The sequence below is a fragment of the Phoca vitulina genome, unplaced genomic scaffold (genome assembly GCF_004348235.1).
Source record: "Phoca vitulina isolate PV1807 unplaced genomic scaffold, GSC_HSeal_1.0 scaffold24, whole genome shotgun sequence".
In the NCBI taxonomy this organism is placed as follows: domain Eukaryota; kingdom Metazoa; phylum Chordata; class Mammalia; order Carnivora; family Phocidae; genus Phoca; species Phoca vitulina.
The window spans coordinates 21,271,104-21,332,051 of NW_022589727.1; the positions used below are offsets into that span (position 1 = coordinate 21,271,104).

Sequence of the window (60,948 nt, forward strand, 5' to 3'; positions counted from 1 at the left end):
ATCTTATTATGTTAAGCATTCTAATGATGATAATAATAATAAATAAGAGGGCAAGAGAACATTTTTGGAAGTGATGGATAGGTTTATGGCATAGATTATGGTGATGGTTTCATGGGTTTATACTTCTCTCCAAACTCTCCAAGTTGTATATATTAATTACACACAGCTTTTTGTATGTAGAAAGAAATGGGCTCCTTCTAGCTATTTCCCCATTATACCAGCTGTACCTGGCAACATCTGAACTAAATTCTCAAAATTACCATTACATCGCATCACTGGTCTCTATATAGAAGGGACCTACCTCACAGTACCAGAAACTGAAGCCAAAAAACACCGCATGACATCCTTCCCGTCCCTTGTTCCATGAGCAGAGAACAGCCATCATTACTGGAATTGTTGCTGGGTTCTATTTCAGGGTCTGGAAGACTTTCTTGTAAGTCAGGTGTTTTCTCTGGTATTCTATTCTAAGATTTCCAATATTCAGGAAAAGCATCAAGGCAGTAGACTAGATATATCAATGCTGGGGTGATATTAAATAATTTTTGCCTGAATTTTTAAATAGATATCAATTGTTTGGGGATAATATTCCAAATGTGTTCATTAGAATAAAATAATGCCCCCTCCATCTTTCACTTTGCATACAACCTTATATGTGGGTTGCTACATTCAAACGTGCACAAGAGTATATAGTGATCCATCCACTTTGAAATCGAAATAACTTCCTAATCACTGCAACTCCCTCCCACCCCACCGACTAAGAATGTAGGTTTCCACCCGTTCTGCCTCAGCTTCCTCCCCATTCTCGCAGCCCAGACCCAGCCCCTGCTCAGCTGGCCCTCTGCACAACCTCCACCTTGATGATAACCTGCAATATCCAGAGCCCCCTGTAATGCAAAGGTAATGTAAATACAAATATGAAAAACAAAAACAAAAAAGCCTTTCCTCTGCTATCCCTCCCCTAACCAGACAGCACCCAGCTAGCCCCACAGAGGAGACATTCTCTTCTCCGAAGAGCACCTGTGGACTATTTATCAAGCATAGTCAGGCAGGGGCAGTAGGGTATTTGCAAGTAGTTTCCGTTACTCTTCTGGACAGGTGGTAGGTGAACGACAAACCTAATGCTCCTGGAAAATCTGCCTAATGAGAGGACATTTTGAGCTTTGCCCCTGTGTAGACAGAATAATAGCTTCCCAAAGATATCTACACCCTAATCCTCAAGACCTGTGAATATGTTGTGTTACACGGCAAGGGGAAAGTACGGTTGTAGATGGAATTGAGGTTGCTTGTCAGCTGACCTTAAAATGAGGAGATTATTCTGAATTATACATGTGGCTACAAGGGTTCTTAGAAGTGGAAGAGGGAGGCAGAGTAAAATCTATAGAGATGGTAGCATGAGAAGGACTTGGCCCTACTTCGCTGGCTTTGCAGGTGGAGGAAGGGGCCCAGGAGCCAAAGACTATAGTTGGCCTCTAGAAATTGGAAAGGCAAGGAAATGGATTCTCCCCTAGAGCCTCCAGAAAAAAAAAAACACTGCCAACACCTTGATTTTAGGCCAGTGAGACCCATTTCAAACTTCTGAGCTACAGAACCAGAAGGCCATTGGTGTTATTTTGAGCCAATAAATTTACGGTAATCTGTTACAACGGCAACAGTGAACTAATACAAGGCTCTTGTCAGTTACAACGGCCAACACTGACTGAGTGAGCGCTGTGTATCTGACAACCTTCATGGATGGGCTTTGTCATGACTGTCCTAAGAGCTAAAATTAGAAAAATAGCTAAAATTGAATAATGAGCACCATTAGAAGAAAAGAGGCGATAATAAAAAAAATCTGAAACGTTGGGGCACCTGGATGGCTTAGTTGGTTAATCATCCAACTCTTGATCTCAGCTCAGGTCTTAATCTCAGGGTTGTGAGTTTAAGCCCCCTGTTGGGCTCCCACAATGGGCATGGAGCCTACTTAGTAAAAAAAATCTGAAATATTTCGGTTTTTAATATTTTTATTTGATTGAGTGTGGGTTTCATTTTAGTCTTCATATGGGAGAATTTCTTTCCTACTTTGGTCTTTCTAAACTTCAGTTCCAGAATCTGTTGAAAGAGAATAAAATAGCTCTTGTAGTTGTCCTCTCTTGCTTTATAAATCTCTGGAAAGGTTAGAGAAGATCGTGTGCAGTAGATCTGCATGGTGTGGTAGCTTGGTGCAGTGCTGGATGCTGGGAGATATGAGTTCTAATCCTACCTTAGAGAGCATTTTGACTTTAATTTTCCCTTTGAGTGGGGTGGGGAGACAGAGGCAGGTGGGGAGAGTAGATGGTTGATAAGAGTGACGGCACCAGAGGTAGCTGCCTAGAGGGGTCTGGAGGTTCTGTATGGGTTACTGCCATGCACAGGATGAGGAATTGGTATCGGATGGTCCTGGAATTTGCCATCCCTGATCTATATACCAGATATTAATCTAGATGCTGGGAATAAGACAATGATTATGACACAGTCCCTTTTAGGAGCTCAGTCCAGAGAAAGGAAAACAGATCACTGGACAATTACATTACCTTCATTACCATATTGTAAGCAATGACAGAAGAAGGTACGGGAGAATGGCATGATTTCAAATGACAAGGCCAAATCCCTTCCCTCAGTGGGGGGAGGGGGGGCGTCTAACAGACAAGATAAGAAAGCAAACAGTACAAAAAGCAGAGACAAGCTCTACAGCAGAACTCCTCACAGGGGTTCTGGGGGGTGACAGGGGACAGTTCAGGGAGGCAGCTGGGAGGCCACGACTTTCTATTCAACAAAAGGAGAGGGTTACCTTACACACCACGTGATCTAACCAGTGCCTCCAGTTTTTAAGCAACAGACTTCACAATTCATCTCAAAATAAAATGTTTCATTTTAAAATGTTGTAAATTAATAATAAACGTTTCCTAATGTCAAACACTCAGTTAAGAACTGTCAATTTTCTGTTGGACAGACTTCTTTTTTACATCATCATTTTCATATGAATTTTTAATTCTTCCAGAAAAAGAAAAGAGTTTCTCAAAAGTTGATCAGCTTTAGATGTTTTCCTAAATCTTTGACCCATTGTTCATAACATTATATATATATGAAATGCAAAAGGAATAGTAAGAAAGTAAATGCCTACCACCCAGCTTTAGAAACAGACATTCCCAGTACCTTTGAAACTCCAATGTACTTCCCAATTATAGCTGTAAAAAATTAAAATTATTAGAAAAAATTAAAATTATTAGAAAATTTTTAAATAGGAAGAAATCCAAAGAGAAAAGTGGCCTACAATCCCTTATTTAATCCATTGACATCAGAAATAATAATAAAAATAAGACACACTGAATTTAAAATAATTCAAATATATAAAAGAACAAACAAATGAAAGTTGCCCTCTCTCACCCCATTAAGTATCTCTTCCAAAAGATTCCTTATGATTTCTTCCAGAAAATAAAATTATATGCATTAACTTTTCGGGGGGGGGGGCAGTATACAAATAATCATAGTAATGTGATTGTTGGATCAAAGAATATATGCAATTTTTAATAGATGTCAAATTGTCCTAGCAAATGGTTACCACAATATGCCCTCCTATGATTGAAGACAGAAAGATTTTAAAAGAACTGGTAAGAAAAAGAAATGACATCATGTCCATGCCTTTAAAATGCAGACTCTAATAACATTAATGTGCAAACACTATGTTACCTGCAGATTCTAACCATGGAAGCCTGAGTTCAAAGGTGTTTCCTGTGCAAGACAGAGGACCGTGTGGAGAACTTGGCCAGAATTTGTCAGAATGTTTCCAGTTTCATGCCAGATGCCAAAAATGTCAGGACTACCTGTGGGAAGGTAAATAATTATTATTTTCCAGGCTTTCAATAGTATTCTGGTTAGAGGTCAAAATCTCTCTTTTACAAGCATCATAGGTTCATTCAAGCACTTTTTTCGCATGCTTATTCCCATCTGGGGGTGTTCAGTGTAGGTTTATAAACTTTTATTATTCGAAAGTAGGCCACTTGCTTTTTCTCTTATTTAAAATTCCATCATTGCTCCTATGGCATTTTTTATGGTTATAGACCAAAACCACTAATGTATGCAAAAGAGAAGGTAGGAGCAAATTAGGGCACTCCTTCCTTCTTACTGCAAGGAAAAAGAAAGCCCACAATGGAAGCAATCTTCCCATTGTATGAGCAAATTATTAGCCAAGTGAGTGTTTTTTTTTTTTTTTAAGTGGCATTAACTCTTTCCAATTGGTGGGTTAATTACTAATTAGTATTTAAATATGTAAGGTGGCTCCTCCTCAGAAACCACGTAGCCTTTTGCCTCCCAGACCTGGCCAAGATGGTGAAAAATCCTTCCCTCCCCGGCCCCTCCCTCTCCTCCCTCCGTCCCTCCCCTTATCTCCTTTCCCTTCCCCTAACTAAAGTTACCCCTCCCATCCGCCAAAGCAACCCCCGCCCACCAACACATTTTCTTACAAAAGCCAAGAGATTTCAATTCCTATGCTTCTGCTTTTCACCTCGCTAAAGCCCTGAAGGAAGGAGTTGCTAAAAGGCAAGAAGGTTGTACCTTTTTGTTATTTCTCCTGAATGGCTAATTCAGTGACTCTGCACCTCTGTTTCATCACATGGAGAATGGAAATAATAGATCTATTTTACATAGGTGTTTTGCAGATTAAATATAATGTCTACCATACTAATGATTTTCGCTATTTAGTTTTTGCTTTTTAAGTCACAGTTACAAGGTTGCATGCAGAAACAGAAGTTTTTATAACAGAAAAATATGCACAAACACCCTGATCACTTACAGAAATAGTCCCACTCAAACATCCCATCTATGTATCATTAACTTCCTTTCATCCAGTTAAAAGCTTTGACGAATAATCTCTGCCTGTCATAAAATCATACAGAAGATGGGGAGAGGGTATTGGAGGAAGGTGGTCGAGAGGTCCAAGCTTCCAGTTATAAGACAAAGAGGTGCGAGGCAGGTAAGCTACGGCAGGATGACTTTCGCTATAACCGAAGTGTGACATCCAGGAAAGTTGGTAGGAGAGTAGAACCTAGGAGTTCTCATCACAAGGAGAAATTTTGTTTTCTTTCTGTTGTATCTATATGACATGATGGATATTAACTAAACCTATTGCAATAATTATTTCAAAATATATGTAAATCAGACCATCATACTGTACATCTTAAACTTAGTGATATATGTCAATTATTGCTCAATAAAACTGGAAAATTATGCAAGGAATCAGATAATATAGTACAAATGCCTTGGATAATCAATATACATCGGACAACGTGTTAGCTACAGTACACATCAGATAACACAGAATACATGCAATGTGAATTGCTGCATAGATAAAACATCAAAGAAAGGAGGCTCTATTGTGCTCCCATACAACTTAAAACTTTTATTATAAACGTCCATTTTGTTATAACGGTATAAAGGATAAAAGAACAAAACCCATGTGCCTACAACTGGATTCAGAAATAAAACATTACCAAAATAGATGAATTCCCTTCTGTGTCCCTTCCAGATCATATCCTCTTCAGCCCCTCAAAAGGAAACTGCTATTTTGAATTTAGTGTTTATTATTCCTTTGCTCTTCTTTATACTGTTATCACGTGTATGTATATATAACACACACAACATACATAACAGTGTTTTGCATGTTTTTCATTTTATATTGTCAAAGTATGATTTTTAAGTTTAAAACTATGACTCATACAAATATAAAATGAGCACGGGTCAAGATGAATTTATCCTATATAATGAGGGAATCCGCAAAGTGTTAAAGCTGTTGCAAAGGAATACAGGAGAGACTGAAGAATTTATAGTCCAAGATAGACAGAACGTGGAAGTTAGATTGCAAAATTAAATATAAAACTAGTTACTGTTCTAACAGGCAATAAAACCGTAAGTTTTGCAGTGATGTTTTCTATCCGACCAAAATAATTTATATGTCTACCGGACAAAAGAACATTTGCAACTTTTCAATTTTGAATGTTCATCTAAGCACATAGAATCTTGCCCTGAGCACCAGTAAGTGGTAAACCCAACAAAAGATCATTTCCCTAGAGAATCAAAGAGGCTTTAGGTGGGTCTCTTAAACAATGCAGCTGTTCTTTTGCCTTATTTCCAAATTTTGGATGATTTTTCTTAACAATGTAAAATATTATTGCTTATGTATTCATTGGCAACTTGGCTTGTCACAGTGTAGTTTGTGAGATTTAGCCACATGAATATGTGTTCTAATTCATTAATTCACTGCTCCGTTAGTCTGTGTAGGCACATCACAATTTATCCATTCTCCTTGAGTCTATTTAAGTTGCTTCCATGTTTTGCTATTACAAACAACTCTTCTACATTTTGCCAAACAATAATTTTGCCTCTTCAATCAACATTTGATTCTTTCCTTGTTCAAAGACGAAGCACATAGCTATAATTATAGATGTAAGATCTTATAATAAATAAACCTTATATTTGATAAATATTTTCCAAGACATCATAAACCTTTTTGTTTTCCCACTAGTTACCATACATTTTTGGTCCTGATTTTAAACAGATTTACTGTGAATCTTTTCCTCTTCTCCCATATCAATTACTAGTACTGGGTATATACACCCAAATTCAAAATAGTAGTTTCCCTTTGAGAGGACAGAGAGGGGTTTTGATGTGGAAGGGGCACGGTGGGGCTTCCTCTGTTTAGGTAGTATTTCATTTCTTAATATAAGTGATAGGCACATGGGATTTATACCAAGGAACTTCTGTCTCCTGCCCATTTTGTTATATAAGACCATATAATTATCAATTAAACTAAATCCCTTCTGAAAGTGATGTGAGTATATAAATACTTAAGAACAATAGGCATAAACTGGCAGAAGGGAACGTATGAATAGTAGATAAAAAAATTATCACAATAATTTGTGGTTTCTTCCATCAAGAGATGTTTTATATTTTGTATTTATTTTATATTTTTTATGTTTTTTTAAATTTTTCCACGTACATAAATCTGGGGTTGGCCAAGGGTCTGTCCTTAGTGAATGAGGCATTGATAAATGTGACCAAAGTACAGGCTTGACATGTGCTTGTAAATTAAATCTTGTTCTGGGGCATCTGGGTGGCTCAGTCCATGAAGCGTCTGCCTTAGGCTCAGGTGGTGATCCCAGGGTCCTGGATCCAGCCCCACAGCAGCAGCGGACTCCCTGCTCAGCAGAGAGTCAGCTTCTGTCCCTCCCCACCCCATTCATTCTCTCTCATTCACTCTCTCTCTGTCAAATAAATAAATAAATAAAATCTTAAAACAAAACAGAACTTCTCTCTTGCTGTTGGACAACTATCTACTACCATGTGAACATTTGTGTATCTCCTTTGCAGAAATGTCTACTCAAATCCTTTGCCCATATTTTAATTTTGTTATTTGTCTTTATCATTGAGTTGTAAGAGTTCTTTATATATTCTAGATACTAAACCCTTATCAGATATATTATCTACAAATATTTTCTCCCATTCCCATGTGCTGTCTTTTCACTTTTGGAATAATGCCCATTGAAGTACGAAAATTTTTCATTTCAATCAAGTCTAACTTATCTATTTCTTCTTTTCTTTTTTGTATTTTGATGCCATGTCTAAGAAGCCATCGCTGAGGCTCAGTCAATTAAGCATCTAATGCTTGAGTTCAGCTCAGATTATGATCTCAGGGTCATGAGATCAAGCCCCACATGGGGCTCTGTGCTCAGTGGGGAGTCTGCTTGAGATTCTCTCCCTCTCCTCCCTCTGCCCCTCCCTCCACTCACCCTCGTTCTTTCTCTCTCTAAAATAAATAAATCTTTTTTTTTTTTTTTTTTTAAAGATTTTATTTATTTATTTGACAGAGAGAGACACAGCGAGAGAGGGAACACAAGCAGGGGGAGTGGGAGAAGGAGAAGCAGGCTTCCCGCGGAGCAGAGAGCCCGATGTGGGGCTCGATCCCAGGACGCTGGGATCATGACCTGAGCCGAAGGCAGACGCTTAACGACTGAGCCACCCAGGCGCCCCTAAAATAAATAAATCTTAAAAAAAGAAACCATTGCCTCATCCAAGGTCACATAGACTTACACTTATGTTTCACCTACAAGACTTATATATTTAGTCCACGTGTTTAGGTCTCTGATACATTTGAGTTCATTTTTGTATGGTGTGAAGTAGGAGTCCAGTTTCTTTCTTTTGCAGTAGATATCCAGTTGTCTCAGTTCCACTTCTTGAAAAGACTGTCCTTTCCCTCATAGAATTATCTTGGCACCTTTGTTGAAAATCTATTAACAGCAAATATAGGGTTTATTTCTAGACTCTCAATTCTATTCCATTGATCCATATGTCTATCCTATGTCAATATCACACTGTCTTGACTATTGTACTTCGTAGGGAGTTTTGGGAAGTGTGAGTGGTCCAATTTTGGTTTTTGTCTTCTTTTTTAAGATTTCATTTATTTATTTGAGAGAGAGAGTGAGAGAGAGAGCAGAAGTGGTATGAGGGGCAGAGGGAGAAGCAGACTCCCTGCCCAGCAGGGAGCCTGATTCAGGGCTTGATCCCAGTACTCTGGGATCCATGACCTGAGCCTAAGGCAGATGCTTAACCAGCTGAGCCACCTAGGCACCCCTGTTGTTTTCAAGATTGTTTTGGCTATTCTGGGTCCCTTGCATGCATTTCCACATAAATTTTGGGATCAGCTTGTCAATTTCTGCAGAGAGGAAATTCAGCAGGGATTTTGATAGGAATTGCATTAAATTTATAGATCAGTTTGTGTACTATGGCCATCTTAACAATATTAAGTCTTCCAATCCATCAACATATCTTTCCATTTATTTAAATCTTCTTTAATTTCTTTCAAAGATGTTTTTTAGCTTAGTGTATAAATCTTCCACTTAAATTTCTTTTTCATAAGCAATTCATTCTTTTTAATACTATTGTGAATGTAATTGTTTTCATAATTTCATTTTTGGTTTGTTCATATTTTATAGAAATACAATATTGATCTTGTATTCTGAATTATTTATTAGTTTTTATATTTTTCTGTGTGTATGTATTCTTTAGGACTTTCTATATACAAGATCACGTCATCTGTGAATATAGTTTTACTTTTTCCTTTCCCATGTGATTCTATTTTCCATGAAGTTTCACCTTTGTTCCATGAAAATCTTTTTTCCTGGGTGGTACTCTTTAAAAGAAGAAATGAATATCCCTTGTAGAATTCTGCTTGCCTAAATCATGAGGCAATCACCACCTTCTTCCCCCCATAATTAAAATATATATATTTATATTACTATTCTAAAAGTTAACTCTGAAGTTGCAAATGAAGACGTTTTAAAAGAATATCTGAATCTCCTCTCAAATATATACCATATCTTTTTGTTTGTTTGTTTTTAGAGGGAGAGAGAGACTGGTGGGGAGGGGCAAAGGAAGAGGAAGAGAGAGATCTTAAGCAGGCTCCACATGGGGCTCAATCTCACAACCCTGAGATCATGACCTGAGCTGAAATCAAGAGTTGGATGCTTAACTGACTGAGCCACCCAGGCGCCCCTCAAGTGTATACTATATCTTGTTGACTGTGACTCCCTTCATTTTCAAAATGTTATCTTGAATCACTTTTCCAATGTATGCTACTGCAAGTTTGTTTATTTTTTTAAAAGATTTATTTATTTTTAGAGAGAGAGAGAGAGAGAGCATGAGCAGGGGGAGGGGCAGAAAGAATCTTTCAAGCAGACTCCCCACCGAGGAGCCCGATGTGGGGTTCGAGCCCACAACCCATGAGATCATGACCTAATCTGAAACTGAGTCAAATGCTCAACTGACTAAGCCACCAGGTGCCCCAAATTTGTTTACTTATAAGTACAAGGGGCTCCCTCTCCTCAAGATCCCAAAACAATTTCTGAAAATGTATGAGATGCCAGGGAATCTTGTGTTATATCTTCAGTATCAAAAAGAAACCAATAAACTGATGTGTAAGACCTCAGATGAGGTAGTCACCAGCTCTGGTTGGTGGATTCTCTCCTGCCCCGATCTTCCTGAAGGCATGGCTTTTTGGTAAACAGTAAAAGACACAGTTAAAAGAGTCTGTGGTCTTTCTCCACAACAACAACCTCTTATGATCTTCCATGCCCTAACACATAGACACTTCCATAGTCTTCAGATAATCTTTCCACAGTATCAAGCTGCTCATTAGCATAGCTATGTAAATTCCTAGAATCCTGATTCAGTTCAGATGGGCTGCTGTAGAATCATAGTGTCTTGTCAGCACAAAGGTTGATTTCTCACTCTGTGCTGTGTTAATTACTGTTTGAGTGGAGGTCCTGCTACACCTCTCACTCAGGACAATGCAGCCTTAGTACATGGAGCAAACCTAGTTCCGCCATCTGGGGAAAGGGAACATGATAAATCCTTAATTGTTCCTTATGCTTCCTCCAGAAGCAAGACCCATCACCTTGAAGAGGGCCACATCTAACTTCAAGGTGGCAGGAAGCACAATCTCCCATGTGTCCTGATCAGAAAATCAGTGAGTGGCCCTAATGACCCTTCAGAGACACTACAGAAAGAAGGAAAAGAAAAAGGAACATTTGCTAAATCTCCAGTGTGTGCCTGCCCTGTGAGCAGACAGTTCACAGTGTTATTACATTCACGCCTATTTTACCTAATTGAAAACTCACTGAAGGTCCAAAGGCTGGAAATAGAAATAGAAAGCTTAAGGGTTGGGATTTAAACCCACATCACCCAACTCCAAATTCCATGGGCATTTTCCTTTACCATGTGACTTTCTTCTTTGCTAGACTGTCCTGATGTACCCGAACTACACACAAAAGTAGATGAGGCCCTCGCATTGGTCAACATCTCCCATCAGCAGTATGCCCAGGTTCTCCAGATGACCCAGCATCACCTAGAGGACACCACATATCTGATGGAGAAGATGAGAGAGGAATTTGGCTGGGTGGCTGAACTGGCAAACCAGACTCCAGGAACTGAGAACGTCTCCAATTCCATAAAGGTAATGGAGAGACCCAAGAACAGATACGGAGATGATATGTGCATACATTGATTTTTTTTTCTATTAATTCACTTCTTTTTTTTTTTTTTAAAGATTTTATTATTTATTCACTTGAGACACAGAGATACAGAGAGGGAGAGAGAGAGAGCATGAGCAGGGAGAGAGGCAGAGGGAGAGGGAGAAGCAGGCTCCCCGCTGAACCAGGAGCCCGATGTGGGGCTCGATCCCAGGACCCTGGGATCATGACCTGAGCCGAAGGCAGACACTTAACCATCTGAGCCACCCAGGCGCCCCTATTAATTCACTTCTTAAGTACGTCTGCATTTGAAAACAAGCTGTGGGAGGATATTCATATTTCCATTACGACTGTATTCAGGCTGACTTGATATAATGTGTGCATGGTCCTTAGAAACAAGAAACTCTATAAAGAAAACCAATTTAAAATGCAAAATACTTTCTAATCCAGACATGGCCATATAACTTTTTCAGATTCCTTTTAGGAAGTTTGAGAGCAAAAAATTAGGAAATACAACAGTGGGGGTTGGAATCCAGGTGATCCTGGGCGCGGAGGCTATACTAATGGCTTTACAGACATCCATTTTAAGGTATCCTATTATTTCCATTTCCAGGGGGGAAAAACTGAGACCTAGAAAGGTTACGGAACGTTCCCAAACTTACTCAGCGGCTAAGTATCACAGTCAGCATTTGAATTCATTGCTTCACCTGGAAGTCTTCTCTCCTAAAAATTACATTGGTCAGGTTTCTTCAAGTTTACTTGTATCAGTTAAGTACATCCCTGTAGCTCTAAGCAGAATTGGCCATATTTTGATTTTTACTGCTTTTTTTTTAAAGGTAAGAAGACCGGATGCATCCTATACCTGGCAAGTAGAATGACCTGTTCAGGTTTCTCTGAGACCTGAAAAACCCAAATGTATAAGATAATGTAATAAATGCAAGAGCAGGAAAGTATGTCAGTTACATATTATGAAGTACTGTTATTTACTGGCAGTTTAATAGCTATTCAGATTGAGTTAAAGTAAAATACCTTTTTAAAAAATTCACATGTACATATTACTGAATTCTATGGTACATTAGTAGTTCTTTGTATATTAAATAAATATAAAATCACTAAAGTGTCTGTTTTCCATCATTTCTACTACAAACATGCCACTTTCTAATTAACAAAGGATACTTCTTTCAATTTGCTTTTGAATTTACAATATAATAATTGACTTTTTGAAAAAATCTATAATTCATTCCTTTGTTTCGTAAACACCTATAACTTCTGCATAGATTTTTTTATTGTGGTAAAATATATATAATAAACTATTATCATAACCATTTTAAAGTGTACAGTTCAGTAGCATTAAATACATTCCCATTATTGTGTAGCCATCACCCCCATCCATCATGAGAACTTTTTTCATCTTCCCCAAACTAAACTCTATACCCATTAAACACTGACTCCCCATTTCTCTCTTCTCCCGGGTCCCTCATGAGCACTGTCCTACTTTCTGCCTCCTCTAAGCACCTCACCTAAGTGGAATTGTATAGCACGTGTCCTTTTGTGACTGGTTTATTTTACTTAGCACAATGTCCTTAAGTTTCATCCATTTTGTAGCTTGTGTTGGAATTTCTTTTTAAGGTTAAAGACTATTCCATTGTGCATGTGTGTGTATTAAATTTTGTTTATTCACTCATCCATCCATGGACACCTGGGAGATGGGTTGTGTCCACCTCTGGGCCATTGTAAATAATGCAGTTATAAACATGAGTGCACTTCATTGTTTCTTTTTAAAATTGACACAACAGGGCTCTCTGAACAAGGCCACACATATTTTATGGAAAATACACGATGTCTTTGGCTGACCCTTACTTAACCTCATAATTTGAACCTTGATGCAATATAATAATCAGAGGGTCATTTGCCAGTATATGTCACTAAAGGTTACATTGGAAATATACTTATAATCAATCTTTCCAGTTATGAACAAGAATATAATGAGAGAGGACTCAAAATCATTAAAGCATTTTCTACCCAGTCTTGATACTCTATTTGACAGAAACGCTTGTCAGAAAAAGAGGGGTCAGAGGCAGCCAGTTGAACATAACTGACTCCAAATGAAGATAAAGCCTCTCCTATCAAAACTGAGGGCCATAAAAAAAAAAAAAAAAAAAAAAAAGACACTATTGATAGAATCTTCCTTAATGTGCAGAAGTCTCAGATAAATACAGCCTATTCAACCATATATTTGATGTATTTGTCAGAGAAGATGCCAAAAAATAAGTTAGAAAGGGAACCTGACTATTTTATGGCCAATGAGCTACGGAAAACTTGCAGAGTGAGGAGCCGGGGGGGGGGGGGGGCAGGGTGGCAAGTGGAAAGGCCTAGAAAAGCCTCTGCGCCCAGGATCACCTGGATTCCAACCCCCACTGCTGTATTTCCTAGGTGTGGGACTTCAGGCGAGACCCTTAACCTCTCTAAACCTCAGTATCTTCACCTTCAACTAATAAAAGGAATAGTTTTTGCCTTATTATAGGGTAGTTGTGAGAACTACAGTAAATAATCCATAATGATAAGCATCAATAAATGGTAGTGTTGATTATAAAATAATATTATTATCAAGTATCTCAGAGTTGGCTCTCAAAAATGTTTCCTGCTTTCCTTTACCTAATTGGACCATCATTCTTGAGAGTTTGTTGTGTAAAGAAAAGATTTCTTTTTTTTTTTTTTAAAGATCTTATTTACTGAGGCGCCTGAGTGGCTAGTCAGTTAAGTGTCTGCCTTCGGCTCAGGTCGTGATCCCAATGTCCTGGGATCGAGTCCCGCATGGGGCTCCCTGCTCAGCGGGGAGTCTGCTTCTCCCTCTCCCTCTGCCTGCCACTCCCCCTGCTTGTGCTCTCTCTCTCTGTGTCAAATAAATAAATAAAATCTTAAAATAAAAAAAAAAGATCTTATTTACTTATTTGAGAGAGAGAGAGCAAGAGCAGGGGGAGGGGCAAAAGCAGACTCCCCACTGATCAGGGAGCCTGATGTGAGGCTCGATGCAGGACTCGATTCCAGGACCCTGGGATCATGACCTGAGCCAAAGGCAGACGCTTAACTGACTGAGCCACCCAGGTGCCCCAAGGAGAAGGTTTCTTTAGACCAATAATATCCTAATTTTTTGCTCTCAAACTTCCTAAAAGGAATCTGAAAAACTTATATATGCTCTTGCATGTGATTTTTCAACATAAACTTTCAAATAGCAAAATTTTATTTTCCCATGTATTGTAAATATTAGCATTTAAAAATATAGTTTTCATCCCTCTTTAAAATGTACCCAATGGAATCTAAATATCGTGGAAATTTGATACCCAGCATCGTCCACTTAAACAAAGATACAAACAAGTTTTTCTTTAACAGTGAGAAATCTTATTTCTTTCCATTTTCTCCTTAAATTCTGATTTTCATTCTCCTTTTATCAGAGAATTTTATCTTAATGTAATATATTTTTATGCTTAAGCATCTTTTTAAAAAAGATTTTATTTATTTATTAGAGAGAGAGCTAGAGAGAGAGAACGAGTGTGGGGAGGGGCAGAGAGAGAAGCAGCCTCCCTGATGTGGGGCTTGATTCAAGGCCCTTGGCTTGGGATCCTGACCTGAGCCAAAGACAGACGCTTAACCAACTGAGCCACCCAGGTGCCCTATGTTTAAGCATCTTTTATTGATTGATAAAATGTTAGCATTTTTAGATTTTAAAAATTAACAATCTCCCCAGACACAAAAATCTAGGTATCAAATATTCATTCTCAATTGAGTTATTGCCTGTAATTATTTGTACATATTGCTCAAAATAACATAAATATATTATAAATTTCTATGACCATTAAACATATAAAATTTTTAGGGCGCCTGGGTGGCTCAGTTGGTTAAGCGACTGCCTTCGGCTCAGGTTGTGTTGCTGGAGTCCCGGGATCGAGTCCCACATCGGGCTCCCTGCTCAGCGGGGAGTCTGCTTCTCCTCTGACCCTCCCCCCTCTCATGTGCTCTCTCTCTCTCTCTCATTCTCTCTCTTTCAAATAAATAAAATCTTTAAAAAAAAAAACATATACAATTTTTAACAGAAATAGATCTCTTAATGAGAAGGAAGAGGTTTTCCCCCTAATAAGTTAATGTATTCATTGATAAAATTCTTTCCTAGAATAAGATAGGATTCAGCATCCATACTACCCCTATTTTTTATTTTTTATTTTTATAGATGCAAGTGCTAGGAAACATGCTGGCATGGATGCACTGGGGGTTGGAATGCTTTTTCCCTCAGGGAGGTCTTGCCTGGTGATGGGACCTAAAGTAGTTCATCTGTATTACACTGTACTACACTGAGTCATGTATAGAACTGTTGCATCACTATATTGTAAACCTGAAACTAATATGATACGGTATGTTAATTATACTGGAATTAAAATTAAAGCTAAAAAAAATTTATTAAATAAATAAAGTAGTTCCTCTGTACCTTCAGTAGCCCTTTACTGGGTTACGTAATCATCATGACATTATGACACTTGTCACTATCTGCAGATGTCTTGTTTGGGAACATACGCATTGTTTGTCTCTGCTAGAACATCAATTTCTGTGAGAGGGACATTGTCTATCTTGCTCTGTTGACATGCGGTAGGCACTGGGATATAAATTCTTCTTGGAGGAATGAATAAACGAAACGCTCCTCTGAGAGGATCATTCATTTATGGAGCAGCCCTGGAAGGCCATTCTTTCTCTATTATCATCAAACCAAGATCCTCCCAGCACCACAGAGGAAGAGGAATCGCCACACGGGTGGGGGGGCCTACTCTTATACCTTGAGCTTCTCCTTGTGGGATAACTGACATTCGGCTGCAACAATTAAACTCAGCTCAAAATAACAATTAAGGGGCGCCTGGGTGGCTCAGTTGGTTAAGCGTCTGCCTTCAGCTCAGGTCATGATCCCAAGGTCCTGGGATCGAGCCCCGCATCGGGCTCCCTGCTCAGCGGGGAGCCTGCTTCTTCTCCCTCTCCCTCTGCCTGCCTCTCTGCCTACTTGTGCTCTCTCTCTCTCTGTCAAATAAGTAAATAAAATCTTTTAAAAAAAAATAACAATTAAACTCAGCTCAAAATAACAACTGGAATGGAAGACTGGAAAATCTGAGATATTTTCAGGTTGGGATCCTCCATGGTTGGAGATTATGGGGACACTTTTCAGTAGGGGTGGTGTTGGAGGAATACCTGCATTTAGCTGGCTTTCCACACGCATGCTAAAGCCCTGCAGTATGCAGGACAATCCTGCCCAGCAAAGAACTCTGCATTTTCTGGCCCACCCAGGACTGTGCTTCCACATGGCACGTTAGGTTCTTATACCCAGGAGCACTCTCAAGCTAGAGCAGACGTGAGTCCCCATTCCTGTCTAAAGTCTGTTTTCTGGGTTCAAGTTTTCTGACCAAGCACGTCTCTTCCCAAATGCCCATCAAAAAGAATGCCCACTGCATCTGGTGCTACCCACCCTGTCCAAACAGTACAACACAACACAACACGACACTGGAGGGCCATCATTCCTAACAGAGACAGGTGACTCTTTAAAACTGTTACTACACTGGAATGGGGTAAGGTGGGGAATGTGCTGCAGGAGGGGGAAATCAATCTATGCTGACCTAGGAAAGGCCAGCTAGTAGTGTGCTGGATGAAGTAGATTTAAAATATCTGCTGTTCCGTAACCCAGTGCATTTCAGTTTACTTTGGCCTTGTAAGCACTCATACAACCAAACAGCAAGAACATGGACTTTCCAGCTATGAGGCTTGTGACATGTTTCCTGAAACACTCCCTCAGTCTGTTCATAGTATTTTTCTCCCTCCAATTAATCCAAATGGCCAGGTATTTTGTAAATTGTCTTTGAGAATTGATTTAATTTTTATAGGCTTTGTACCACATAAAGGCATGCAAGATTGTTTTCGCTGAGATTAGGCAGAGCTGCAGATGAAAGATACCTCCTCCTAGAATTTGTGTTACAAAAATTTTAACCTTGAGGTTGAGAGGTGCGTATTAGCAGAAAGATTCCAGAATCTTGCACAAATTCACTTCAAGTAACCAGAAACAAACAAACGTTGACTTTATTGAACAGCAAGAAATAGTGTTTGATATATTTCATCAAAAGAAGTTTTCATCAAAAGTATTCATCAAAAGAAGTTCCCCTTTCATTTCAAGAGCTGACATCTTATTCTTTACAATCCCAGACCTATCAACAAGAAATACATTGAACATCTACTATGTGCTCAATAAACAGTTGTTGATTCAAAAGGCTGCTTGTTGCGTGTACATGTATTAGTGCATTTTTTTTATTTTTTAAAGATTTTATTTATTTATATATATGTTTTTTGAAAGGGGGAGTAAAAGGCGAAAGATTTATGCGATCTGAACCAGAGTAGAGGGGCAGAGAGGGAGAGGAAAGAGAATCTCAAGCAGGCTCCATGCTCAGTTCAGAGCCTATACAGGGCTTGATCTCACAACGGGAGATCGTGACCTGAGCTGAAACCAAGAGCTGGAGGCTTAACCAACTGAGCCACCCAGGCGCCCCTTAAAGATTTTATTTTTAAGTAATCCCTACACCTAACACGGGGCTCTAACCTACAACTCCTAGATCAAGAGTTGCATGGTCTACTGACTGAGCCAGCCAGGCGCCGTAGTGCATTTTAAACTAATTATCAAATAGCTCTTACTCACCAGTGTTTACATTATAAACATTTCACAGTAAGTGAAAATTTTAGTATTAAAAGCTTGAAAATGGCTGGCTGTCATTAATCAAGTAAAAAAGCTGCCTATTTGACTCGCTCCCGCTACCGGCCTTCACTGGAGATGGGGGAAAACGGAAATGCACATCTCCTGACAGCATGACCCCCTTAGTTGTAGGAAACATACCTCAAATAACAGGGTTTTGTTTGTTTTTAGATTTCACGAACATGTGGGGACTGTTCCAGGCTCCCCTTAGTATTGAATGGCGCGGTGGACTCGGAAACTTTCTAACCGGAGCGGCCTCTTTCAGCCAACGCACCAAAAGCCAGGACTTAGTTTGTTAGCTTTTAAAACGGGCTTGCAACCGCCGCAGCTCTGGAAATCTGGCGCCTTCCCCGGAGCACGCGCCCTGCCCAACCCATAGCTCCGCGCGCTCCTGGGACGCCAGGGGGCCGCGCGCGGGCCGACGTCAGCGGGCAGGAAGGGGCGGAGCCACCGCAGCGGTGGCGGGAAAAGAGGCGCGCAGAAAGGCACGCATCCCCTAGCCCGCCGCCAGCCGCCCTCCGCGTCCCAGAGCCCGCAGCGGCGCCCGCGCCATGCCCGCCCCCGGCTCCGAGCTGCAGCGCCCGCCGTCGCCGTCGCCGTCGCCGTCGCCGCCCGCCGCGCAGAAACCGGGCGCCGAGCCGCAGCCGCCACCTCACGGGGAGCTGCAGTATCTGGGGCAGATCGAACATATCCTGCGCTGCGGGGTCCGGAAGGATGACCGCACCGGCACGGGCACGCTCTCAGTGTTCGGCATGCAGGCGCGCTACAGCCTGAGAGGTGACCCCCGCGCGCCCCCGGCGAGGGCGCGTGCGCCCGGGTGGGCTCCGAGCGGCCGCTGGGCGGGGAAGGCGCCTGGGAATGGCTGGGCTTTGCCATCAACCCTTGGTCCTAACCTCGATCCTGGGAGCTCCTTAGCCCCGCTTTACAGACGCCGAAACAGAGGCTCGGGTTAGAGAAATGATTTGCGTAACGGCACGCGGACAGGAGTGACAGAAGTGGGAGGTGAAACCAGGTCCTTTGGGTCCGAGTCCTGTGCTCACCTGGTCGTGCTGTCTGCCGCAGAGCGGCCACGGTCTGGTAGTGTTTGGCTCATACCAGAGTGTGTGAGAGGATCTGTCTGGGCTTGACCACGGACTTGGCTAGAAGTTCCCCTTTTTGGCTCCTCCTCTTCTCTCCCCCTCTGGTCCTTCGGTTTGGCAAAGTTTAAAAATTGGAGCGAAGGAATAAGGGCGGGTCAACGGCGGCGGGAGGAGAGAGCGCGAACGGAGAGGCTGGGCAAGAACTTGTGGTTCCTGACCATTTTTCCGTCGGGTCCGCACGAACCAGCTTTCCTCTTAAACCTTGAAACAGGAACGCGAGAGTCCGAGGAGTAGTTCTTATTCGTCTTTTCCATTAAAACAGGATGGCTCCGGAGAAGTTTCTCTTGGCGGTTGTTAGAGTCAGGCTTTCGGGGCACAAAGAGACGGGTGTGGGGGCGGTGCACGAGACAGATATCCTGGACACAGGTATGGGGGTGGTTTTGAGTAGGGAGACGCACTATTAGTAAAGCTGATTCACTGTGGTGAGCAGGGGGAGGACCCTCAACCCCACACCCATTTTAGAGACTGGAAGATACCCAGGCTGCAGGGTAGACAGGGATCCACCTTCGTGCAGCTCCACACAGATCTCGTTTTTACTCCAGCCCATCTGCTTAGACCGTGGGCAATTTACCTCTCTGGTCTTCAGCTTCCTCGTGTGCTTAAAATAGAGGAAATCATGCTCAGTGACAGTACGGATAAAAGGTGCTTGGAAAATCTCTCCTTGTTACATGAATATCAACTATATAACTGATAAGGTGAACTGAATAGGTACTGAATTTAGAGATAAGCTTTTACATTTTGATCTTCTCTGTTGCTTGATGCAAACATATATTCCCTCCTGGTGCCTGTAAAATGGAGATCTTAAGGATGCCTAAAGGAAGGTTGTTTTGAGGATTCAATAAGGTCATGCATATCAGGTATTTAAACGGGTACTATTTTTGGTACATTTAAATAATAGAGGTTAATTTGCTTTGCAAATAATTCAAAACTATCCCTTAGCTTTGGTTAGTGTGATATCTACTATCCCCCAGACCTGAGTAAGTTTTCCCTGGCAGGACAATCAGGGAATAGCTCTGGGAGCCTTCACCGTTTGTCCTAGGGCACACTTTGTGTGTTGTCTTCACACCTCTGTGAAGGAATCACACTAACTGGGAAGTGGATGGTAGCTCTTTTCCTGTCCACATGGGCATCCCTGCCTGGCCAGTGCCCCATCTCACCACGTGGGTGGAATTCCTGTGGTGGTCAAGGGATTGAGGAGGGCAGTCTCTGTCTGAATTGTGTCACTGACTTGGACTGTAGCCTGGGAGCTCCACCCTGTTCTGGGGCACCCATGTGATCAGAGTCACAGTTTTCTAGTTGGTCCTGTGGTTACTCAAGGGCCTTGTCCTGGAGGCAGTCCTCCTCCACAGAGAAAGCTGGATGATGTGTTCTATTTTCCCATCTTGAAATTATTGGGCAAACTGTTTTTCAGATGAATTTCCTCTGCTGACAACCAAACGTGTATTCTGGAAGGGTGTTTTGGAGGAGTTGCTGTGGTTTATCAAGGTAAGGAAGCTGCTGCTGTTGGAAATCAGCAGTCTGTTCTCAGCCCAGCACCATGAGATCCTTTTAAAAAGTCCGATCATGTCACTTCTCCGATCATGTCACTTCTCACCTACAGCCCTAGTGGGTCGAATTTCACTCAGTAAGAGCCCACTCACCTGGGGCCCTGTCCCAGCTCTGGCTTCAGTGAAGTTCCGCTCACTCTATTCCACCCACCTGGCTTCCTTGCTGATCTTTGAGTACATGAGGACATTCCCACCCAGGGTTCTGGTGCTTGCTAGTCCTGTTCCCTGGAACCTTCTTCCCCAACATATAGCATGACTCACTCCCTCACCTCCTTCAAGTCCCTGCTGAATGAGCCTTCCCTAACCTCCCGATTTAAGACTGTGATTACCCCCCCACCCACCCACCCACACACACATCCCTCCCACCCTCCTTTGTTTTCTCCATAGAGAAACATCAGCTGATACATAATGTCTGCCCTCTCCCTTTCCCCATACAAGGGGGGAAAGGTAGACAACAAATAAACAAGTAAAATGTATTAGAAGCTCCATGAGGGCAGAGAATTTGTTTTTTCCTATTCACGTTTGTATCCCCTGGGCCTAGAACACAGCCTGCCATATTGTAGGTGCTCAACATATATTGATCATTGACTATAAATCCCAGCCATGTTCTCATATTGGTATAAGCTAGAAGGATCTCTTGAGTAACAAGCTATACCTCTTCCAAAGAGCCAAGTAGGCACCTCTGGCAAAGGCTAAAGTGCTGTGATGATGGACAGCTTCCTCTCGCTCAGTCTCCTGGTCCAGACCAATGATATTCTCTCCAGTGCTGTTCAGAGGGTACCTGAGGAGATGGGCTCAGTTCTGGGCCATGCAGAAGCTGGGATCCCTTCTGCAAAGCACTCAGTGTGGCGTGTCTGGTCTTGGGCCAAACCAGACCTAAGACTTCTTACTGCATTTTAGAAAGAGTTTATTTCGATTTGGATCCAGTCCGGTCTTCCTTACTTCCGTATTCTCGAGGTGTTTTCTTCTGTGTCGTCCCACGTCAGCTGGCAGTGAGCGCCTAGTTCCAGGTGCATCATCAGAAACCTCAGAAGAGGCCGTTTGTAAACCAGCCAGAGCCCAATCGAATGGATGAATGGGAGGCATTAGAAGCAGTTTGGGAGGGCGCCTGGGTGGCTCAGTAGTTAAGCGTATGCCTTCGGCTCAGGTCATGATCCCAGGGTCCTGGGATCGAGCCCCGCATTGGGCTCCCTGCTCGGCGGGAAGCCTGCTTCTCCCTCTCCCACTCCCCCTGCTTGTGTTCCTGCTCTCGCTATCTCTCTCTGTCAAATAAATAAATAAAATCTTAAAAAAAAAAAAAAAAAAGCAGTTTGGGAGGGAGCATCTGGGTGGCTCAGTGGGTTAAGCGTCCGACTCATGATCTCAGCTCAGGTCTTGATCTCAGGGTTGTGAGTTCAAGCCCAGCGCTGAGCTCCACCTGGGCATGGAGCCTACTTTTTACTTATTTATTTTTTTAAGATTTTATTTATTTGAGAGAAAGAGCATGAGCAGGGGCCAGGGGCAGAAGGAGAGGGACAAGCAGACTCCCCGATGAGCGGGGAGCCCGATGTGGGACTAGATCCCAGGACCCTGGGATCATGACCTGAGCCGAAGGCAGATACTTAACCGACTGAGCTGCCCAGGTGCCCCCATGGAGCCTACTTTAAAAAAAAAGCAGCAACAGCAATATGGGAAAGATTGAAAAATGACTTATGGAGGTGAAAAAGATAGTACAAACTCAAAAACAGAAGGGAGGAAACGAGATGCTCAGAAATAAAGTGCATTCACTGGTTTTATCTTAATTTAGCTTGAGTTCAGGATTCTAAGTACTCTTTACCAGGAACATGCCAGACTCACCTCTGATAGATTTGCTCCCTGGGTGACTGGATGAAACACAGGAGTCAGGGTGAACCCACACTGCAGCCGGCATCTGTAGGCAAGATGGAGACGTGGGGTCTGTGCCGAGATTAGGATCTGTCGAGCACTGAGCACTTTGCTTGTTTTCTGCCCCTCACAGTAGATGTGTGGGGACGCGGCTGTGCTCTGCCGTGGTTGGGGGCAGGGAGCCGTCAGAGGAGAAGGGGGATGGAGGGCAGGCATGGTGTGTGTGGCACAGCTTGTCGCCATTACAGCGCATCGTACACAGAGGCCGCCGAGGTCTGTCTTTGCCCTAAATGCACGATCAGGACACACGTTAGGATGATATGGGCCAAATCTAATGAGATGACATATAAGTAATAAACATTAGCTTGTACTTGGAAAAAAACAAAGCCCCACCTTAACGGCAAATACAGGTTGGGGTGAACAACTTGACAGTGGCACATATGAGATAATGTGACTGATTGATTTGTAAGAAAAGCTGATACTGATTAGGCCAGTTAGTGAAATACCCTATGTACCAGGTATCCTATGTATACGTTGTATACATATACATGATACAGGTACCTACGTGTCCATTGAACAGATTGCAGGTGAGACATTAAATGCATTTTGGGGGATCACACACACAAAACACCTTTGGTTAAAAAACACAAAACTGTTAGGTGGGAATAATGAAAGGACTTGGAGGTGTTTAATCTAGAACATTTAGTTGAGGGGAAGAATCACCTGTCCTGGAAGTGATTCCAGGAGACTGTCTTGGGGGCCCTCAAGAAGTCTGGGCTGGGACTGGCCCTTAAAGACAGGACACGCCGTGCAGGACATGCTGAATGCAGGACAGGTATGTTAGCACAGGCCCGAGGCACAGTTGGTGGGAGGCTCTTGGGGTGTCAGCTTCTTCACCTGGATGCCTGCTCTGCTCTCCTGTCTCTTGCAGGGATCTACAAATGCTAAGGAACTGTCTTCAAAGGGAGTGAAAATCTGGGATGCCAATGGGTCTCGAGACTTCTTGGACAGCCTGGGATTCTCCAACAGAGAAGAAGGGGATTTAGGCCCAGTTTATGGCTTTCAGTGGAGGCATTTTGGGGCAGAATACAAAGATAAAGATTCAGGTGAGAAAACAGCGATGGCTCAGATTTCCTGAGCACTCATTGTAGCATAAGTTGGCCCCATTGTTTCAAGTGAAGTTGGGGGCATAAGAAGCCAGCGTCTGGGGAGTTGATGTATAACTTTGACCTTGTGAGAGGCTGTTTCAGATTCAGGTAGAGGTCAGATCACACTCTTGGTTGTTAGCATTTATTGGGTGCTTGGTACTTTCCATACCGTATTTCACTAGCAGGTAGTGACATGGTGGGTCGGTTGGTTGCTGTGTTGGCCATAGGAAGAGGCCCGGGGATTGCCTTGCAGTGGCTTGATCTCCCTTTTTAAGGCTGAGCCACCCTGCACACTTTAGGTGGTGCTCATGTGATAGCAGTTCTTGGGTTACCCTCTTCTCCCTGCCCTCCTGGGGTGGAAGAAGATGAACCCTCTTATTCCTGGACATCCACCTTCCTCAGTCACTTGGTGGCATCATTTGCCCCCATCCTTTGAACCTTCCTGTCCTGCCTGTCCACAGGTCAAGGGTTGCAAAAGCAAATGCCTACTTCCTCAGTGTGCATGTGTGTGCGTGTGTGTGTGTGTATGCATGTGTACACACATACATAGGAAGTACTAGCTTGCTGGCTAGACTGAAACCGTTGATAATTTTAGCACCTGTAGATTTATATAAGCACCACAACTAAAATATAGAACCATACTATCACAGTGCGTCTTTTTTAATCTTTGCTATTACTTTTTCTGAAGCTATGATCATGACAGGACTTTCTTCCCCCCAAAATTAAGAACTACTGGACTAGAACATAGTCTGACCCCAATAAGTGGAGGTTTAACTGGAGGGGATATGAAGCTCCTCACTTCTCAGACTTCGCAGCTTCCAGTTCCATTTCAGAAGGAAGGCAAGGAATTAAAAGTCCAGAGACCAGAAATGGGAGAAAAGTACAAGGTGGTGTGAGAGTTATAGTGGTTTCTTGATAGTTACAAATCAGTAGGTGTTCGCCTGCTAAATTGTAATTTTGGGTGGAAGCGTTGGGAGAATAGCATCTAGACCATAGAAAGGAATCCACCGTCCTCTGTTAGTTGGAGTGTGGTGTTTTCTATTTAAGATCTGGTACTTTCCATGGCAGCAGAGTGTGATGAGAATGGTTGATGGGTATAGAGACAGTCCCGTGGGGAATAGTGGAAGAAATTGCTGGGATTGGAGAAAGTTCGCAACAGGAAGGGGAGGGGTGGCACCATGACAGATCAGATGTTTAAAGGACTCTTGTAGAAAGGAAAGTAACTTTGTTACGGCTCCAGAGGATAGAACTCATCATCACCCACGAGAGCAGAGGAGTTTGTAGAACGCCTTGGGTATCCTGGAGCATGACCACAGGGGCTGTGGTAGGACAGCGATGGATGGTCTCTAAGGCCATCTCACGAGATGCTGTGATTGACATGTGGGCGTGTCTTCTCTTGACAATTCCACAGATTATTCAGGTCAAGGAGTAGACCAACTGCAAAAGGTGATTGACACAATCAAAACCAACCCCAACGACAGAAGAATCATCCTGTGTGGCTGGAATCCAAAAGGTGAGAAGCATCCCAGTTACTCTCGTGTCCGAACTGTACCATTAGCACAAAGGGAAGCCCAGTGGCTTTGCGTGGAGGCCACCGATAGGAGGCTGGACCCTGGGAACCACCCCCAGCCACATGGCTGGTGTGACTCTGGGCAAGTCACTCTTGGCCCCATTTTCACCTTCAGATGATGGGGTTGGACGAAGATGATCTTAATGTGTGTATTTATACTTCTCTTACTCCACAGAGAGCTTTAAATTACCTATAAAAATATACCTAAGGTTTTAACAGTTTAAATTGGGGCAGATGAAGTTTCATATCTTCTCCACCTGGCTGTTAACATTTTAACAGTTATATCGTAAAATTAAACTCTACCAAGGGGTACTAAACGTTACCCAGAGTGGCATGTTTGCTTTTCGAGTAGAGACTTTGAATACAGGAGGGTGTGCCTGGGCTGCCGGTTGGCTGTGGCCCCTGGGAATGGATGAATTCCTCCTGCTGCTAGTTTGGTGCCACGAAGGCAGTGCAGGTAATTTCGGCTGGATGAGTGTGGCTTCAGCTGTGAAAATGCATCCTCAGACGTCTCATGTTAATGGATGGGTCACCGTAGGCCTGGTGCCGTCCCCAGGATTGGAATGGTCTGCTTTTGACCTGGGGGGCGGTGTGGCTCATGGGAGTCACTGGCCCGGTGGCCTGTTCTCATGCTCTCCCCCGCAGGAGTTGGCTTCTGTTTCTCTCCTGTCTTGTGTGCGGCTGCGTTAAGATCACCCGCGCCTCATTTTCCTGTGTGCTCGCTCCTCAGATCTTCCTCTGATGGCCCTCCCTCCGTGCCATGCCCTCTGCCAGTTCTACGTGGTGAACGGCGAGCTGTCCTGTCAGCTGTACCAGAGGTCGGGGGACATGGGCCTGGGTGTGCCCTTCAACATCGCCAGCTACGCCCTGCTCACCTACATGATCGCACACATCACAGGCCTGAAGGTGGGCTGCGCCTGGGAGGGAACGGTGGCTACCGGCCTAAAGCACTGAGCTCTTAGGTTATTTAACGTGGAAAAACTAATTGCAGAGAAGTCAGTGGCTGGTTAGTTCACAAATGTGATCTGTGTAAGAAACGAAGCTGCTCACCTGGCAGCCTCCCAGGGAGCTTTCTTGTCTTTGCGGTCTGGATAAGCAAACAGGTTTCTTATAAGACAAGACAACGTTTGTGAACATCAGCTTTTCTCAAAAGCTACGCTGGTGAAATTGTTTTTTGAAAAGCCTTGGAATGTCTGCATAGTCTACATAATGTGCTTTCAAATGATGTGTCTGAAAGGAATTGAAACTAAAACATTTGCCATTTTGTTTGCTCCCGTGGGATTTAGCCAGGTGACTTCATACATACTTTGGGAGATGCACATATTTACCTGAATCACGTTGAGCCGCTGAAAATGCAGGTAAGAATGGTATCTGTCACACTTTGGTACTTTCTCTTTTTTTTTTTTTTTAAGATTTTATTTATTTGAGAGAGAGAATGAGAGAGAGAGAGCGGGCATGAGAGGGGGGGAGGGTCAGAGGGAGAAGCAGAGTCCCCGCCGAGGAGGGAGCCTGATGTGGGACTCGATCCCGGGACTCCAGGATCATGACCTGAGCCGAAGGCAGTCGCTTAACCAACTGAGCCACCCAGGTGTCCTGGTACCTTCTCTTGATAAGAGGTTGCCTTCTAGAACGTCCCTCACATAACAGACCTTCTGCTCTTGCTGGGGCAGAGCTGAGATGCCCTGCTCCGACTGCAGGGACTGGCGGTGGGCAGGTGGGCGGGGACAAGGCAGACACAGCCACCACGGGCACTTCGTGTGACCGCTACTGTGACATGCTAGGCCAGTACAACAGAGGGAGAGCCCATATTCAGACCTGTGGGCTTGGGAACCTTCCCAAAGGTAGCATTTCAACTCATTTTTAGTTCGAGAATTTAAATGGTGATGTTTTCCCTTCATATCATGTTAAATACCACACATAGGTATTAACTTTCAAAAGTCTGTCCAAATCCCAAGTTACACCAGCCAACAAGTGATTTGAAACGGCAATTAAAATACGAGTGTCTAATGCTCAGTGAGCTGAAGGGGGGGAAAAAAATTGAACCAAACCCTTTTAGCCCCTTCCAGATGAGATCCAGGTTTTGAAAGTTCCTCCTTTGTGGGAGCTTGGCTGCTTTTGTATAGAGGGCGACTTCGGGGTTTGTGCAGTTGCTTCTCTGGTCGTCTGCTCCGCTCATGCTGGACAGAGTAATGTGAGGTTGGAGCCTGTGTCCACGTCCCCATTGCCACCATCTGTTCCTGCCAGGAACCCCGGCTTGCACCCCTGTCTGTTGTCAGCAGATGTCATCTTGCCTCACCCTCTGCCAGGGACAGTTGAGATAGGGATTATGGGACTCAGATAACCATACTTGAGTGCCTACCTGGAGTTACAGATACAAAAGTAAAAGACTGTGTCCTGTCCTTCATAAATTTACCAAGAGGCCACATGGCTCCTGACGCGGTGGGATGCCACAAAAGATCATTCGGTCTCCACGTGTGGGAGAGAATCCGTCAGTTACATTCCAGGAGTGTTGTTGCCTAAGCAGGGGCAGGTGTGTCTGCACTATTACATTCCTGTGAAATGTTTTGTCGATAAAATACTGTGTACTTGTTTCACAGGGAGCAGAATTAAAGCTGGTTGTACAGATAATGGCAAGATAATCTTCTCCTCTTGTTTTTAGCTTCAGCGAGAACCAAGGCCTTTCCCAAAGCTCAAAATCCTTCGAAAAGTTGAGACAATCGATGACTTCAAGGCTGAAGACTTTCAGATGGAGGGGTACAGTCCTCACCCGACTATTAAAATGGAAATGGCTCTTTAAAGTGCTTTTAAAGGAGGTATTTGAAGGATATTCCGCCAGTAGGGGTTGGACTGAGTGCCCAGGTGAAAGCTCATTTGCCCTAGAGGAAGAGGGAACTAGGTCAAAAATTCTTGGCCACCAGCAGTTTTTATTAACTTGTAAAGATGTTGCCACTGGCAGACGTAACCTTGCCTGTTCTCTTAGTAACAAAAGACCTTGAGTTTGGTAACTCACTGAGGACGTGTGAAAATGCCGAGATTGGGAATAAAGTCAGGAGAATAAAAACTGGAATACTCTTAAAACATGTACATGCATTTCAACCCCACATTTTTATGAAGGTCCGTGAATTTCAAGAATTACACATCAGCTCTTCCCCAAATTTGAGCAAGCTGAGTAACACCAGCATTCATAATAATGCACAGTTGTGCTTATGAACATTTAAAGTTATTTGCTTTATATATTGCTATAATAAAGGTGTGTTCTGCATTTGTGTTCTGCATTCATCTGGTTGTTTTTTTTTTTAATTTTTTATTCTATATTGCTATTCTGCTCACTTCCTGCCTAAAATAGATTTAACTGAACCCTCCTAAATAAACATGCTCTATTCTTGTTTGGATACTGCTTAGAGGTTTGGTGTATTTTGGAAATGGTGACTAAACTGTATTTTGCCCTATTTTTCTGTGGTTCGTCTAATTCTGGCTGCATTTTATCATTAGCACATAAGGATTACTGAGGATAAAGGTTTAAGGGTTATGGAAAAATAATGTATGAAATTCCATTTTCCTGCCCATTACTGCTGCCATGGTTTCAGTATGGTGTGAATCCTCTACTAATACACTTAGACTGAGCAAGAATAGAAAGGCTAAACCACTCCAGGGCTAATCCGTGAAATCCTTTTACCTTTGTTGTGCACCAGATACCCCACAGTACTGCAGAACTATTTTTACTCTGCTAATTTTTAACAAGCGTTAGATAGAATAAGGCATTGTTCCAACAATTATGCAACCTGCTGCTTATTTTCAAAGTATAATTTAATGTCCAGGTACCAGCACTTGGTAGAAATTTTGTAAGAACATCTTTCTGGACTTGGAGTTAAATCTAAATTTGTTTAAGGATTAATTAGGAGAATGTGTGTTTATTTGCTAAAAGAATCAAGTAATGACTGAGCTGATTCCTGAGGTTAACAGGACTTTCAGCTGAACTTGTTTTGATTGCTACGATGATTTCTTTGCCGTTTTTGTAAAACCACACGGAAAAGATGGTTAAGCCTTTTCACTTAGGAAAGGGCGTCAGGGCTGAACATTAATTCTCTTGAGCAGCAAGGAGTTTTTTCCAGACTTCCCCATGTGGATACTGGTGTTTCTTTATAGATTCCTCCTTCATTTCTGTTGAATAACCAGCATCCTATCAAAGACAAAAAATTTTAGAGTAGTGTTAATAACCACCTGGAACAAAACTCATACATGTATTTCTGCTGTTCATAGAAATGCTGTTTTTGGATTATTTGAAATGGGGAAGGATATACTTTATTGGCTGTGTCTCAGGATTAAATAATCACACTTCCTTTGACAACTCAACCTCTGTTGGTGAAAATGAGCCCCAGTGTCTTGAACATGATGAAGATAAATGGTCCAGATTAACACAACCGCAGTCTAAACGTTTCAGTTCACTAACTTGCTAGGTGGTGCCAGGTTTGGCTTTTGTTTGGTTTTGGGGTTTTTTGGGGAGGAGGGGGTTTGCACAGAAGTGTACATTTTAAGGTCTCAGCTGGTGTTGGGAAGAAAGGCTGGCATTACTGAAGGCTTGTCAGGGCAATTTCACCCTCAACCCCTGACCTTCAGGCTTTGGGAATTTGATATTGCTAACTGAAGAGCCATTTGTAATTTCTAGATACTGAAAATAAGCTCTAAGGAGACAGCTTTGTGGTCTAGGGTTTAACTCACAAGAACAAGTATACCAGGGGCTGGAAGCTCCTTGCTTCCTCAGGGAGGCCTCTGGCCAAGCTCACCTTAGGAGGCATGTAGGACGCTTTCTTGATGACCACAGGATACCTGAAATGTTCATGCAGGTGGTTGACGTATTCACACATCCTAGGAGGAAGGAATCAGATTAGGGCAGTAATGTCTTATGTTAGATCATTCATGTGGTACTAACTGTTAGAGCCAAGGGGTGAGCACCACTGAAGAAAGGGTGGACTCAATCGGGTGCGTGTTTCTATGCAAATCTCTCAACCTCTGCCTCAGGTTCTCTCCCTGTAAACTAAAACAGTGTGAGGCTTGGGTGAAGTCTCATGTGGGTGGGTACCAAAAGTCTCGTAACTCTACAGATGGTCCCTGACTCACAGTGGTTTGACTTAAGATTTTTCGATTCCATGATGAAGCAAAAGCCATATGCATTCAGTAGAATTGTACTTCAAAGTTTGAATCTGGATCTTTTCCCAGCTTGTGGCATGTGATATGATCCTCTCTCGTGATGCTGGCCTGTGGCCTATGGCCGCAGCAGCCCCCAGTCAACCACGCCATCACTAGGGTCAACAACCAATACACTCACAACTGTTTGTACCCATACAACCATTCAGTTTTACACTCTCAGTACCGTATTCGATAAACTACACAAGCTATTCAGCATTTTATTATAAAATAGGCTTCACGTCAGATGATTTTGCTCAAGTACAGACTAATACAGGTGTTCTGAGCATGTTTAAGGTAGGTAGGCTGGGGCGCCTGGGTGGCTCAGTTGGTTAAGCGACTGCCTTCGGCTCAGGTCATGATCCTGGAGTCCCGGGATCGAGTCCCGCATCGGGCTCCCTGCTCAGCAGGGAGTCTGCTTCTCCCTCTGACTCTCCTCCCTCTCATGCTCTCTGTCTCTCATTCTCTCTCTCTCAAATAAATAAATAAAATCTTTAAAAAAATAAAAATAAAAAAAAATAAAAAAAAAAAAGGTAGGTAGGCTGGGCTAAGGTATGTTCAGTAGGTTAGGTGTATTAAACATTTTAAAATATATTTTCAATATATTAATATTTATCAATATTGATAAATATATTACTATTTCAATATACTATGGTGGGTTTATTGGAATGTTAAGCTATCTTAGGCCAAGGAAGATCTGTAAAAGTTTGTGACCCCCAAAGATAGCCATTTAGACTCCATAAGTATCTGGGATTATTTGGGTGCCTTTAGCCAAAAGTCAGATGAATAGATTAAAATCACCCAGGGAGATCCCATCCAGCTACACACACGAGTTAGAAAAAAGAGCACAGGTTTTACTATCAGACCAATCTGTTCAAATTTGGGTCAGCCACCCTCTAGTTTTGTGACTTGGGGCAAGTGACCTAACTCTGCTGCCTTACTTTGGTCATCGGTTAATGAACAGCTAGGACAGGCAGCCCAGGTGCCCGGTGCCGGGCATTCCCAAAGGAACTGGCAAGACGGAGCTGCATGGTTTCAGAGGACACAGATACCAAGTTATCGACCAGAATATGCGCTATGTATAATCTACAAAGAACAGGCCACAGGTGAAGAACCAGCCCCATGGGAGAGGATGTTCTGGCCTTGAAGAGTGAGCAGGAATGGGTGTCCCACGCGGTCACAAAGCTGGGGTGCAAGCGGCACCTGGCGGCTGTCCCGCTCACACACCAACACTCCCGCGCATGGGGGCGACATTCCTGCACAGGGTGACGGCAGGAGGTGCTCTCGCCCACTTGTGGGTGGTCACAGCGCACCTCGCTCAGCCCTGGCCCTTTTCTCAGCCCTCAAGACTGACAGGACCTTTCAAGGTTGGTCCGAACCTCCCCTTAGTCCCACCTTCGGGACTGAAATGAGGGAGCAAAAGCAGAATAACCTAGGAATGTTCACTTTTTATTGTACAAAATATTTCAGACATAAAAGGCAACATCTATGTACTCACCCCCATCTTAAGAGAAAAACCGTTGTCATTGAGGCTCCCATCAACCCTCATAGGTCCCATTTCTCACCCACGGCCCCGCATTTGGTGTTGACCATTCTCATGTACATATTTATGCTGCTGCCATATAAAGATCATGGCCAGTGATCCTTCTGCGATACCACATTTAACTCCAGGAGTTAATAAAGCCATATGTGGGGGTGCCTGGGTGGCTCAGTCGCTTAAGCAGCCGGTTCTTGATTTTGGCTCAGGTCATGATCTCAGGGTCCTGGGATTGAGCCCCATATCCTGCTCTATGCTCAGCAGGGAGTCTGCTCAAGCATTCTCTGTCCTCCTCCCTCTGCCCCTCCCACCGCTTGCTCTCTCTCTCTGAAATAAATCTTAAAAATAAAGCCATATGTGTGCAGATGACTGGAAGACTGTCTTAAAGTTCACCTGGGACATGTTGAGAAATAAGGTGGAACTAGATGCGGCCAGATTACAGAATACTCCAGCGCTGGGACCAGGAGATTGGACAGAAGCAGAGAATATAAGTATGATGAAAGCAAGGCTTTAGAATGTAAGGAGTTCTGGGGGCGCCTGGGTGGCTCAGCCGGTTAAGTGTCTGACTCTTGATCTCAGCTCAGCTCTTGATCTCAGGGTTCTGAGTTCAAGCCCTGCTGGGCTCCATACTAGGTGTGGAGCCTACTTTAAAAAATCCAAAAAACAAAAGGAGTTCTGGCTTCCCCAGGGTTCCACCCCACCCACGCACCATCTCGTACTTAGAAAACAAAGGCAGCTACCACAAACCCAGTCCTCTGAAAGAAAAAGATCTATTCACTACTGGGGCTCCAGTGTAATGGCCCCCTGGGAAAAAGTGGAAGCAAAACCAAGTTGGCCTTTGAGTTACAGGACATGGCAAAGCAGAGTTCTTGGTGCCTCTGGTCTCCAGAGCCGAATTTTACAAAGTCTGACCTGACTGAGGGACGCTACTGAAGTTAACTCCACATTACCTGTTTTTTTTGTTTTGTTTTTTAATAGAGAGCATGAGCAGGGAGAGAGGCAGAGGGAGAGGGAGAAGCAGGCTCCCCGCCGAGCCAGGAGCCCGATCAGTGGCCCCGGGATCATGACCTGAGCCGAAGGCAGACGCTTAACCATCTGAGCCACCCAGGCGCCCCTCCTCATTACCTGTTCTTAAGGCTTGCAGAAATGGAGATGAAGTCAAATATAATCAGGTGCTGAACCAATTCACAGAGGCCAACTCCACCGGCATGAGGGCAAACAGGAACTACAATAAAGACAGATTTCTATTTAATGCCTAGGGGTGGGGATGGGTGGATGAGAGAGCATCTGCGGTGATTAAGGTGATTGCCCGCCTGTGATTACATCATTCATTATGATCTAGGGATGAAAATAGTCAAAGATTCCCTGATCAGGCCGAAAAGAGAGTCCCTCCAGAGGGACCCGCCGGTGTGCGTGGGTGGGGAAATGGAGGTTTGGTGCACGGCTCCCGGGGCGCCCTTACTTTCAAACTTTTTGGCCATCAGCAACACCGAGAGGTTTTCATTGACACTTCCCAGCCTGCAGCTGTCAATCTGGAGAAACTGCAGGGCTTTCGCTTGTAGGAGTTGCTTAAATATCACTCTATTGTGGCACTGGAAATAGAATTAAAATAAAACCAGCAGAAGAGTTAACCTGGGCCTTCAGGAAGCCCGGGCTGTATTTATCCTTCGCTCTCACCTGGCACGAAGCAAACCCTGCCAATACAGGCCGGGGACCTGACTGCTCACTGCTTCCTAAATCTGCCGGTGGAAGGATGTGAGTCACGCAAAAGTCCCACCGCTTGACATCTATGAAGGAATAACCGTCGGAGCGGATGGCAAGTGGGAGGCAAAGCAAAGCATCAGGGTGGAATGTGGTGATGGCGGTGAGCAGGTGGCTTGGACGACCAAAACCCCACGGCTAACCAGCACCGCTCCTTTTGCTGGGCAAACTGAGAATCTGTTCCTTCACACGCTCTGCTCGTGGGTGGACCGCCGCAGGTCCTGACAAGCACTGGTGCTTCGTTTATAAGCACAGAGAGTGAACGCAGTAACGTTTATTCAATTTGGAAGCTGGCTTTCTTAAAACCATACAGTGCGTCTCATGCCCTTGCAGGAGCAACTTTAAACTGCTGCCTTGTAAATGTTGATTACTTTGGGAAAGATACATGGCCTTACATCATATGAATTGTAGGTAAAGAGACAAAAACTTTTGACTGTCTCCGACTCCAGACTCTACTGATGTGCTGTAAAACATCCCAAGTTCAGAGATTAAGAAAACTTCCCCACTCAGAATAACACAGGTGAGGGAGCCTGACGTACGCCAGCGTCCCCAGTGGGTGGCCGGTGTGTACTGACCCCAAGGAGAGGTCACTTACCTGTTCTCCGGTGGCAACGCCAATTCCTAATGGGACCAGTGCCTATAAAATATAAGGCAACCTGATGTTAGTTTCCTGAGTCTTTGAGCTGAAACTCCTAATGTTTAAAACTATTTACAGTTGTTTCACCACTTAGAGCTGAAGAAGGAAACGTCCCTGCTGGGGGGCTGTGTGAAGTTTTGGGAACGGCAGGTCGGCAAGGGGATTATGTGTGCACACAGGAGGGGCTTGTTCCTATGCTGCCATTAGCTCCCCTCCTGCTAGAGCTCTGCAGATTCTCGCCGCCGCCCCCCTCCAGTGGGTGTTCTAGAACCCTCTCCCTTCAAGCTTAGCGAGCGGCCTTAGATCCACTTTACCGGTCAGGCTGAGCTCGTTCCTTACCTGGTGAAATCCTCACCTGGCAAATGCTGGAGTCTTCTGAACATAGCACTGCTCTCTCTTTCCTCCCACCTGAAGCGACCTCACCCCCCCCCCCCAGGCTCTGGGCTGCTCCCCTCATGCCCCCACTGGGATCGCCTCGGGCACCTGTGGTTTCTCCGCAGCTTATCTTCCCGTTGTTAAGGGAATAATATCCAGGGCGCTGCAAGCTAACACTATCTGAGCTCCTACTACCTGTCCGGTGCCGTGTGAAACCCTGCCTGAAATGACTCCTTGTCACAGCCCGTCGGGACAGGAGTCACCATTGTCCCCATCTCACAGGGGAATGAGAAACAGGCACAGAGCTGGTAACCGTTCCGAGATCACAACTCTAGAAAGGGGTAGAACCAAGGCTTGAACTCCAGAGCCAGGGGAGGCTTCTGAACCACTAGATAGGAAAACTTCCCTGCAGAAAAAACCCTTAATTTAGGAGCCAGGTGCCCCCGATCCTGCTACCTGTCCTGCCTCTATGTGTGGATGTGAGTGAGTCACGGACCACCCAAGCCTTGGCCTCCTTGTCCCCAGGTGAGGAGTTAGAGTGGATGGTCAGTGGGGCACCTTCTACCTTCCTGGTTTATGCTTCCAGAAACCTCTAATTTAAATGAGTGCCGTTCTCTATCTCAAAACAAAAACCAGAGTGGGGAAAAATAATAGAGGAAGAAAGCCATTTGACTTATTCATTCTACCATTTTAAAAAGCATATGTTTCTGACACTTAATAGGTACCAACTCCTATTTCTTCCTTTTAAATACTTCCTGAACCTGCTCTAGTCTCGCTGCCCTGTCCCTTTCCCGCCCGCCCTCCTAGATTACTGGGAAAGCCTCCTAGCTCTGCTCTCTGCTCCGGTTTCTTTCTGCCTGTTCCACACTCCCCTGTACCGCATCGCAATCCATCTTACATGTTTTTTCCAGTCAAATCTTCTTTGATCCCATTCTCTCCTTCAAGACGCTATGGTGACTCACTGTGTTGGGCAGCATCTTCTGCGCAGATGGACCCATCGCCCGGGCCCAGGGACCGGTCTTTCCCACAATGCCCGACGTGCACCTGCCCTCCACTGGGGGTCTCCTCCGCCCCACCTGTGCCGGCTGACTCTGCAGCTTCCCCCTGCCTCTGGTTGTCTGTGCCCACGTCATAGGATACCTCCTGCGGGGACAGCCTTCCCCATGTAAACAAAACCTCAGAGGGCTGAAGCCCCGAAGAACTTCCAATGAGACTCTCCGGGCTGGGGTGTGGGGGGGGGGGGCTGCAGGTCCCTGTGTGGGCAGGTGGGCAGCACTAGGGTGTGGCTACCCCCAAAGAGCCCCAAGGTGAAAGTCTTCGTCAAACCGTGGCCTCTGACCAGATTCTCAGAAGTTTTCGGGTCTGTTTAAACTGACACGGTCACCCTGTGGCTCCTGCTTGTCCCCCCCCCCCCACCCTGCCGTGCAGCTTTGCTCAGGGTCCGCTCTTGTCTTACCTCCACGAGCCGCCCCACCGCCCCAGCCCACCCGTGTCTTCCTCCTGTCCTCAGCACTCGGCCACCCCCCAGCCATGCCAGTTATCTTGGGTTCACGTATCTTTGTTTCTCTGCGGCTCGGCCGTGAAGTGGGGAGAACGGAGGGCACCCTGCGAACCCAGGCTTCTGGGGACGGCCTGACAGCAGGAGCTCATATGTTCATGTCCTGAGAGAAATGGGGCAGGATGGTCCCCGTAGGACCCACAGTTTCCCACAGGACTCACTGAGGTGTCCCTCCCAGAACGTGAAACTGCCTGTCCTCAGAGTGAAAATTTTCAGATTAGGGGAGAGTATAGCAATGCAGTCACCTCAGGGGGAAATCTGCTCCAGGTATGGCCCGACGGCACCGTGTTGGGGGGAAGGGGCATCGGAGGAAAACATAAGGGGAGTCAGGGTGCGTGCTGGTCAGAGAGGGGGAAGGCTTAAGACTCAACATGCCTCGTGCCAGCAGCAGGCTCAGCTACGCTGAGGACGGATGCGTGGGGCTCCCCGGACCGACACCGTCGCGTGTTCAAATCACACAACCCGTTCCTGCCCCGATTCCTCACTCACCCAACAGCCTTTGGTTTAATGTGGCTCCTGGTGGAGCTTGCTCTGGTCAGAGGGTACGGACATCTAGTGCTCCCAGAAGTTGGGAGTTCTCCTCAAAAGTGACCCGACATTCTGGCTTATGTATTTCAGTGCCGGACACTGGCGAAAGGGAGACGCTTCCTGAGAAAGGATGTTCCTCAGATGTTCTGACGTATCAGGGTCTCCCTAAACCCGAGAGGTGGGGAGGCCGGGTGGCTCTGTGCGGGAGGCGCCCCGGCGCCAGGGCTCCAGGCAGCCTCCTCGGGGGGCGGCCTGACCGTGGCCTTAGCTAAGCAAACCTTTTCTTTGGGGTCAACCAGAGGAATCTACACTTTTGTTTCATTCGGGGTGAAAAAAATATTTTAGTATCAGTCAGGTTTCTGTATTTACAAAGTACTAATCTTTGGATTGCTGGCAGCCTTTCAACTTTTAGCAGTTTACTGTCTCTAAAATAAAGAGAAATGTGAAAGGAAATAAGCAAAGGAGCTTTAGGATCTGTCACGGCCACTCCAGAAAACCAACCAAACAACAACAAAAATATACAGCGGCAGGGGCAGGAGGAGTTTTTCTACCTCGGAAATGGCTGCGTGTCCCAGAATGTCGTCAGGGGAGGTGGGCTCCTCAATCCACAGTGGCTTGAACTCAGCCAGCTTTGACATCCACTCTACCGCCTCGGGCACATCCCAGCGCTGGTTGGCATCCATCATCTGCAGGGAGAGAGAGAGAGAGAGAGAGAGAGAGACCCTCCACCGCGAGGTCTGCCTGGTGCTGACCTGTGGCAGGGCTATGGCTCTCAAGGACGAAATGCTGTCACTTGGTGCCCCCGACTGCTGAGCAAGACTTCTGGAGGGAGCCCGACATGTCCTCTGTGGAGGACCAGCATGCAGGCAGCACGAAGGTGGCCAAAGAGCAGCCGCCAAGACTGGAACTGTGGCTCCAGATGTGTCTTCTGACAGGGCCACCAGGATGTCCGCAAGTGCCCTGGGCTGGGCCCAGGAGAAGTGCTCGCCGGCCCTGGAGCTCTGGCCCAATCTGCATCGAGGTGCCACCCAACTGCATCTGTCTTGCAGTATCCATTGTTCTGGAAACTATTTTAGCACATTCCGAATCAGGCCTCATCAATTCTGAATTTGTTCACCAGTCATTTTGATGCTTGCCAACTATGAGTCTGGCACAATAATACATAACCCAAACTCTACCATTGATGAAGCACCTACTCAACCAGGCAGTTTATGGATTTTGTCCCATTTAATATTTAGAACAACTCTATGAAGCATTTCCTATTAACCCAGTTTACAGAAAAGAAAGCTGGCATGCAGAGAAGTTAAGGAACTTACCCAAAACAGTAAGTCACATAAATGACAAGTTCAGGGCCAGGCCTCTAACTCCCAGGCCCTGGCTCTCTGGAAGCCAGGTGCTGGGTGTGCAGACACCAAGAAAGGGCCTCTCCACCCCTGACATTATCACGCTTGATGACAGACATGGGGATGGATGTGTCCAGTAGAAAGTGCTAAGTGGTATGAGTTCCCTCAGGGGCCACTGTGAGGACCAGAGGACAGTACAGCTAGAATCACTTTGTATCACAAGTTATTTGGGTAAGGACAGCCCCATAAGACAAAAGTCATGTTAACTCGTGTATAAACAGTGGCATTTCTGATCCTAGGTCAGGATTCAGCTCCTATTTCTGTTAACTTATGAAACATGCCTCCAAAAGCATAAAAATATCTTACTGTGACTTTGTAAAAGTATTTTACATGTAATAAGAAACATCTTATAAAAATATGTAGTGAGGAATGACTGATCCTTACATTTATCTCTGCAAAAGTCTGGCATTTCTTCCACCTTGGCTCCATGAGACTGGCCTACCTGCTGAACCAGGCAGGACGTATTTGTTAAGAGAAATTAAATAATGACACACGAGGGCACCAAGGGGGTACCTGTTTGCTCAGGTGCATCCGTGCTAGCAAGAAGGAACAATCCCTAACCCGGATCTGACTTAAGGAGTTCTGCAGAGCAGACACATTTAAAACTATCAGCTCCTTCAGTTTTTTGTTTTTTTTTTTTAAAGAGTTCACCCATTGCAAAACCACGCAGCTGTGCCTCCTCTCACATTCAGCTTTAAAATTCCCCACGAGGAGGGCCTAGGTGGCTCAGTCGTTGAGCGTCTGCCTTCAGCTCAGGTCATGATCCCGGGGTCCTGGGATCGAGCCCCGCATCGGGCTCCCTACTCTGTGGGGAGCCTGCTTCTCCCTCTCCCACTCCCCCTGCTTGTGTTCCCTCTCTTGCTGTGTCTCTCTCTCTGTCAAATAAATAAATAAAATCTTTAAAAAAAATTTAAAAAATTCCCAACGTTCTTTAATCCTTGCTTGAGATGAGCTGTATTTGGCCCAGAACACAGGCTTCATGTAAGCTGCTCTTTCTCAATGGGAGGAGAGGACATTTACCAACGTCTTCTCAGGTCCAATCATGTTTCGGATGAGGCGGCACCTGCGGATGTCATCCTGGAGATCAGCACCCACTTTTACCTTAAACCTATAAAAGAAATGCGGTTTGGGGGTTGAGATCTGTCCCCTGACATGGCGAAGACACGCGGGTTCTCTGCCTTTGCCGACAACTCATAGGTGCTTCTAGTAACCTCTTGCCTCTCTCCCCGTTGGTCTCAGACAAGCCACTTGAGGGGCGCCTGGGTGGCTCAGTCGTTAAGTGTCTGCCTTTGGCTCGGGTCATGATCCTGGGGTCCTGGGATCAAGCCCCATGTGGGGCTCCCTGCTCAGCGGGAAGCCTGCTTCTCCCTCTACCACTCCCCCTGCTTGTGTTCCCTCTCTCACTGTCAAATAAATAAATAAAAGTCTTTAATAAAAAAAAAGACAAGCCACTTGAAAAATGACCCAGTCGATGTCTCAGGGCAACAAGGCCACATCACCTGCTGACTCGAAGTCAAGGAACTAGGAGAGCAGTTAGATCTTTTTTTTTTTTTTTTTAAGATTTTATTTATTTGACAGAGAGAGACACAGCGAGAGAGGGAACACAAGCAGGGCGAGTGGGAGAGGGAGAAGCAGGCTCCCCGCTGAGCAGGGAGCCCGATCCCAGGACCCTGGGACTATGACCTGAGCCGAAGGCAGACGCTTAACTGACTGAGCCACCCAGGTGCCCCGAGCAGTCACATCTTTAACAACACTGAGTTTTTGCTGCGCCGTGACAAGGAACGAAGAACAAAAAGCCAGTCAGCACTAAAGAGAAGAGGAGGCTGGGACAAGGAGCCAGCCCGTCACACCCTGAATGTAAAGAGTCTGACTGATAAAGACCTCCAGCTGCGCGGCTCCTTACAAGCTCAGGAGAGGTGGGCCTCGGGCTGCAGGCGCCTGAGGCTGGGGACTCACGTGACTCGGTCACAGAAGGAGAAGCAGAAGAGGTCTCCTTTATATTACAGCTGACCCCTTGCAGGGAGCTCCCTTCATCTGTTCAGATGCCCAAATAGTCTCCAGAGCCGGGTCTCTACCTCCTCCCCACGACCCCAAGCCGCGGTTTCAGTTGTCGGGAGAGAGCGTGGTCACCCCCTCGCGGGGGAGGCAGCACCACCGTGGGCGAGGCCAGTCTCCTCTCCCTCACTCAGGGACTGCTCCACATTCTCCCCCTACTTTCCTCGGTGCCTACGCTCTGTGCCAACAGAAAGCCCCGCTCGCAGCACACACCCTGGCACCCGTTGCTTCTCTCTCTTCCACTCAGCACTAACACACTCAAGAAGACGTTTCTGTCCCAGATGGGAGCTCCAGTTTCCAGATGCCAGGCTTCTGTGCTGGGAGGCCTCTGAAATCGCTCCTCAGCCTTCTGTGACTCACTAGGTACAACTGTTCCCACCTTTCCTGAGCACGTGGGGGGGGAGGGTATCAACGCTTACTGAGCACCTGTTATGACTCCCAGCTGTGCTGGCCCTTTTCAGATAAAAACATCTTATTGCAAGGAGAATCATGAATTAATATTATTCCCATTTTATAGAGAAAGAAAATGAGGTCTGGAGAGGCTGAGCAATTTGCTCCTGATCACACAGCAAGTACTTGCAGGAGACGAAGGGAAAAGGCAAGAGGTTGATTCCAAATCCATCACAACCCAAGCCCCTTTCCACTGCTTCAGGCTGCCTCCTTCAAAGTCTCACTCCCCAACTCTATTTCGCTGAGGAGTCAACAAAAATTCAGTGCCTCTCAAACTTTAGCAAGCACGCAAATCACCCTTTACCATGGGATCTCGTTAAAATGCAGATTCCTGAGCAGCAGGTCTGGGAAGAGGCTGGAGGGTCTACATTTCTGACAAGCTCCCAGGGAATGCGGACGCCCCTGCCCCGCAGGAGGCCCGTGGCCAGGCCCCGAGTCTGCGGAGAGCCGGCTGAACTAGCGCAGGCAGAACTTCCCGCCGTGTGCTACACCGATAGACTCACGGTGACCCCACATCACGAGATGATGGTCCCTCTGTGTCCTGCACTGTGTCGGGTTCGGGAGCCCCCAACAACCACAATTTATCCAGAGGAAGACCCTAGGACGTCCAGGGGTCCATATTCACACAGGAGAGAGACAGGAGAGAAGAGCCAATGGTTGGTCTGGAGAGAAACAGCCTGCAGAGGAGAAGGGCTGCCACTGGAGGGGATGAGGGGGCGCCTGGAGACTGTGGAAAACTGGAACCAGCGACTGGAAGTTCTCCGGAAGGGAAGGTTTCGATACACGGAAGCTCTTTCTAACGCGTGCAGCCCTCAAACAATGCGCCTTTTACCGGTTAGGCTCGCTGCCTCTGTAGGTTTTCAAGCATGGAATCAATGCTTCTTACTGGTAGTAAAGAGTGGATTTCTATCCTAGACTAGTGCTTGAGATGGACCATCTTCAAGCTCTGTTTCAAATCTGATGTTCTAGGATTCTCACTAGGACTCACATCTCATCTTTGGAGGAAGAGCCTGGCCTACGTTGAAACTTCTCCTATGCGTCCCTACGTGTCAGACTGTTCTGGACGAATCCTGGCCTCTTTGGTGCCTCGAATCCTGGCTCCTCTCCACTGCCAAGCCTGTCGTGACGGGGAGAGTGAAGCGCATTATCACACAAACAAGTTACCTGGTCCAGCCGTCCTTCAGTGCCTCCGTGCAGAGCTGTGGGAGAGAGGGAGACAGCCACCATCACACACCCAAATGCTCTCTCTGGTCTAATGAGAACCCCAGTTGTCTCTGATGTGCTTTCACAAACACTGGCTGCCGCATGAACCGGAGGAACAACCACGTGCTGGTGAATTAAGAGCAGGAACGCCTTAGCCAACAGAGCATAACTCCTTGTACTTGTAGGATGATTTCTTTCCTCATCTCTAGGGGAACAATTTCTTGAATTGTTCACAACATTCCTAAAAGGGAAATGGAGCATTTAGGTCCCCCTTCTTAAAGCCAAGATATTCTGCAGCATCCATAGAACGCGTGGATGTAAGGGAACCAAACAGAAGCTAGTCTTTCAGCTGTGTACAGGGTGGTGGGAAAGTCATAAATCAACCAGGCTCTGACGGCATGATGTGTGCCAGCCACTGGGCTACAGGCCTTACACAACTCACAGCATTATTCTGAGTCCCCCAAACCATCCACGAGGTACGTATCATTTCCCCACTTCACAGGGAGGAAACCGAGGCTCAGCATGGTTCAGTGAGCACAGTACCATGTGACCCTGCTGCCTCTGCCTAGGAATCAAATCCCGGGCTGTCACCTTCCAGAAGCCGAGGTGGGACACGCTAGGTCACAGAGTCTCGCACCCACAATGTGAGCGGCTTTACTTCGCTCCGGTATAAGTACTTTCAGGATGGGGCTTTGGATCCATAATGATTTAGAAAGGCTAACAAGAAAATGCCAGAAAGCCAGGAATATAAAACCTGTCTACAAAACCGGGTTCCAGTGCCCACCTGCTTCAGCGTGTCATCGGAGTACCCCAGCCAGGCGCACGACGTGGTGTAGGCAGGGTAGCCGTGCATCAGCATTTGCCCTTCTGGGGAAACACAATGCTTGTCAACATTTTGTGCTTTCCAGGCGCCTTCAGAATTACAACTGCCTTTAGCTAAGCTGCTCCCTCGGAGGATCCAGCCTGTTCTTCTGAGTCTGCCTTTCATGTGCACCCAGCCCCAAGCCCAGCCTCTGGCCACATTCACAATCATGTAATTACCAAGGATGTCAAACTAGCCCAGGTCTTCCTATTTGTCACACCCAGGGAGCTGCTTCATCCAGATGCAACCCTTTGTCAGAGGGCCTGGCTGCTGGGTAGGGGGCATTTGGGAAGATGATGCGAACCCCAAGAGGACAGGGACCCTCAAAAGGACAATGAAAGCAAAAACAATGAAGGAAATTTCCTCACCACCCACCTCTCTCTTTTTTACCAACTTGACCTTTCTGCAGTATTTCTGGAAAAAAATAAGAAGCATCATCACTTTTTCAGACAACACAGCATGCTACTACATTATTTACACATCAGCAGGTACTAGAAAACTTCCAGTTCCGTTACTCGAGTATGACTCACCATAGGCTTCCTCCTCGGTCAGGACGTCTGTGATGTACCTGAAATCGATGCAGGATAAGAGCGTCCTGGGGTCCTGGCAGCGTGACAGGAGAGGGGAAAGGCCCAGATCAATTCACAAGCAGCTTATGTTTCTAAGGATGGACTTACCCTTTCTGGGAAAGGGCCTTCAGGATTTGTGTTAAATTGTTTGGTTCTGTCATTCCTTGGTACAGACCTCTTCAGAGGGTCGGTGCCACCTCCCCAAGACATCCTCAGGCCCTCGTATGGCAACCGCTCCCCTCCCCGACACCTAGGCTCCACCAGCTCAACTAACATGGCTCCTGGAAGGAGGACTGGGCAGGAGGCAAGCACTCAGCACGAGTTAAGTGGTGAGATGAGCGCCTAGTGTCCCTCTACATATAGGTCATTTCTCCACACTTCAGGGCTGACCATGATCCTGGAGCAGCTCAGTGGGAGAGGAAAGAAGGCTGGTCTCAGAGCCGGGCCCTCCAGGGTCAACCCTGTGCCCACCGTTTATTAGCAGCCTGACCGTGGGCCATCCTCTCTTGTCAAATTGGGACAATTCACTTCACCGACAGGAACGGAACGGATTCACCATGAGCGACACAGCGCACAGCCTGGCCCTGGACCATCACTGGCTGTTCTCTCCCCTGCTCTTCCTGCCCCTGGTTCACTGCTCTGGCCACGCTGGCAAGGCGGACATCCTCGGCTGGGCCTCTGGCTGAGACCCCTCCCATCCCAGTCTAATAGCTGGGAAGCAAGCAGTAGCTTCACTCCCACTCACGTTGTACTGTGACCAACAGTACTCCACTGGTCTGTTAAAAATCGTAAAAGCTGGGCACCCGGGTGGCTCGGTCAGTTAACCATCTGCCTTCAGCTCAGGTCATGATCCCAGGGTCCTGGGATCGAGCACCGCAACTGGCTCCCTGCTCAGCTCAGCAGGGGGTCTGCTTCTCCCTCTGCCCCCACCCCTGCTCATGCTCATGCGCACGCGCTCTCTCTCAAAAATAAATAAAATCTTAAAAAAAAATGTAAAAGCTCTTTCAATGCTGAGATTCTGCCCCTTTCAAGACTATTGGCCGCTACTGAATCAGGAAATAGGATCCAAAAGAATGAAGTCACAGGCATCTTCTCTAGTGGCCCTCAAATCATTCAGTTTTGGAAGCCACCTCCTACACCCCTCTGAAAGGCTGACCTTGAGCCTAAAGGCAGCTCATGTCCTTCCCCTTTGGATGGGGCCCCACGCCGCCAGCAACTATGTCAGACAGATGGTGTGAGAGCCCGCCGCTTTTTATTTTCTCCCAGAGAAGAGGCAATGTCTGCCCACCTACAGTCTTCAAGGCCATGGTGTTCTTCGTGTTTCCTGAATTGTGATGCCAAATAATAACAGGGCCTTCATTAGTTGACCACCAGAGTTTTAGCAACCACCATGCAAGACATCACCGTGAAGCCAGCTAATGCTCAGAGGTTAAGTGACATGCCCAAGGTCAACCCGCCAGTAAGTGGTGGAGCCCAGATTCAAAACCAGGTCTGCCTGGGTCTGAAGTTCACTCCCCTTAACTTGTCCAGACTTTTTTCCTCCTCAGCTGCCAGGTGCTCGACCCTGCCATAAACAGGTCAAGGAAAAAGGAAACATCGAGGTGCCTATCTTCAGCATTTGGCTCCTTCCCTTCCAGAATCAGACAGTGGAGACCACCACAGTCTGATCCATCACTTTCTTTTAAATTCAAAATGACCAGATGATATCTTAATAATAATATTATATCTTATGTATTGTATAAGATAATAATATCTTACTAATAAAGTCTTGCTCTTCAGGAAGCACTTTTATCATTTGGTCTTTAAACAATTCTATGAGGTCCTCAGAGAAGTGATGACTATCCCCTTTTCATAGTTAGGAAACAGAGGCTCAGAGAATTTGCATTACACATGAAAACTCCACAGTGGGGGGAGGCAGGACCTAAACTCAGTGCTTTCCTTGGACCACTCTGCCTATGTGAGCACAGCCAGCTGTTACTTCAAATATCAGAAAAGAAATACTAGGGGTTAGTGGGTGTTTGCTTTATCATCACTATAGTGATCCAGAGACAATCCTGAGTATATTTACCGATTATCAAAAGGCAAGTAATCTGTGAAGTCCATCTCATTTATGTTACAACGTTATCATAATTATTTAATGTTATAATGTTAAAGAATTTACTTACCATGTCAACAAGTAACTTCCACAGAGGCTTGAAAAAAGAAAAAAAAAAAAGAAAGAAAGAAAAGAATAGTAAAACATGTGTAAAGTACCCATTTTTTCCTGAAAGTAAATGCCAACTCCCATTCTCAAACACCTGTCCTCTGGTCCACCCGCGTGCCAGGATCTCTAACGCTGCCTCCTAACCCCTCACCTTTGCTGCCCTCCCATTTCTTTCTCAGCCCTTTATAACTGACTCCTTTAGTTTCCTAACTACTTCCAGAGAGAAAAAGAATCAAACAATTCTCTGTATTTCTTTTGGAGGCCTGCTGTGTATGTCTTTTGTCATCAGAAGGCTGCTCATAGAGGAAGTGTTCATCCCTCTGCCATGCGTCGGATTATTCCACAGAATCCCCCAAATGCTCCTCCGATGAGTTACCTTTCCCTCCTGCTTGGCCCACAGGTCCCACACAGCGTTGAGAAGGGCCGCGGTAGCCAGATGCACAACACCTTTCTCAGGACCGATCTGGTTAGGAAGCAAAACACACCAGCACTTCTTAGAAATGAAAGAGATTTAGGTCTCCTAGCCAGGGACACATTTCAGGACTTAAAAGGCATCAGTAAAAGCTCATGTAGAGGTTAAGCTTTTTTTTTTTTTTTTTAATAGTTTCTAATCTATAGAAAAATTACAAGAACAGCACAAAAAACTCTTGTATATTCCCCCCACCTCTCTCTATATATGTATATGTATGTACTTATATACACACACACATATACATATACAAATAGAACATATATAATATAAATAAAATTGATTTTACTGAACCATTTAAGTTGCAGATATCATGCCTCTCGAACCCTAAAAACTTCTGTGTAGGTCCTAAAAACAAGAATATTCTCTCACATAACCACAGTAGTACAATGACCAAATTCAGGGAATAGGACATTGATAGAATACTACTGCCTAAAAGACAGTCCATACTCAAATTCTGCCAATTGTCTCAATAATGTACTTTATTTTATTAACATATTGCATTTGTTCTGCCTCTTTAGTCTCTTTTTATCTGGAACAATTTTTCTAATTTTTTTCAAAGATGTGTTGACATTTTTAAAGCACACAGGCTAGTGGACTTGTAACCATGTCCCCAATTTGGGTTGGTCTGGGGTTCCTTCATGATTGGGATTCAGGTCATATTTTTTTGGCACAAGTTCTAAGCAGACAATAATGTCATTTTGGTTTTTTACTAGGGGTATGATCTTCCAGCCCTTAGGTAAGGCAGGGTCCACAGCACTGCTGCACTGTGAGGTTACCATTTTCCTTTTCTAAGTACAGAGATTTGGGCATGCATTGATGAATCTTGCCTCAATCAGTTATGGCTACAATATTTGCAATACGGTGACTGCCTAACATTATCATTCTTTTTACATTAAGTTTTTACTCTATTATAATGACAAGCTTTTCCTGGTTGCTTGTTCACTACCTTAAATGGACCGACCCATGGATTCTTATGTTTTTCCATGAGTTACAAGCCATTACTAACGTATTTATTTTGATCCTTGAATTGTCCCAGATTTGGCCAGTGGGAGTTTCTTCAAGGGAATGCCTTGAAAAGCAAGTTCAACGTGCTTTGCAGAAAGTTCAAAATGAAATCCAAGGCAAGATGGCAAGTGCCTTCCCTTGTGCCTTTCTCCATGACTGGATGAGAGCCTGAGAAGTAGCAAAACACAGAGCTGCTGTCAGAAGACAAGGGCAAAGACCCAGTTATTGGACTGACCTTAGTGGGACAGAATCCTTTCTCTAGAGCCTCACTCTTTTCATGCCTTGAACTTAGGGTTCAAAATATAGACTTCTACACATAAAAGTACTCTGGTCTCTATCTTCTTAACTTGGCTCTTCTCTTATGTTTCTGGCTTTAATAACTTCCTCCCCCAACTCCAATACTACCCATATACTCTGTCCCCCAGAAAGGCTGCCGATTCGGTACCTAATCTTCTAGAGGGTCTAGAACACTTCTTCCATTCAAGGAGTAGGAGTAGAGATGAAGTCCGTAGGGTCTCAGGATCCAAATATGTCCAGATTCAAGTCTTACAGAAAGAAATCAATTACCTCCAAACACTGTCTAAATGGTTCAAGCCCTAATTTATCTCAATACCATGTTTGACCTTAGAATTGTAAGCCTGTTTCTGTTTTCACATTTGTTGCCATCAAAGGACATCTTAGACCTTAGTAACATTACTCATAGAAGCATTTTATAAAATTGGCCCCTTACCCATCTGAGCTGCCCGTCGCTTGTACTCATAGAAGCATTTTATAAAATTGGCCCCTTACCCATCTGAGCTGCCCGTCGCTTGTGAGCTGCCTGTAGAAGCCTCTGAAGTCACCGACGATGTCCCTGAGGTCCTTGTTAAGCACATGGTGGGCGAGGGCATTCACAGCACAGACAACTATTAAGTAAGGATTCAATTCTTGTGTATGTTTTGGTATGAAGTCAATAAATTAAGACATGAAAACACCACAAACTAATGTGGGCGTTTTATGAAAGAAACTTCAAATACAAAAGGTACATGTTTTTAAAAACTGTCCCAAATATATCTTCTGTGTTTGTCGTAAGTAATATCATACATATGGAAGAGCTGTTAATCCATACATGGAGCTTTATTTGAGTAGAGCAAACATATTTTGAATGGTTGCCGTGCGAGAAACAGAGCCATCAAGACAAAAGTTTAAGCCATACTCCCAATCTATTTTCTTGTTCACTTCGGAAAGCGTACAGGCACTTTCAAAACCAAACCCTGCTAGTTCGTTGTTCCTAAGGAGTAAGAAGACCCTGACTTATCACCAAAAAAAAAAAAAAAGTACCTTCTAATTATTGTCAAGCATAGAAAATATCTTGAATTCACAACATAACACACAAAGATGAAATGAATTTGCAATAAGCATAATACATGTAAAATGTTAAAGTACATGAAAACACTTTTCTTAAATATTACATTTCTTCCTATTGACTTACTTATGATATACTACTCTTTTCTTAAGTAATTTGAAAGTTAAACTTAATTTGGTTCAGCATGACCACTGTTTTTTTTGTTTTTTGCTTTTGGTATTCTACTGAAGGCTTTATTGTGTTATTTCAGATGAAGAATAAGTAACAAATTGAATGGCAGAGACCCTTCTACCTTTTAGTCATTCTAGAAAAACACTTAGTCTATACATCAATGGCCAAAATAATCAAATCAAGTCATCTGATTAGCCCCAAAGCAATTAATTTGTTACAAAAATTTTTGATAAACTTGTTTGGCGTTGCCATTTCTGCGATATGACTCAGACCATTTCGTAGGACAGCTGGAGAGTCGGCCAGATCCTAGGAGAAAGACCGTTTCAGTATATGAAACATGCTGTCAGGACGTGCCTGGCCTCTATGTGGAGAGCACTCAGATGATTGCACACTTGCTGTTAAATACAGCATCAGGGCTGGACCAACCATTCCATGTTCTCTAGGGCTTTTGTCAATGGGATATAGAATCATCCCAGTTCAGACATGTATTCCCTAGAACCGCGAGAAGACAGAATCCTCCTCACGCCTTAATGGTTGGTGCTCATAGATTAAAGACCTCTGAAGAGTCTGTCAGCAAGTCACAGAGAGGTACACTATTATCTAGTAAAACCTCCATCTCGTTGATGAGATGGTGGCCAGAAATCACTGATGAAGCACACCTCCGGCTTGCCCCACATGGCAAATGCATTTAACACAAGTTGAGGATGACCTCCTCTTTTACAGCTTCCCAGAGACGCAGCACTAATATATTCATCTAGAGTATGTAGACTGTCCTTGCTCAAAAGGAGGGCACTGCAAGAAACTAACTAAAATTTCGTGCATTTGACAGAAATTTGGGTACTGGTGGTCATCCACTATATGGGACAGTCTACTTCAGGTTTGCTTTGCTGCCACAGGTGGGAGATTTCGTCTGGAAAAAACTGGCCATTGAAGGCAGTGCCTTGCTGACTAACTCCTCGGGATCCCCTGGCCCAGGAAGGACACGTCCATAAGGCCTATGAATGACCATGGGTGCCCGAGCCCGAGGGCTGGTGTGAACCCTTACAGCTCTTTTTGTCTCTTTAGAAATTCTTCTTTCTTCATCTTTTTTTCCTCTATTAAAAAAAAAAAAACTATATTGGTTTATTCTATCTATTAAAAAATTAACTAAAACCCTCCCTCCCTTTCTCACACACACATACTAGCACTGCCTTCACAGTAATGAGGAAACCACTATTTCTTAATTTTTTTTTTTTTTCCGATCATAAAAGAATGAACTACCAGGTAAGTAGGCTGACAAAGGCACAGAAGAACTGTGATGAGCTAATGGAATTTTTTTCAACGTTAATGTGAATGCCGTGTAACACATTGAGACCGTGGTAAATTACCTGAAATATGGAGCAAGGTTAAAGTTAAAATGGGTTCTGTCATGTTGTGGTCGACAAAAGGCGGAAGCCGACTACATCACCGCAAAAGAGCCGTTTATTAAAGGCGTAGAGAGATGGAAATTGATTCACGCCTGGCCGAGATGCCCATCAGGACGGCTGGGGGATGGGAGTGCAGGAGGGACAGGTCAGCCAAGGCCCCAGAGCACAGAGCTCAGCAACCAGGGAGAGGAGCCTCCTATCTCCTATCTTGTGTCTCAGTGAGCACACAGGGTCCCTCCACCTCGAGCCGGAGTCAGCAAAGTTCAAAGTCTCGGCTATTAACAGAGTGGTTCCAATGGCCCTTCCCATAACATATTTTGTAAGCTTGCTGAGTGTTACGCAACGCTTGGGGGCCGCCCTATATGGTCTGCAGTATGGAGAAGGCGGCTTCATAAAGTACTCGACTTCCACCAGAGACAAAGTTGCAGGAGAAGCTGACACACGGCTCACAGACCTGTCGTGGTCAGCGGGCACCACCTTACGGAAAACATTAACAGCAAATGGTTGACTTAATGGAGAGGGAGACAGGGAATAGTTGCCGAGTCTCCTCCCGCTCCCTGGCAAATTCCTAGCTTCAAGGAATAATCTTCAAGACTAATCTCACAGGCTCACCTCTGTTCTGAAGCTGCCCAAGACCCTCCTGGACAATGAACTAAACTTCTGTGTAACTTGTACCAGCTTTTAAAGAACTGTCCTTCTCACACTGCATGATCTTTTCTCCTATGGCTGCGTCCCTGAGAAGTTTGTGCATTCCTTCTCCGTGTATGCAGGATTCTGTCCCCTTTCTCTATCTCACTAAAATGGATCTCTCCAGTGCCTGACATATGCGAGCGCTCAAGGGAAGTCTCTTACAGAACTGGCTGAGGGCACGACTGAAGGCCAGCCCTGTGAAGAGTGGAATAGTGGCCACCTCGCATCCACTTAAAGTGCAAGAAAGGTTCCCTTGTCCTCACACACACACATATGCACATACACACGTGCGTGCGTGGGCACACTCACCTTTCATCTGCTTGACAATATTAAAATCTTTCAGTGGGGCAAGACTTCTATTTTACATCTTAGGGAGAGCTGACAGTGCAAATATCCACGGGAGAGGTTCTACTGCATCACCACCAAATTTAGAGAATCTGTTTCCTTCCTTCTTAGATCCTCACACCTCAACTGTCATCATTTGGCTTCAGACCCTAATGATCCATAGAAATTGATCTGGCAAAGGTCACCTTTTGTACTTCTTGAATTTTGTACCTTGTACATGGATTAAGTATTTCAAAACAAAAATCAAACAAATAATTTGTATTTAAATGTGGAAAGAGGGGTGCCTGGGTGGCTCAGTCGGTTAAGCTTCTGCCTTCGGCTTAGGTCATGATCTCAGGGTCCTGGGATTTAGCCCCACATCGGGCTCTCTGCTCAGTGGGGAGCCTGCTTTTCCCTCTATGTTCTCTCTCTTTCTCTCAAATAAATAAATAAAATCTTTTTTTAAAATGTTGTGGAAAGAAAGCACTTCAGGGAGTGGCTAGCTGAGCAGCTATCTGGGCCTCAGTCTCCTTATCTAAAAAATGAGGGGCCTCAAGACCCCCACTGAGCTCTCTCCAATTCTGAGAGAAGAACTGCACTCATAGCTCAATGAACAACCTGCTTTGCCCAGATACCAGCTCTGAAACAGGGCAGCCAGAGGCCCTTCCACCGTGAGGAGCAGTGGGCCTGAAACCACTCGCTGTGCAGTACTTTGAAGAGCAAGTGGCTCGCTGTGCACATCCCAATAAGCCTTGCTACACAAGTGCCCATCTGTCCTTGTCATATCCCTCAGCCGCCCGCCTAGCTCAGGCAGAGAAACAGGCCGAGATTCACGGATATGCCCGCAGTCCATTGACCCCTGGAGGAGAAGGGCCGAGTTCTGCCGCCTTTTCATTTCTTCCCATGAAACAAATAACAAACCATGAAACATTGTCTTTACTCACCCTGAACAGCGTAAATACAGAGAAAAGTAAGGTCACAACTGGAATCTAAGTGAAAACGAAGCATTCCGGAACCTTAACGAGAATGTTCAACTCACCAACTTCCGTGCCTTTTCCCAGAGTGAAGGTAAGCCCGTACCCCTTGAGCCCGTCTTCCGCATCGGTCTCTAAGACGACATAGGCAGCCGAGTAGTCAGGGTCTGTGTGCTGCAGGAGAAACGCACCCCGCCCCACAAGACAAACATGAGAAACCCAAAGGTACCCCTCAGTACATAAGACTAGAAAACGCAACAGGGGACGTTCAAGAGGAGCTCGAATCTGATGCAAGCCTGGGTGTGCCCCCCAAAAATGGAGGAGTTCTGAATGGACAAAGGGAAAGTCCGCCTGACAGATTCATATCATTTCAACAAGGGCAATGCATATTTTCAGTGCCAGTTTGCCATTAGGCCTCCTCTGATGATCAGCTCAGATTTTAATCCAGGAGTTTTTGCCTAAGCTACCTCTGCCAGCTCTCTGAACAGAGCTGTATTCACAAGCAGCCTCAAATGGAAGCGGCCAAGCCTTCAGAACGCCTCACAGAAAACTGGACTTATCTTCGCTGCAGTGTGTAGCAGGGCTAAAAAGACAACGGCGCTGGTTCAGAGATTGCTGGGCGGAAACAAAGAATTAAAACTTAAGGACAAATTAGCCCGCTTTTTGTTTTGTTCTTCTTTAAAACTTGCTACTATCAAATGGTATTTTGGTAAGTGTTTACTGACCGACTATGATGAAACTCAACACTACCTGTTGATATGGGGGATGCAGAAGTGAAAAAACCAGTCTGTCTCCAGAAATTTCCCCTCAGTAGGGAGAAGGAGCAGGTGAGAACTACTGTGTGAGAAGTCCCCAGGAAGAGCAAGGGAGCAAGGAAAGAGGAAGCAGGGTACTGAGACACTAGGAGGGGCAAGGAGACAAGTGAAGGCAGGGGCAAGGGAGAGCCCTAGGAAACCCCGAGCCTTGTGAGACAGAAGTGAAAGGCCCCTGGGCCACCGGGGTGGCAAGTGAATGAAGACAAGACTGGATAGGTGGTGTGGGGGCAGATAACGGAGACCCCCAAAAGCCAGGCAGAAGATCTGAATGCATCAATAAGGAATGTAGGATGCAACTATTGATGTATTTTTGCATAGGGCGGTGACAATTGTTTTTATTGTTATTATTATTACTACACAGTATTTGTTGCTCTGAAAAACTATTTTAAAAGCTACTTGATTTAATTTAATCCTCACAACAATATTATAAAGTAGGTGCTATTATCCCTATCTGACAGATAAGGAAACCGAGTTTATTTTTTTAAAGATTATATTTATTTGAGAGAGAGCAGGTGAGAGAGAGACAGCATGAGCTGGGGGTGGGGAGGGGCGGAGGGAGAGAAGCAGACTCTCCGCTGAGCAGGGAGCCCCACGTGAGGTTCTATCCCAGGACCCCAGGATCATGACCTGAGCCGAAGGCAGATCCTCAACCAACTGAGGCACCCAGGCGCCCTGGAAACTGAGTTTAAAGAAGCAGAATTTAAATCCCTGTGCTCAGGGAAGGGGAGGAGGCACACAGAGGCCTTTGTCTGGCACCAAAGCCTAGTGGAGAGCATTTGGTGTGAAGGGTTGCTGGGCACCAGCTGCGTATCAGAGGTTGTGCAGGTTGCTGAGGGGGCACAGACACGTCTGCCCTTAAGGAAGTTAGAGTTTAGGGGCGCCTGGGTGGCTCAGTCGGTTGGGCATCTGCCTTCAGCTCAGGTCATGATCCCCGGTCCTGGAATCAAGCCCTGCGTCGGGCTCCCTGCTCAGTGGGGAGCTTGCTTGTCCTTCTCTCTCTGCTGTTCCTCCTGCTCATGCTCTCTTTCTCTCAAATAAATAAAATCTTTAAAAAAAGAGAAAGTGGGGCACCTGGGTGGCTCAGTCGTTAAGCGTCTGCCTTCGGCTCAGGTCATGATCCCAGGGTCTTGGGATTGAGCTCTGCATCGGGCTCTCTGCTCAGCAGGAAGCCTGCTTCTCCCTCTCCCACTCCCCCTGCTTGTGTTCCCTCTCTCGCTGTCTCTCTCTGTCAAATAAATAAAATCTTTAAAAAAAAATAAAAAATAAAAAATAAAATAAATAAATAAATAAATAAAGAGAAAGTTATGGGAGCCTGGGTGGCTCAGCTGGTTAAGCGACTGCCTTCGGCTCAGGTCATGATCCTGGAGTCCCAGGATCGAGTCCCTGAGCAGGAAGCCTACTTCTCCCTCTGACCTCCCCCCTCTCTCGTGCTCTCTCTCTCACTCTCTCTCTCTCTCAAATAAATAAATAAAATCTTTAAAAAAAAGAGAGAAAGTTATAGTTTAGAAGCCATGGTTATAGAAACTCTAATAGAAGAGGCAGGACATGGTAAGTCTCTGGGAGAGATACAAACTATGGAAGCCAGGCAGAGAGCACTATGAGCGGAATGCATTTGAAGCTGGAGGAGACTTTATGATGAAAATAGAATCTGAGCTGGTTGGTTGAGGATGGGGAGCTTTCCAGTGAGGACTGAAGCTGTACACACAGAGGGGGTCTTACTGGGAGCAAACCGTGAGACAGGAGGGCCCTTGGGGCCTGAGCCCTGCAGAGGGAAGAAGGAGGCCAGTAAGGAAGCAGCCGAAGTCACTTAGGGTGTAGAAGTGATGGCAGGAGGCAGCTGACAACGTGACCCGCAGCCCCGGAGAAAGGACCCTGGAAGCAGAAAAAACAGTCAATCCCAAGAGAAGGAAGGAGACAGAAGATTTCAGATGAAGGAGGAAGTAAGCGTAAAGGTTGGAGGCAACAGGGATGAACCAGTAATTTAGTCTTTGGTGGGGAAGGAGCAGACACAAAGGAAGAAGAGAGATGTTAGGGTCAAGGAAAGGTGATTCCAAAGTGGGAATCCCTGTCTCTATGGGATAGAAAAGGAACCACTGGGAAAAGAGACTGAGGAAGAAAATACTGGAGATGGAGGGGATGAGAATGGGGGCCTCGTCAGTCAAGAAGGGTGGGGATGGGGACACAGAATAGATTCGTCTGGGAGGATAGGACTCACAGAATAAAGGGAAACATGAGAGGGTTGGTTTGGAGGCCGATGGGTGGAGATGGGGCCCACCGTGCATTTGTCTTCAGTCTTCTCCGTGATGCAGTGGGCAGTTTTCTAACTGCTGGGGGTGCGGGAATGGGAGCCAGAGGAGGGAGAGAGTGGTCTGGGAGCACAGCCACTCCTGGGAGCTCAGCAGACAATGGGGAAAGGAGAGGGAAAGTATGACTGGCTGGGAAGTGGTGGTGGTGGGGGGAGGGTGTCAGCTGGAGCTGGGCTATGAGCCGACAGCCCTGGCGCTCTCTGGAACCTTGATGAGTGCCTCAACAAGCAAGCAATTTATAAGTACAGGCCTGAGCGCTCCATGTTTCCTAAAAGGCCGATAAAAAAAAATCACAGCTGAATCCTTTACTTTTAACAGATTTGGGGGCAGTTTCAGGGCTCCTTCATGAAAATATCCTGCTTCTGATCAGGAAGCCTCCTCTGCTTCTAAGTGCTGAACAGAGCTGAATTGCTGAGTTCAGCATGTCATGAGGGTTTGGGAAGCAATACCACCCAGAACTGCAAAGTAGCACATTCTATTAAGAAGGCACATGAGAATCAGCACACAACACACCCCATATCTCTGGAAGATAAATACTTAAGTATTTATGAGTTTGCAATACAGGTATCAGAGAACCTCTCTTGACCCTGAGGTCATAAACAACTTAGGCCCAGAGACAAATTCCATTTCTTAAAATTATTCTACTTAAAACCGGGCTACTTTAACACTTCACAAATTCAAAGCAGAGAAAAATCTAGGCCAGAGCCCCTTCTACTTCAGTTTCCTCATATGTAAATAGTAATTACAGACAATACTTTTTGATGGCTTTCTCTGTATTTAGGCACCTGATGGGCATCTCATTTATTACATGAAGCAGATATTATTATACCCATGTCACCGATAAGAAAACTGAGGCCTTGGAAAGAGCCGTGATGTCCATTGACAGATGAATGGATAAAGTAGATAGAACTAGAGGCTATTATGCTAAGCGAAATAAGTCAATCAGAGAAAGAATTATCATATGAGCTCACTGATGTGTGTAATTTAAGAAACAAAACATAGGATCATAGGGGCAGAGAGGAAAAAAATAAAACAAGATGAAACCAGAGAGGGAGACAAACCATAAGAGACTTTTTTTTTTTTAAGATTTTATTTATTTATTTGACAGATAGAGACACAGCAAGAGAGGGAACACAAGCAGGGGGAGTGGGAGAGGGAGAAGCAGGCTTCCCACAGATCAGGGAGCCTGATGCGGGGCTCCATCCCAGGACCAATCATGACATGAGCCAAAGGCAGACACTTAATGACTGAGCCACCCAGGTGCCCCACCATAAGACTCTTAATCATAGGAAATAAACTGAGGGTTGCTGGAGGGCAGGGGGTGGGGGAAGTGGTAACTGGCTGATGGACATTAAGGAGGGCACATGTAATGAACACTGGGTGCTATATGCAACTGATGAGTCACTGACCTTGACCTCTGAAACCAGTAATACATTATATGTTAATTAACTGAATTTAAAATTAAAAATGGAAAAAAAAAGGAAAACCAAAGCTTAAGAGAGTGAGCGGTTTAACCCACAGCTGCTACACATCAGAGGGGCAAAGTGGTTGCATTAGTTCAAGTGTTTGAATTTTACAAGCCAATGAAATTTCAAACACTTCTTTGGAGATCCACAAAGGATTGCCAACTGGGTGTTTTTTTTTTTTAAGTCATTTAACATAATATAAGAAGGAACACAAAGATTTTAAAAAGCGGGAGTAACTTAATCTCAGACTAAAGGACATTTAAACATAATAACTTTGTTTAGTCAGCATTTTTTTTTAAAGATTTATGTATTTCATTTTTTTGACAGAGAGAGACAGCGAGAGAGGGAACACAAGCAGGGGGAGTGGGAGAGGGAGAAACAGGCTTCCCGCTGAGCAGGGAGCCTGATGCGGGGCTCCATCCCAGGACCCTGGGATCATGACCTGAGCCGAAGGCAGACGCTTAACGACTGAGCCACTCAGGCGCCCTAGTTAGCATTTTTTTTTTTTTACGAGAGACCTATTTCTAAAAAAAATATTTCAAGTTCACAAACAGCATAGGTAATGTAATGATATCAGCGTGCCCTCCACCCACTTAGGAAGCACAACATTAGAGGGCGAATTAGAGTCCTCTGGTACTCATTCCCCTCCCTCCACACAGATAACAGGTAACCATCATCCTAACATGGATGTTTCTCACTTCCCTGCATTCCTTACAGACCCAGGCAATTTTATTTTTCTCCTCTGTGGACTGAGGGCAATGAGAATCCAGTGGGTGTCAGCCCTCGGGGAGACCCAGTATAGAACTCCTTCCTGTGTTTGGGAACAACTGCACTAGACCGTGGTAGGGATGGAGAGTGTCCCTCCAAACACTATCAATAAGCAAACACGCCCTTCAGTATTTAGGTAGAAGGCTGTGCCTTTACATCTCCAAAGACTGGTATTTGCATAACTCTCAACAGTGACAAATCCCTTCTAACAGTGTTTTCAGGTAATTTCATGACAGCCCCCCTCACATGCCCCAGAATTACTACGAGCTTGTTTGTCTGCTTTCCCAGCCAGAGTGTGACTCCATTTCATAGATGGGCCCAAGATGCCCAGAGAGGTTGGCGTCTTCTCTAGGTCACACAGCAAGTTGTGGAGGGGGCAGGATCATCACCCAAAACACCCAGGCCCACCACCACGAACCCCACCAAGGTTTCAGTGCAGAAGTCAGTATGTGTTCTAGGGTTTCGTGGGTGGGGATCCAACAAGAGCATTACGCTGTTGTTGCTTATTACGCATTCTACCATTTCCAGCAAAATGCGAATCATAAATGTAACAACAGAAGTATAAAACGTCAACAAAGAAAAAATAAGGAAAGGAAAAAAAAAAAAAGCCCAGGAGTTGTGGAGAGTTTCGGGTTACTTTTATTCCCTTTCCCCTCCCGGCCTACCCCCTTTGCAAAAGCAACGGTTCCAAAGTGGGGAACCTCCGCGACCCGCTGGACTCCCTGCGCATACATGGGCCTGGACGTCCGCGGGAAGAAGCACCCGGCTGTCGCTCAGCGCTTACCATGGCGTCGGAGCCGTGGCCCCCCAGCGATGTGGGGAAGCGCACGTCGCGCACCAAGAGTCTGCAGATCCTGCCGCGCACCATGTCGCCGCGCACCCGGAGCTTCCCGAGCCGCCAATTCGGCTTCGGACACTGTGCGCCGCGGGAGGGGCGGGGCCCGGCCCCGCAGGCGCTGATTGGCCGCGCGGCCGCGCACCAGAACTTGACCGGACCCGAGTGGCGGGCCAGGATCCCGGCTCCCCGGGACGCTCTGGCCGTTCCCGCCGCGTCTGCAACCCCGTGCTGGCCCGCACCGCCCTCGCGCGGATTCGCTGCGGGTCGCGGAGGACCCGGGACTGGGGGGAGGGGGGGAGGGGTGTCCCGCGCTGCGTCGGCGTTTTGGCAAGACCGTGCCCCGCCCGGACGGGAAACTCGAGAAGTAACTTTCCCCGGCGCGGCGTCCAAGAGGAAGGAGCGGGGTCTGAACAAAGTTCGGTCGCCCAATAGCACGGTTGGGCCACGGGCTCCACTCTTGACGCAAGTCAATGCCGGCGCAGCCTGGGGAGACGTTAGAAAATCCTAGGTGTCTAAGTGACCTCAGCCCGTTTGTTACCCGATAAATTAAGAAGCAAGTCACCCTTTATTACACCCCTTCTGAGGCGGAGTGGTTTAAATACATTACCTCTTATCCGTCCAGCTCTGCAAGGTGGTGTAGAAATGAGATTCAGAGAGATTAAGTGACTGGCTCGAGGCTACACAGCTAGTTAGGTAAGTGGCAGAGTGATCCGGCTGCAAATCCTGGGCTCTGTCCTCTGGACTGCAGGGACTGTTTAAGAGGGAACTTGGTGAAAGCTATGGATTAGAAGGCACATTGATCCTTTGCTTTGAAGTACAGCACACACCATTTTAGTTCCTACTTTTGGGGCATGCTTTGAAGAATAAATGTTTGGGAAGCACTGCTACAGACGTTATTCTATCGATTTGTGTTTATGTGGGTCTGGCAGGGATATTTTCAGGGATGCCCAGGACACCTCTGCTCCTTAAGGATGCATATAACCCTGCTGGATGAATTCCTTAGGCTTAACGTTTAAGTGAAGCAATAGGCCACTGGGACTGCAGTTAAGGGCCTTTACTCTTTTTTTTTTTTTTAAAGATTTTATTTATTTATTTGAGAGAGCGAGAATGAGAGAGAGAGAGAGCATATGAGAGGGAGGAGGGTAAGAGGGAGAAGCAGACTTCCTGCTGAGCAGGAAGCCCGATGCGGGACTCAATCCTGGGACTCCAGGATCATGACCTGAGCGGAAGGCAGTCGCTTAACCAACTGAGCCACCCAGGCGCCCAAGGGCCTTTACTCTTTGAAAGCAGTAGCCAGTTCCAGCTTATAGTGGTCCAGTGGGAACTAGAGCCCTGGATTGCTTTATGTTCTCATTTTCCAAGAGAAGTCTGAAATTCAAATGTTAATGTGAAATAGCCTTTTTCCTTGCCCTGCTCTACCCACTTTTGTGTGTGGCTGGAATATATGCTCAATTCACTTTTTCAGAATGGATCTGTGGCCTGGTTAATAAATTCTGAGTACTTTGTATTCTGAAGATGCCCTTTTCTTTTGGATTTGAATGCTGGTTTTATTATATAAAAGTCTTAGTTCAAATTAATACTTTAGTGTTAAGTCCCATTCTTTTTTTTTTTTTTGAGAGGAAGAGAGGAGTGCCAGAAGGGCAGAGGGAGGGAAAATCTTAAGCAAGCTACACCTTGGGCGTGGAGCTGGACATGGGGCTCCATCTCACAGCCCTGAGATCATGACCTGAGCTGAAATCGAGTTGGATGCTCAGCCGAGCCACACAGGTGTCCCTAAGTCCTGTTCTTTAAAGAATAAGCTGGGTGGGGTTTTAACACCCTCAAGAAAAAGTTTGGATTTTCTCCTAATGGCTTTAAAATGTCACTATTTGTGTTTAGGATTAATTTAAAAATTAATTCTGTTCTACAACTGAGGGATCCTTTCAACCAGAAGCAATATATTCCTCTGGAAAATCTTTCTGTATTTCTTTCATTAGTTCTTCCTCTTCATTCTTTTGTTTTCTTCATCTGGAGCTTAATTGGATTGATAATTCATCTTCTGAATCTATTATCCACCCCTGGGAAAAAAAAACTTTTTGACTCTGTTCTTTTGTACTGAATCCTGGGTATGTTCTTTGGCTTAATAATCCAACTCAGATTTGATCTCCAACTGTGTTTCTTCTTTTACTCACTCCAATTCTTTTTCCTTTGGTGTTGGATTTTTTTCCATCTGTTTTGAATTTCCAAATTTTCTTTTCATAGTACAGTTGTCCCCTCTTATCAGCAGGGGACACATTCCAAGACTTCCCCCCACTCAGTGGATGACTGAAACCACACTTAGTACCAAACCTTAGATATACTATGTTTTTTTATACATACATATGATAAAGTTTAATTTATAAGTTAGGCACAGTAAGATTAACAATAATAAAATAGAATTATATCAGTATACAAATAAAAGTGAATGTGGCCTCTCAAAAAAATCTTTTTGTACTGTACTCACCCTTCTTGTGATGCTCTGAGATAAAATGTCTACATGATGACATGAGGTGAATGACTAGGCATTTTCGCAGTGTGTTAGGCTACTGACCTTCTGAGGATTCATCAGGAAGATCATCTGCTTCTGGGCAGCAGGCTAGCCACAGGTGACTAAAATCAGGGAAAGCAAAACCACAGATGAGACTAGTGTACCTTCACCCCTGTTGAAAAAAATGGATGCCACACCTCAAAACAGTTTTCATTAGTTGCCTCCATTAAGCTTGGTTCTTTAGGTGTTAGTTTTGGTTGTTGATTTCTTTTCCTTTACGGTGGTTTTCTTCACATTAGTCTTCATATGCCCATTATTTTTTTCTCATATGTCCATTAACATTTATTGAGAATCACATTTTGCCTTTCTGTGAAGCTAGGCCTTGAAGACCTGTGTCTGGTGGTTGTGGAAGAGGGGGACACGTGGCAGCACAGGTATGTCAGCAGGTTTTCTTCTAGGTGAGGA

At 45.2% G+C, this 60,948-nt stretch overlaps 3 protein-coding genes across 6 annotated transcripts in view; 2 read left to right on the plus strand and 1 right to left on the minus strand.

The window, feature by feature from the left end:
- The window catches only part of CLUL1 (clusterin like 1), a 22,529-nt gene extending 10,653 nt beyond the window's left edge, over positions 1-11,876 (plus strand). Inside the window, exons 6-9 of the mRNA XM_032421234.1 lie at positions 3,712-3,849; positions 10,806-11,020; positions 11,510-11,625; positions 11,873-11,876. Coding sequence (XP_032277125.1) covers positions 3,712-3,849; positions 10,806-11,020; positions 11,510-11,625; positions 11,873-11,876 — 473 coding nt within the window. The remainder of the gene's footprint in view (positions 1-3,711; positions 3,850-10,805; positions 11,021-11,509; positions 11,626-11,872) is intronic.
- Positions 11,877-18,261: 6,385 nt separating this feature from the next.
- Positions 18,262-28,334, plus strand: TYMS (thymidylate synthetase). The gene is made up of 7 exons (XM_032421336.1): positions 18,262-18,582; positions 20,356-20,429; positions 23,286-23,460; positions 24,914-25,015; positions 25,803-25,978; positions 26,359-26,430; positions 27,732-28,334. The coding sequence occupies exons 1-7, from the start codon at positions 18,357-18,359 to the stop codon at positions 27,867-27,869; spliced, it is 963 nt and encodes a 320-aa protein (XP_032277227.1). The 5' UTR covers positions 18,262-18,356; the 3' UTR covers positions 27,870-28,334.
- A 636-nt stretch (positions 28,335-28,970) lies between these two features.
- ENOSF1 (enolase superfamily member 1) lies at positions 28,971-58,046 on the minus strand. Of its 4 annotated transcripts, none has more exons than XM_032421333.1 (16): positions 57,924-58,046; positions 51,850-51,958; positions 47,664-47,779; positions 45,774-45,860; positions 45,360-45,386; positions 43,156-43,228; positions 43,001-43,039; positions 42,548-42,627; positions 41,725-41,759; positions 39,076-39,163; positions 37,204-37,338; positions 34,150-34,191; positions 33,256-33,385; positions 32,919-33,018; positions 29,857-29,938; positions 28,971-29,252 (listed from the first exon to the last, which is right to left on the minus strand). In XM_032421333.1, the coding sequence occupies exons 1-16, from the start codon at positions 58,005-58,007 to the stop codon at positions 29,151-29,153; spliced, it is 1,329 nt and encodes a 442-aa protein (XP_032277224.1). In that variant the 5' UTR covers positions 58,008-58,046; the 3' UTR covers positions 28,971-29,150. The 4 variants fall into 4 exon arrangements, with proteins under 4 accessions (XP_032277224.1, XP_032277223.1, XP_032277225.1 ...); XM_032421332.1 differs by having other exon boundaries at positions 42,548-42,630; XM_032421334.1 differs by lacking the exon at positions 47,664-47,779 and having other exon boundaries at positions 42,548-42,630; positions 57,924-58,013.
- Positions 58,047-60,948: the final 2,902 nt, after the last annotated feature.

What these genes read in the sequence shown, in the direction of transcription:
- ENOSF1 (XM_032421332.1), bottom strand. Translation starts at nt 58,007, where the DNA reads ATGGTGCGCGGCAGGATCTGCAGACTCTTGGTGCGCGACGTGCGCTTC. An exon ending in GCCACGGCTCCGACGCCATG is followed by an intron (nt 51,959 to 57,923) that starts GTAAGCGCTGAG and finishes TTTCTCCTGCAG; the next exon opens with CACACAGACCCTGACTACTC. An exon ending in GGGAAAAGGCACGGAAGTTG is followed by an intron (nt 47,780 to 51,849) that starts GTGAGTTGAACA and finishes CTTACTTAATAG; the next exon opens with TTGTCTGTGCTGTGAATGCC.
- TYMS (XM_032421336.1), top strand. Translation starts at nt 18,357, where the DNA reads ATGCCCGCCCCCGGCTCCGAGCTGCAGCGCCCGCCGTCGCCGTCGCCG. An exon ending in ATACAAAGATAAAGATTCAG is followed by an intron (nt 23,461 to 24,913) that starts GTGAGAAAACAG and finishes ACAATTCCACAG; the next exon opens with ATTATTCAGGTCAAGGAGTA. An exon ending in TTGAGCCGCTGAAAATGCAG is followed by an intron (nt 26,431 to 27,731) that starts GTAAGAATGGTA and finishes TCTTGTTTTTAG; the next exon opens with CTTCAGCGAGAACCAAGGCC.